General features: G+C 40.9%; 1 protein-coding gene, 1 long non-coding RNA gene, 1 other non-coding gene and 2 pseudogenes across 3 annotated transcripts; 3 read left to right on the forward strand and 2 right to left on the reverse strand.

Annotated features, from left to right (window-relative positions):
• Positions 1-2181: 2181 nt before the first annotated feature.
• Positions 2182-14283, reverse strand: LOC134756702 (uncharacterized). The gene is made up of 4 exons (XR_010129788.1): positions 14209-14283; positions 9667-9801; positions 9220-9297; positions 2182-2525 (listed from the first exon to the last, which is right to left on the reverse strand). It is a non-coding gene; the product is annotated as an uncharacterized lncRNA (long non-coding RNA).
• A 6323-nt stretch (positions 14284-20606) lies between these two features.
• Positions 20607-20974, forward strand: LOC115932939 (cyclin-dependent kinase 2-associated protein 2-like). The gene has a single exon (XM_055377371.2). It carries the CDS (start codon positions 20607-20609, stop codon positions 20934-20936), a length of 330 nt encoding a protein of 109 aa, XP_055233346.2. The 3' UTR covers positions 20937-20974.
• Positions 20975-39947: 18973 nt separating this feature from the next.
• On the reverse strand, positions 39948-40878 carry LOC101131647 (calponin-2-like; annotated as a pseudogene).
• Positions 40879-42410: 1532 nt separating this feature from the next.
• LOC115933237 (glucoside xylosyltransferase 1-like) lies at positions 42411-43628 on the forward strand (annotated as a pseudogene).
• Positions 43629-49451: 5823 nt separating this feature from the next.
• Positions 49452-49556, forward strand: LOC115933238 (U6 spliceosomal RNA). The gene has a single exon (XR_004069161.1). It is a non-coding gene; the product is annotated as a U6 spliceosomal RNA (small nuclear RNA).
• The last annotated feature ends 22533 nt before the right edge of the window (positions 49557-72089 follow it).

Below are 72089 nucleotides of genomic sequence, written 5' to 3' on the forward strand. Positions count from 1 at the left end.
TTCAATACCACAGGAAGCTCAGGAAAAAAAAATACCCCCCAACCCCCCCAAAAAACATACATGTATTTATTTGATATTTGGCTGTGCAGGTTAAAAAGTTATTTATTTATTTATTTGCTTTTGGAAAAACTCGAGTCAGCTTGATGAGGTCACTTTTTCCTGCTACTCCTTCTTATTTGGGGAGTAAAGGGACTTCCATGATCTGGATGGATGATTGTGATGAGGAGGTTACCGGGATTGCCCTGAGAGAATGGACTGTGAGCTTTCAGGGATGGAAGCTGTATCTTCATCTCTATAATCCGTTGTTTGGCACAGTGTCAGCCTGAGAAGATGCTTGGCGGCAAATATGAATTATGGCACACACTGTTAATTTCTTACCCATGAGCAGTTCCTTTGCTTGCTAACAGAAAATCCTGATTTTGCTTGGATAAACAAAGTGTCCAGTGTCAGGTGATGACTCAAGGTTGGTTTAAGCCAGGCTGGGGCCTTTTGTTCCTTTTTGCCTGATACTTGAAAGAGTTTACAGTAGGGACTGTCCTGTGGTCCACTTCTGGATAATGAGACATAAGGAGAAGTCTTCTGTGTCCTTCTAAGAAGATTTTCTTCACTGGTTAGAGGTGAGAGACACATCAAGAAAAGCCCCCCTTGACATAGCTTCCTCCATCTTGTTCCTGGAGTCTGAACTTGGTCATGATGGCTGGAGCTATAACAGCCATCCTGTGATCATGAAGCTCCAAGGGTATAAAGCAGTAATATTCAGGAAGGTGGAGCCTTTGGACAAAAAGATAAAAGGAATCTGGGGCCTCAGCTACATCACTGAGCCTTTTCAAGTCCTTGCCTTCTTCCTCTTAAATCCTGTTATGTTACATAACTAAATGTCTTTATCGCAAAAGCCACAAGTAGTCAGGCTTTCAGTTATTCACAGCTGAAAGCATTTCTCTTATTTTCAAATAATTTCAGACTTATAGAAGAATTAATTGTAAGGCAAAGAACTTTCATGCCCTTCACCCACCTTCACCAATTGTTATTTGCCACATTTACTTTCTCCATCTATATAGTTTATTCTACTTTATTATCTTTCCCTGAACCATTTGAAATTCAGTTGCAGGCATCCTTCTCCTCTCCCTTAAACATTTCAGAACATATTCCATCAGAACAAGAAGACTCTAGTGCTCAAGTTCGGGGAATTTGAGGTTGATGCCATACAATCGTGTAGTCCTTGATAATTGTCTAATATATAGTTCACTTAAAATTTCGCCAACAGTCCCAATAATGCCCTTTAAGGCACGTTTCCCCTGATCCAGCTGTCATACCTTTTTAGTCTCCCTTAATCTGGAACAGTTCCTCTGCCTCTTTTTGTCTATCATGGGGTTGACACCGAAGAACAGTTCAGGTCAGTCCTTGAAGGTCCCTCCATCTGTGTTTGTCTGATGTTTCCTCCAGGGACCGGAATGCTACAGAAGCAATGCTATGTTCTCAGTGTATCACATCAAGAGACACTTGGCACCCATTTGTCCTATTCCTGGTGTTGTTAACTTTGTTCAGCTCATTAAGGGAGGACCTGCTGGGTTTCTCTACTGTTAAGTTACCACTTTTTCTCTTTGCAATTAATAAACCATATGAGTGGAAGTGCTATGAGACAATGAAAACATACTTTACCTTCTTAAATTTTCACTCTGTGATGATTCTTCCTTGAATAAACTATTATGATCATGTTTGCAAATGGAGTTTTCTATTATTCCCTCTGTATTTATTCATTGGCATTCTACTGTAAGAGTCTTCTTCCTTCTTCCCTCCCTCCGTCCCTCCCTCCCTCTCTTCTTTCTTTTCTTCCTTCCCTTTTCTTTCTTTCTATAGCTATAGGTTCTCATTTTATTCAATAGACTATAATCTACCATTATCATTATTAATTTGGATGCTCACATCATCCCAGATTTGGCCAGTGGAAGCCCCTTGAAGTTGATTGATGTGTCCTTTGACATGTCCCTGTCATTTTTTAAATGCTTCCTTGCTTTCTGGCACCACACAGCACTCTGGGCTCACCTTGTACTTCCCTACCCCAGCCTTAGCATCAGCCATTTCTCCAAGGAGCTCTGAGTCCTTTTAGTGAAGGGTGGTATTTATAAACCACAATCTGGATGGTTTGTGGATATTGCACAGCATTCAGTCAGAAGCCATGGGAAATGAAGCAACATTTATTGAAACTTGTATTAGTCAAGCAACTTAATGCTAGGCTAAGTTGCAGTGAGTAATAATCCCTAACCCCAGTGACAGTGCAGAAAAAGAAGGGTTTCATATGTGGAGTGTGATGCATGTCAATGGGAGTTTCCTCCACCTGGTGATTCAGGTATCCAGGCACATTCATCTCTGCAGGTCTGCCATCTTGACACGAGGTCATTGCAGAAGGAGAGAGGGTGTAGAGTCATGCCAGTTCTTAGGTGCTCCTGACAAGGAGATCTGCAGCACTCTGCTCACATTCCTGTTTTCCAGAACTCAGCCAGTACCCAGTGCAACTGCCAGAGAGTCTGGGAAGCATAGAGAGTACACGGATAGCTGGAGATCCCTCATCACTACTGTCATGATATGTTCATTTATGCAATACATATCAATGGGTTCATCCCAGTCAGGCTGACTCCAAGAGGCTAAGATGACTTTACCTTGGGTGGTTTGTAGCTGGGAAAGAAAGGCAAGTCAGCATCGATCGAACAGATCATTCACTTCAGTGGGCTGTCGAGCTGTGCTAGAGGCAGGTGCAGTGTGCTGCAGAAATACAGATGGTGACTACTACCCTGGAGTCTTGGGGAGATCCTGGTGTGCATTGGTGCGGGGTTGGAAAGGTGAGTTGGCACTCACCCCCTTCAAGAAGAAGTGGGAAGGACATTTCAGACAGGGGCAAGTGCAAAGGCACAGGGCCTGAAAGAACTAGGCTGGGAGAAGAGGATGGCATTGGAATGGGTGGGAGAGGGGTCTGCTGGGGAAAGCTGGGGAGGCAAGAGACGAGGCTGGACAAGCAGATTGTGAAGGGCCACACTGATGAGCTGGGGATTAGTACATTAATTTTTATTAATTGGATTTATGATTAATAATGTGGGTTGCAGGGAATCATAGGGGGTGTGAAGAACACTGTGGTTGTGTTTTAGGAGGATTGCCTTGGTGGTAGAGCGTTGGATGGAGGAGATAGGAGTGGGGGTGAAGACATCAACACAGAGAGACCTGCCCAAAGGCTCTGGCAACCATGCAAGCAAAAAGCGTCGAGGACCTGAATTAGGAGGTGGCACTGGGGATGGATAGAAGGGGTTGGCTGGTGGAGCCATTTTGAGATAATGAATCAATAATAGCTTCCATCTATTGTGGATTGTCAAGATGTATTATTGGCTCACAATCCTTCCTGGCCTTTCCACATTCCTGCGACTTCCCTGTGGACAGGACAGAGCAGATTTCTTGCTGTGCACATGACCAGCTTTGGCTAGAGATGCATGAGCAGAGTTAGTGCACGCCTGGTCTGACTGGAGGTTCTAACTGAATGTGGTGTTGGGTGGCAGCACTGACCCCACCCCTGCACAATGAGAAGAGCTAGCTCCAGGGAACCACCGGCCTGTGAATGAGACACACAGAAGCAAACAGAGCCTGGCCCCCAGTCCGAGGCAAGGCTTCCCAGCTCACTGCAAATTATTAGCAAGAAATAAACACTTGTTTTAAGCTGCTGAGCCCCTGGGGCTGTGTGTTATGCAGCAATGCTGTAAAAACACTTGACCAATACAGGGACTTGCCCTTTCATAAGTACAGCGTCTCATTTACCCATGATATCTCTTCATAGTAAGGATTAGGGATGCCATTTTAAAGATGAGGCAACTGAGGCTTAGAGAGTTTATGTCACTTGCTTAAGGTTCCAGAGCTGGTAAGTCAGAGAAGGATTTGAAGCCAGGACTGTCTTGTAAGCCCATCCTTCTGCCTCTGTCTACACAGTGCTGCCTTTCAAAGGTGGCAAGCTCCTGAGTTAGCCATTTTAACCTGCCAGAAACCTCCTTGCTCCTGAACTGGGGAGAGGGACTGAGCTTTGGATTTCAAGAGGAGTATCTAGGGCCACCATCAGGGGTCCTGTGCTTGAGGTGATGTGGATGGCTCATCACCTGGGCCTTTCCACCTGCCCCTTCCCATCCCCTCCCCTCTACCCTGCTCCCTGCCCTGTGCCAAGCTGAGCACATTGGCAGGGCTGGTGGCTGGGAGCTCAGCGTGTATCCTGTAGCCACAGAACAGAGCTTTTGTTGCTATAATACAGAGTTCAGTCTTGATATCAGCAGTGGGTGCAGCAAAATCTCACCGATTTTCTTATCAAGTTTTCCATTTGTGTCAGTGAAGAAAATCCAGTTAAAAATACATCTTCAGAAAAAGGAGGGTCAGTGAGTTCAAATAGAAGAATATTTGCTAACTGGATCTGGAAAACTCGCTCTGTGCTAAACTGTTTGAGGAAAATCCTCTTAGCACAATTTTGCAGGAGCCAGGCATGTGAAAGGATCATTTCCTCACTATCATCCCCTGAGATCAGGGCTCTGGCTGGATGAAACGAGGCAGGAGTTTATTAGCTCCTTAGCTGATTAGAGCCTGTGCTGATGAGGCTGAGCTCTGACAAGTCAACATCAGAGAGAGATCTTGGTTTCCAGTAGTTTTTAATTCTGCCCAACTCTTTGTGGGAAAGAGCCTGGGTAAGACAGGACACCCACTACTTGCTCAAAACCACCATCCCCACCAGACTAGCAGCTCATGGAACCCTCCCTGGGAAAGACTGAAGGCTGTGGAGACCTAGCTGCATATTATATTATATTTTGCATTATAAGGTCTTATCGATACAGAGAAAATTCTCAGTTTCAAAAAATGATGAGAAACTCAGTCTTTTTAAAAGATGTTTGCTCATATAGTTACCACTTTGGTGCTCTTTATTCCTTCGTATTGATCCAGATTTTCATCTGACATCATTTTGTTTCTGAAGAATATCCTTTAACATTTCTTGCAGTGAAGGTCTCCTGGTGATGAATTATTTCATTATTTATGTTTCTGGTGTGTCTTTATTTCATCTTCATTTTTGAAAGATATTTTTGCCAGGCATAGAATTCTCATTGGCCTTTTTTCTTCTAGACCTTTAGAGATGTACCACTGTCTTCTCACTTGCATTGTTTCTCAAAAGAAATCTGATGTTGTTCTTATCTTTGTTCTTCTATAGGTAACATGTCTTTTTATACACCTGCTATTAACAATGTTTCCTTGATTTTGAACAATTTGATTATGTTATCCCTTAGTGTAATTTTCTTCATGTTTCTTGTGCTTGGGGTTTGCTGAGTTTCTTGGATCCATGAGTTAATAGGTCTTGTTATGGCTAGAACATTTTCAGCAGTTGTTTCTTCAAGTATTTTTTTTCTCTTTCTTTTTTTTCTCCTTTGGGGACTCCAGTTACCTGCATATTATTAGGCCATTTGAAGTTGCCTGACTGCTCACTGATGCTTTATAAAAATCACTTTTTAAGATTTTTTTTTCTTTTTGTACTTTAGCTAGTGTCTGTTCTTGTATCTTCAAGTTTGCTAATCTTTTCTTCTGCAGTTTCTAATCTGCTTTAGTTCATCCAATGTAATTTTCATCTCAAATGTTTTTGTCTTTGAAAGTTTGATTTTGGCTTTTCTTGTTTATCTCCCATGTCTCTATTTAACTTTTTGATTATATGGGATACATGTATAAAAACAGTTTTAATGTCCTCCTCTGCTAATTTTAACATCTATTTAAGTTCTGGGTCAGTTTTGATTGATTATTTTCAGTTTGCATCATGATTGTCTGCTGCTTTTTATGCCTGGTAATCCTTATTTAGTTGTAAAATTTACTGACAAAAGCAAAGTGACAAAAGGAGATAGGAAATATCATGAAAACAATTTCTCTAAAAAAAAAACTTACGATGCCTAATCCCCTGAATAAAGACATTTAAGCCTTTCTTGCTTCATATTTAGACAAAAATCTTCCTGCTTATGTTCCTATTTCATCTCTGAAAAGAGTGTAAGCAACCAGTTGTCCGAGGCACCATTCTTGGACAGTAATAGTGTGCTGTCCTTAGTATATGAAGATGTAATTACTGTAGTAGCAACAAAAACCTAAGCTTTTGGATTGGATTCTGTTTTGGTTTTATTTTCTTCTACCACTAAAATAAATGACACACAATCTTTCACTCTTAACCATAAATGGTGCATAATTTTAAGACAATTATGTGGAATTCAGAGATAAATTCACGCTCATGGAACACAATTTATATTCTGTGAAGTATTAACAATGACTAAGTGAATGAACACGTAATCTGATTTAACTAACACCATCTTATTAATTGATATTACATACACAGATCAAAATTTTGTAATATATTGAACAGGACTTAACAGAAAACTACATATATGTAAGTGATTAATAATCTTTCAATACGATGATGAAGCCAACAGAAAACTATAAAAACTATATTTGAAAAAGATGGAAAGTGGTAATAGGAGTATATATGTTCTCCAACTTCTAAATTAGAGAAAATCTTACGAGTCAGCAAGTTAACACTGAATTTGATTATTTTTGATGTTACCAGCCCCAGAAATAGCATTCTGAAACAGATTACAGGCTTTCTTCTTTCTATTTGTTGATACATCAACTATCAAGACTCACCTTTCATTTTGTTGCTAAATTTTCAGAATAAAGTGTGTGTGTGTGTGTTAAAATTCTCCTGCTAAAATAATCTTTCTATGTTCTTACATATTTAGGTTTGGAATATGGTTCATGATGGCAGAATTGTCCAGGTCAATATAGTAAAATACTCTGACCAACACAGTAGGACCCAGACTGAAGCTGGGGAAGAGATAAATAAGCTCAGTTAAAAAGAAAAAGAGGGCCAGCAATGGTGGCTCACACCTGTAATCCCAGCACTTTGGGAGGCCAAGGCAGGCAGATCACCTGAGGTCGGGAGTTCAAGACCAGCCTGACCAACATGGAGAAACCCTGTCTCTACTAAAAAATACAAAATTAGCTGGGTGTGGTGGTGCATGCCTGTAATCCCAGCTACTCGGGAGGCTGAGGCAGGAGAATCGCATGAACCCGGGAAGTGGAGGTTGCGGTGAGCCAAGATCATGCCACTGCACTCCAGCCTGGGCAACAAGAGCAAGACTGTCTCAAAAAAAAAAAAAAAAGAAAGAAAGAAAAAGAAAAAGAAGTTGGGCATAATGTCTCAAGCCTGTAATCTTATCACTTTGGGAGGTCAAGGCAGGAAGATGGCCTGAGCCCAGGAGTTCAAGACTAGCCTGGGCAACACACTGAGAATCCATGTCTACAAAAAACTAAATAACTTAGCGGAGCAGGGTGGTGCACACCTGCAGTCCCAGCTACTTGGTTGGGAGGCTGAAGTGGGCGGATCACTTGAGCCAGAGACGTTGAGGCTACAGTGATTCATGTTTGTACAACTGCACTTCAACCGGGGCTACAGAGCAAAATCTTGCCTTAAAAAAGAAAGAAAAGAAAAAGAAAAAAGAGAAGAAGAAAAGAAGAAAGAAAAGAAACTTGCTGCGTAGACATGACCATATTCATTTGAAAGCAAGTTAGTAAATATGTATCCTGAAAAGACAGTTTAGAAAAGAAACTTACAGGCCATGACCAGAGTGATTATAAAACATTCTCTTAACAGTTAGCAGGATGAATAAAAAGTGTATTCTTTAAAGTGATTTCATTACTAGTAAATAGTTCTATAAGGAAAAGTAGGGGGAAAAAGGCAAAGAAATATGAAACTAAGTCAATGAAAAGCAAATAGGCTATGATCACACATCTAAAGGCCATGAACATGGCAAAGAGTATTCTAAAGAATCTAAAAAGTGTACTTTGAATTTTAAAGTATTTTAAGAGATTAATTTTATAAAAGGAAAAACAGTGTTATCACGCAGAAGGACCATATTTAGTATAATCAAAAGTTTAAGAAATTGGCCAGGCGTGGTGGCTCACACTAGTAATATGAGCATTTTGGGAGGCCGAGGCGGGTGGATCGGATCACCTGAGGTCAGGAGTTCAAGATCAGCCTCGCCGACATGGCAAAACACCGCCTCTGCTAAAAGCACAAAAATTAGCCTGGTGTGGTGACGCACACGGGTAATCACAGCTACTTGGGAGGCTGAGGCACGAGAATTGCTTGAATCTGGGAGGCAGAGGTTGCAGTGAGCCAAGATCACATCACTGCACTCCCACCTGGGCAATAGAGCAAGATTCTGTCTCAATTAAAAAAAAAAGAGTTTAAGAAATTAAGGAAAGCTGAGTGTAATGAAACCTTTTCAAGGGTAGTAGTGGTATAGCTCAAACCTGGTTTGAATTCCAGCTTTGTCACTTACTGGGTAAGTAAGTAGCAGCCTTAAGCCCAACTGGTGTTTGCTATTTGCATGTATTTTCATAAATAAAAGTGGTCTGTAATGTTTTTACAGTGTTGTCAAACTTCAAGATTATTAAAACTATTAATATCCTGTTTAATGTTTAAGAATAAATAACTATTTGATATATTTTAACTACTGTCCTATCACTGACTTTTAAGACTCTTACTGACAATTTTGTGATTTTTTCATGTAATCATCCTTTATATCTTACTTAGCAAGTTCTCTATTAGACATATGTCTGCCGAATGAAACTTAATTACAGACATATTTGAACATTTATTAAATTTAAATTATATTTGTACTTGTAAGAAATATTTAAACAATGCTGTATTTTTCTAAAATAAAAGAAAACCAATAGCACAAACCTTCATTTTCTAAGTGTGTCAAGTTGTTTTTTTTTTTTATTTGCTTGTGTGTTTGTTTTTTGAGACTGAGTCTCCCTTTGTCGCCAGGCTGGAGTGCAGGGTGCGAGCTCGGCTCACTGCAACCTCCAACTTGCTGGTTCAAGTGATTCTCCTGCCTCAGCCTCCCAAGTAGCTGGAATTACAGGCATGTGCCCCTACGCTCGGCTAAATTTTTTTTTTTTTTGTATTTTTAGTATAGACCGAGTTTCACCACGTTGGCCAGGATGGTCTCCTCCTGACCTCGTGATCCACCTGCCTCGGCCTCCCAAAGTGCTGGGATTACAGGTGTAAGCCACTGTGCCTGGCCTATTTTAACTGTTTTATGTCTTCTGGTTTCATGTGACAATGAAATGAGTTAATATTTCCTGCCTGCACCAACCACATTTAGCCTCTACCTTAATTGTTGATGAGGTCTTGGAGCCTCCCTTCTGCTCCCAGAGGCTTTTCTTGCTCATGTCTCCAGCCACAATATCCTGGGGGCAGCAGAAGGGTATGTCACAAGGGCAGACCCCTGGATCTTGGGGAGTAGAAGCCCTGGGCCCTTCTCTCCTGCCTTGCCTTACCTGGCCAGGGGGCCTGGGATCTGCCTACCAAAACTTTTTCTGTGCGATCCCAGTGGAAGAGGCAGGGAAAGGAATAAAGATGCCATCCACCTCCACTCGGACAACACAGCCTTCTACACCAGCAAGGGTGAACCCAACCCTACTGCAATACCTCAGGGTTCTGTCTGCCCACATTCATCCTGGACAGTCCCACGCTTGTCTTAACAAGGAAACCTGGCTGCTACTAAACTCCCCGGTGCTGGCTCTGCAGCCCAGCCTTGTCCCTGGAGGGGACCTTACCTTGCAGGACGGAGTTTTGGCCGCAGACTGAGCCTGTACCTCACCCATCTCCCACCAACTCTTGGTAGTGGCCGTGGCCATGCTGGGCAGCTCTATGGAGGCCTGGCGGGCTAGCTTGGGGGTCCCGCCAGCAGTCTGCAGAGGAGGAAAAGCATCAGGATTACCTTAGTGGACAGCCACCGTGGTCACATCAGAGGGTCACACTGGACAACCCTCTGCTTTGTGTTTGTGTTTTCCCTGGGAGCGATTTCCCAATGCAGCCCTAGAGTGGGGATCACTGGAAAGATGTGCCTTCCTCCATTCGATGCAATTGTGAGACACCTCCCTTTCCTGAAGAGCATCAGGGAGATGATGGCGCACAAGACAGATGTGGGTCTGCCTCCATGCTGCTCATGGGGTAGGGCTGGGGGACCATGGGATGGATGGAGGGGCACTGAATGGATGGAGGGACAGTGGTTAAATTGCAGAGTATTGGTTGGATGGAGGAGCATTGATTAGATGGAGGACTATTGGTTGTATAGAAAGGTGTTGATGAAGGAATATTGATTGGATGGAGGAGTACTGATTATATGAGGGAGTATTTGTTAGATGGAGGGGCATTGATTGAATGCAGTAGTAGCCGCGTGGCTGGGGGCTGCTGGGCCTCGTTCCACCTGGGGAGGCAGAACTTGGGGTGCAGGGGGCCTCATGCTCACTCACACCCCCACTCATGACCCAGCCCCTCCAAATGGAGGGCGGCGCAGAGCTGGGGCAGAGTATTGAGTAGGTGGAGGGGTTCCATGGAGGAGAAGTCTGGCCATGTTGCTCCCCATGTTCCCATGTCCCAGCCCCTCCATGTGAGCAAGGCCTCAGCTGGGGTGTGTGTCCTTGGGACTGGGGCATGAGATGGAGCCCAAGCTCCTCCTTGGACCTGGGCTTCCAATGGGTCCAGGGCCCTCACTCCAGCTCCACAGACCCCCTCCACCAAGCCATAGGGGAGGCGTGGCTTGGAAGCACACACTGGCACAGAGACCCCAGAAGCCCGTGTGCACACGTTTCCTTAGTTAGGTCCACCCCTAAGGGCAACGAGTCCGGGCCCCAACAGCCCCATAAAGGCCCTCACTCTGCTCACAGCTCATGCCCAACACATGGAGTGCGGCCGGGTGCGGGACTCCCTAGGCCTGGGGCACATGCAGGTGCACACCCAACTCACACATATTCTCCACGAGCCCACGCTCCGGCCACACAGGCACACATACCCGCACCCCATGCACATACAAGTATGCACGTGCTCACACACGGGAACCCTTGACATCCACGTGCGTGTGCAGACAGGCTTGGGAACAAGGGGACCACGTCCCCCTCCAGGGATCCCTTCAGGGTGCTGCAGCCTCACTTTAGTGAGGCAAACATTGACTGTTTGCCTTGCCATGGCCCCGACAATGGCGGTGCCGGCCCTGGCACGAGGCCCAGGTGTGTACTCTGGGAACATCATCCCTGCAGAGCTGGGCCCCTGGAGGATCACTCTGACTGAGCTCTCCCTGGCTAGGGGCCTGGGGGACAGAGTGGGGGTGCAGAGTAAGCATCTCCTGGTGTCTCCCCTAAAACTCAGTGCTGGGGAGAAGCCCCACCGGCCCCTGGCCTCTGACCCAGCAGAGCTGAGGACGTGGAGGCCTCTGGGCCCCTTCTCCATCTCCTCCCTTTCCCCTACCTCAGGATATGAGTCATGTGGGCCCCCTCCCCATGACCTCACCGCATCACTATTCCACAGCTGGGCTCCGTTCTGGGAACTAAAAGGGGGGCAGCTCTCCTGGGGTGGGGTGTGGGCCTCTGGCCTGGGAAAGGCACCCCCCGGCCAGCGGCCCAGGCCACTTGGCATGCACCACGGAGCTGTCAGGACTCTGGGATGGCCGACCCTGCCCGTGGCCCCGGCTCAGCCCCGTGCAGCTGCGAGGGATTTGGTGTTCCTGCACAAATGCAATCAGGCCATTTCCTATGTCTGTTCTGGCTCCAAAGTCCAAGGTTCAGCCCAAGGGGCCAGGCGGTGGGGGGGGCTCCATCCACCTCCCACCCCAGGACACCCCCGCACCCTCACAGTCCCAGGCTCCACTTTGGGGCCTGGCCCCCAGCCAGGGACACCAGTATGCGCAGAACCCTGAAGGATGCCTCGTTCTGAGTGGAGCTCCCCAAGCTCAGGTCTGTTCCTGTCGGCCTCGTCCACTGCCAACCACCCCCGACTCGGGACACTGGCGCTTCTTCTCCTTCCTCCACAGACCTCCCCACCTCTACCTCCCAGTCCCCACTGAGGGCCTGACAATGCCCATCTTCGGCCCAGCACTCCCAGCTACCCACTGCCGTCCTTCCCCTGCCTGGAAGTGCAGACACTTCCAGAATGGGTGTCCGGCTCAGTCCCCGTCCCGACTCTGCTCCCTACAGGCAGCTCCTGTGGCTGGCCCACCCAGCTGTCCTGAGCCCAGAGGTCGGCTGGAGAGGGTCAGTCCTCTCTGGGGTCCTGGGGAGTCAGGAGGCTCTGGTGAAGAGCAAGGGCTGCAGGGAGGATGTCGAGGAGAGGAGGAGCTTCTCCTCCAGGCCTGACCACAGGTCTCCTGGAAACCACAGGGAGCTGGCAGGAGGACTGGGGAGTTGGGCTGGGCCTTCCAACAGGGTGGTTCGGGACTCTCTGCACAGCACTGAGGTCTCTGGTCCCCTCATTAGCCCAGCCTCCCATGGGATCATAGACTTGACCCCTCAAGTCACTGCAGAGCCCAAGAGTGGAGAGACACAGCACTGTGTGCCAGGAAAAGGTGCCCACAGGGGCCCTTCATGGCTGAGGCTTCCAGAGGGTAGTGGGACAGCAACCCTGCTCCCCACCAGCTGCCCACCACAGCGTTCATGATACAGCTTCGGAGTGTGGGTCGGGGTCTATCTGGGAAACCAGGGCAAAGGCAGTAGCAGCTGGCAGCACCCACACCCACAGCTGGGGCACTGCTCACATGAGCCCCCATCAGCAGGCCCCTTGGTTGTGCCACAGGCAGGGGTCCTGCCCCAGGGAGGGGGTAGTCCGGGGGGGGCTCGAGGGTGTGGCACAGGCCAGCTGTCACTCCTCCCTGGAGAGGCAGCTGGGGACGCAGCTGGGAGGGGAGCCAGGAGCAGAGACAGCCCGGGGCCAGCAGGTGGGTGACAGGTGGGGCAGCGGGAGGGGCACGCGCCGTCCGCCTGGGGCTGGGGTGTAGAGACGGGAACCTGCCCCCCAATGCCTGGTGCTGGCCCAGCCTCCCCCCGGGGCCTCTAGCACCTTCCCAGTTGTGTCTGCACCCTCCTGGGCATGGCGGGGGAGGGTGGGGGTCAACCCCTTTCCTTGTAGTCCCGCGCCAGTGGGCAAGGGAGACGCCCCAGTGAGCAGGAGCCTAGCCTCTCTGCCTGGGGAGGCCAGGTGATGAGCCACCTGGAGTGGTAGGAGGCCTTGAACTTGGGTCTGAAAGATGAGCAGGGGTTTGCTGGGCCGGGTACAGGCAAGAGCTAATGCAGGAAGGCAGAGAGCAGGAGCGCTTAGAGGGAGTGGCTCTGTGCAGCCGGAGTCAGATGGGTGACCCTCACTCAGGAGGAAGCAGTGGGACCCTCTCTCCTCACGCTGGGTCCCCCGCCTCCCGCTAGGATCCCCACACCCAGGTCCTTCTGGGCCTCTGCCGCACAGATCAGATCTGGAAGGCTCCCTGGAGGACGCGGCACCTGGACTTGGACATAGGCCTGCAGAGCTGGCTTCCCTCACAACCCTGGGAAGACAGAACTCCTCAGCGGGTTGATGTGGAGGAGGGCGGAGCCTCCCTCCAAGGCACCAGTCCAGTGCTGGGGGCGACACAGAAAGCCAGAAGCTGGCGGGGGCGGGAGGCTCTGCCCCCCCAAGGGCTTAACATGCCGAAGCCCCATGGCCGAGCTGGGACCCAGGGTCAGCCCAGGCAGGCCGCGAGAAAGGAGACTGTGGGCCCCACCCCATCACACAGGGAGGAGGTGCTGTGCCCGCTGGGGGGGCAGCTGCCCCTCCCTGGGTCCTTTGGGTGGGAAGAGGCTTGGTGAGGTAGAAAGCCCAGCCCCAGCCAGCAGCGTTGCCTTCTCACAGTGGCAGCCCTTTGTAACCCGGTGGGGTCCCTGCAGGGCCTCTCCCTGTTTTCTCACTATGGGGCAGCATTTGGGGGCCTCTTGAGGGACCCCCTAGATGCTTCTACTCAGAGCCCCCAAAGCCAAGGAGCCTCCACTCCTCCGTCTGCAGCCTCCCCTGCCGGTTCTTGCTACCCAGGGTTCAGTGGCCTGGGGGCTGACGGAGGGGTTCGCCTCTGCCAAGACCCCTCCCGACGCCTCCCTGGCTCATCCAGCCCACCTTCCTCCCACGCTGGCTCACGCAAAGTGCTCTGGTCACCAGGAGCCCTTCCTGACCAGCCCCGGCCCCTTCTTGGCCTTCGCCCCACCTGGCCTCCCCTGGATCCCTGACCTGGGTGCCGGGCCTGCTGGGTCCAGAGCCCACCCCGCCCTGAACAACCCCGAGCCTCAGCCACCCTCAGTTCTTACCCTTTCACAGCTGGGGAGTGGAGCCTGGGCCTGAGGTCTCCTGTGCGCCTCTCAGCGCCTGCGCCCGCGCTGTGCCTTTGCGAGGGCGGAGCTGCGTTGTGCTCAGCACTGACTCAGAGCATCGCGAGGGCGGAGCTGAGTTCTCCTCTGCACAGACTTCGGAGATACAGCGAAGGCAGAGCAGTGTTCTCCTTGGCACAGACCCGGGCGGGCTGGGGGCACCGCAAGGGCGGAGCTGCGTTCTGCTCAGCACAGACCCGGGGGACACCACGAAGGCAGAGCAGCGTTGTCCTCAGCACGGACCTTGGGGGCACTGCCTCGCTTTGGGACAACTCGGGGCCGCATCGACGGTGAATAAAATCCTTCCTGTTTCCAGCCCTGAATAATCAGGGTCAGAGACCAGTTAGAAGGGTTCAGTGTGGAAAACGGGAAACCAAAAGCCCCTCTGAATCCTGCCCACCGAGGATCTCCCCAGCCAAGGTGAGGCGGCCGCAGTGCGAGATCCACACCGCAGCCTCGGAAGACAAATGCAGCATTCCTAATGCAGACATGACACCCAAAATATGACACCCCCCTTGCTCCTGTAACAAGCACCTGTAGTGCTAATGCCCTGCCTCAACACAAAAACATTAATATAAGATCCACAATCCCCTCGCTGCCGTGCAGTCCTAAGACGGCGATCATAATAATCAACATTGACATAGTCAATACAAACGTAGTAACGAAACTAGGGTTAAGGTTGGTGTTAGGGGTTAAGTTTAGGGTTAGGGGTTGGAGATAGGGGTTGGGGTCAGAGTTAGGGGTTAGGAGTCAACGTTTAGAGTTAGGGGTTAAGAGAGGTTAGGGGTTAGGGATTAGGGGTTAGGGTTGGGTTTGGATGAGGGTGAGAGTTGTGGTTAGGGGTTAGGGTTAGGGATTAGGCTTAAGGTTAGGGGTCAGGGTCAGGGGTCCCACTCTGTTGGTTGTCTACTTACTCTGCTGACTGTTCCCTTTGCCATGCAAAAGCTCTTTAGTTTAATTAAGTCCCAGCTATTTATCTTTGTTTTTATTGCATTTGCATTTGGGTTCTTGGTCATGAAATGCTTGCCTATGCCAATGTCTAGAAGGGTTTATCCAGTGTTATCTTCTAGAATTTTTATAGTTCAGGAATTAGGTTTAAGTTTTTAATCCATCTTGATTAGATTTTTGTATAAGGTGAGAGATGAGAATCCAGTTTTATTCCCCTACATGTGGCTCGCCAATTATCCCAACATCATGTGTTGAAAAGGGTGTCCTTTCCCCACTTTATTTTTTGCTTACTTTGTCGAAGATCAGTTGGCTGTAAGTATTTGGGTTAATTTATGGGTTCTCTCTTTTGTTCCATTAGTCTATGTGTGTATTTTTAAACCAGTACCATGCTGTTTTGGTAACTATGGCCTTATTGTACAGTTTGAAATCAAGTACTGTGATGCCTCCAGGTTTGTTCTTTTTGCTTAGCCTTGGTTGGGCTACATGGCTCTCTTTTGGTTCCATATTAATTTTAGAATTGTTTTTGTAATTCTGTGAAGAATGATGGTGGTATTCAGATGGGGATTGCATTGAATTTGTAGACTGCCTTTAACAGAATGGTAATTTTCACAATATTGGTTCTATCCATCCATGAGCATGGGGATGCGTTTCCATCTGTTTGTGTCATCTATGATTTCTTTTCTTTCTTTCTTTCTTTCTTTTTTTTTCTTCAGAGGGAGTTTTGCTCTTGTCGCTGAGGTGGGAGTGCAATGGTGTGATCTCGGCTCACTACAACTTCTGCCTCCCAGGTTCAAGCGATTCTCCTGCCTCAGCTTCCCGAGTAGCTGGGATTATAGGCATGTGCCAACATGCTTGGCTCCATCTATGATTTCTTTCAGCAGTGTTTTGTAATTTTCATTGTAGAGGTCTTTTGATTCCTTTGCTAGGTATATTCCTAAGTTGTTTTTTTTTTTTTTTTTTTTTTTTGCAGCTATTGTAAAAGGGGTTGAGTTCTTGATGTGATTCTCTGCTTGGTAGCTGTTGATGTATAGAAGAGCTACTGATTTGTGTACATTAATCTCGTATCTGGAAACTTTGCTGAATTCTTTTATCAGTTCTAGAAGCTTTCTAGAGGAGGCCATAGGGTTTTCAAGGCGAAAGATCATATCGTCAGCAACCAGTGATAGTTTGACTTCCTTTTTACCGATTTGGATTTCCTCTATTTCTTTCTTTTGTCTGATTGTTCTGGCAAGGACTTCCAGTACTATGTTGAAGAGAACTGGTGAGAGTAGGCTCCTCATCTTGTTCCAGTTCTCAAAGAGAATGCTTTCACCTTTTCCCCATTCAGTATTATGTTGGCTGTGGGTTTGTCATAGATGGCTTTTATTACATTAAAGTATGTCCCTTGTATGCCTATTTTGCTGAGAGCTTTAATCATAAAGCAATGCTAGATTTTGTCGAATGCTTTTTCTGCATCTGTTGATATAATCATTTGAATTTTTTTTAAATTCTGTTTATTTGGTGTATCACATTTATTGACTTGCATATGTTAAACCATTCCTGTATCACTGGTATGAAACCCACTTGATCATGGTGGATTATCTTTTTGATATGTTGTTGGATTCAGTTAGATAGTATTTTGTTAAGGATTTTGGCATCTGTGTTCATCAAGGATATTGGTCTGTAGTTTTCTTTTTGGTTATGTCCTTTCATGGTTTTGGTATTAGGGTGATGCTGGCTTCATAGAATGAATCAAGGAGGCTTTCTTCTTTCTCTGTCTTGTGGAATAGTGTGAAAGGATTGGTATCATTTTTTCTTTGAATGAAAGAAGACGTTCTTTGAATGTCTGGTAGAATTCTGCTGTGAATCTCTCTGGTCCTTGGCTTTTTTTGTTGGTAATTTTAAAATTACCATTTCGATCTTGCTGCTTGCTTATTGGTCTGCTTGGGGTATCTACTTCTTTCTGATTAAGCTAGGAGGGTTGTATTTTTCCAGGAATTTATGCAACTCTTCTGGGTTTTCTAGTTTATGTGCCAAAAGGTGTTCATAGTACCCTTGAATAATCTTTAATATTTCAGTGGTGTCAGTTGTAATATCCCCTGTTTCATTTCTTAGTGAGGTTATTTGGATTTTCTCTCTTCTTTTCTTGGTTAATCTTGCTAATGGTCTATCAGTTTTATTTATCTTTTCAAATAACCAACTTTTTGTTTTATTTATGTTTTGTATTTGTTGTTGTTGTTGTTGTGTCAATTTCATTTAGTTCTGCTCTGATCTTGGTTATTTCCTTTGTTTGTTGGGATTGGGTTTGGCTTGTTCCTGCTTCTCTAGTTCCCTGAGATGTGAACTTAGATTGTCTGTTTGTGCTCTTTCAGACTTTTTGATGTAGGTGTTTAGGGCTACAAACTTTCCTCTTAGCACTGCCTTTGCTGTATCCCAGAGGTCTTGATAGGTTGTGTCATCCAGTTCGAAGAAATTTTTTACATTTCCATCTTGATTTCATTTTTCACCCAATGCTCATTCAGGAGCAGGTTATTTAATTTCCATGTATTTGCATGGTTTTGAAGATTCCTTTTGGAGTTGATTTTCAGTTTTATTCCACTGTGATCTGAGAGAGTGCGTGATACGATTTTAATTTTCTTAAATTTATTGAGACTCGTTTTATGGCCTATCATATGGTCTATCTTGGAGAAAATTCCATGTGCTGTGGAATAGAATGTGTATTCTGTGATTGTTGATGAAATGTTCTGTATATATCTGTTAAGTTCATTAGTTCCAAAGTATAGTTTAAATCCAGTGTTTCTTTGTTGACTTTCTGCCTTGATGACCTGTCTAGTGCTGTCAGTGGAGTATTGAAGTCCCCCACTATTATTGTGTTGCTATCTCATTTCTTATGTCTACCAGTAATTGTTTTATAAATTTGGGAGCTCCAGTGTTAGGTTCATGTATGTTTAGGATTGTCATATTTTTCTGTTGGATGAGACCTTTACCATTATATACTGTCTGTCTTTGTCTCTTTTAGCTACCGTTGCTTTAAAGTTTCTTTTGTCTCATATGAGAATAGCTACTGCTGCTCGCTTTTGGTGTCCATTTGCATGAAATGCCTGTTTCTACCACTTTCCTTAAGTTTATGTAAATCATTATGTGTTAGGTGAGTCTCCTGAAGGCAGCAGATAGTTAGTTGGTGAGTTCTTATCCATTCTGTGGTTCTGTATCTTGTAAGTGGAGCATTTAAGCCATTTACAACCAACATTAGTATTAAAAAGTGAGGTACCATTGCTTTCATCATGCTCTTTGCTGCCTCTATACTTTGTTTTTTTGTTGTTGTTTTTGCTTTTTAACTTGTATTTTTGTTTTATAGCTCTTGTGTGATTTATGCTTTAATGAAGTTCTGTTTTGATGTGTTTCCAGGATTTGTTTCATGATTTAAAGCTCCTTTTAGCAGTTCTTACAGTGCCGGTTTGGTAATGGCAAATTCTGTCAGCATTTGTTTGTCTGAAAATGACTGTATCTTTCCTTTATATATGATGTTTAGTTTTGCTGGATACAAAATTCTTGGCTGATAATTGTTTTGTTTGAGGAGGCTGAAGAAAGGGCCCCAATCCCATCTAGCTTTTAAGGTTTCTGCTGCAAAATCTGCTGTTAGTTTGATAGGTTTTCCTTTATAGGTTACCTAGTGCTTCTGTCTCACAGCTCTTAAGATTCTTTCTTTTGTCTTAACTTTGGATAACCCAGTGATAATGTGCCTAGGCTAAGATCTTTTTGTGTTGAATTTCCCAGGTGTTATTTGTGCTTCTTTTATTTGGATGTCTAGATCTCTCACAAGGCCACGGAAGTTTTCCTTGATTATTCCCCCAAATATGTTTTCCTAGCTTTTAGAATTCACTTCTTCCTCAGGTACACCAATTAGTCTTAGGTTTCATTGTCTTAGGCCTGACCACTGGGGAGGCTACACGTGACATGGGATGTGGGCCATCGGTCAAAGGGCATGGAGATGGGGCGCTGCCAGGGGAGCCAAGGAGGAAAGAGAGCGCTTTCCAAATTGTCTTCCAGGGTTTCAATGTGCATTTTATTAACTCAGAATCTGTCGGTAATAATACTAGGGAGCTACCTTTCCCTGGAGATGGGTCTTGTCAGTGGAGTGAGATAGGCTGGGGGGAGGAAGAGGAATGGGAGGCTCAGTTTATAAATATTAAGATCAGAAAGGGTGTGCTGCTGGCAGGAGCAGAGGGAGCCTGGAGATTTGGGTGGCTGCCGTTGGTAAGTGGTTGCAATCCAGAGAGTGGGATTGAGTTCCTCCCTTGTCATGTTAGCATCCCATTTCCTGGGTGCAGGTCTAATGCCCTGCAGGTGGTCATTTCACTCATGGTGGCTTTGTCTCTCTTCTGCCATCTCCAGACTCAGCTTCGCACTCCAGGGCTGCGTACCACCAGCCACTGTCATGTTAACCCCTTCCCAGGCCAATGTGTCCTCGGCCTGGAGCCCAATCTGCTGGAAAGCCTGGGACCGTCCATTTTCGGGGTGGTGGGCAACCTGGTGGCCATCGTGGTGCTGTGCAAGTCACGCAAGGAGCAGAAGGAGACCACCTTCTACACAGTTATGCGGCTGGCCACCACCGACCTGTTGTTCACTTTGCTGGTGAGCCAGGTGACCATCGCCATGTACATGAAGGGCAGGTAACCTGGGGGCCAGCTGCTGTGTGAGTACAGCATCTTCAGCCTGTTCTTCTTCAGTCAGTCCGGCCTCAGCATCGTCTGTGCTGTGATATCTATACAGGTAATTTGTGTTAGACATTCTTAGAAGAGTTTCAAAAGTTTTATGTTTTTATCTGGGTTATAAACAGAGTCCTCAAATGCATACAAAGGAAATCATGCCATGATTGAATTTCAGCAGGAATAAGTTTATTTTACCTATTCAAAGTTAAAATACTTTTGTTGTGTTTGAAAGTGTGTTTTAAAGATATGTTTTTGAAAAAAGTTTAAGTAAATATTTAATCATGTCCCCTTTTCTATCCCAGGAAATAATTTCATATATAGTTTATTTAAATTTTTTAACAAAAATGTAGCATAATTTTTTTAAATTGTATATTTTATTTAACCCAATATATATCCAAAATATTGGGTCAATATGTAATCAATATAAAAATTATTAGAGATAGTTTGCATTCTTTTTTCATATGAAATCTTTGAAATCCATTGTGTATTTTACATTTTAGGATGTCTCAACTCAAATGTGAAATTTTCATGGAGAATATTTGAACTGTATTTAGATTAATACAAATTGCAGTTAAAAAGTTTAATATAGATTTACCAGGGGGCGTGCAGCCCACTTGCCAATCAGATCGCTGCGGAGCGGTCCCGCAGCCAACCCCCGAAGAGCAGCCTGCTGGCTTCCCCAGCGCCCTGGAGTTGGGGATGTCCTACAAACCTACCACCCCTGCCCCCAGCAGCACCCCCGGCTCCAGCACCCCTGGGCCAGGCACTCCGGTCCCTACAGGAAGCGTCCCGTCGCCGTCGGGCTCAGGGCCGGGAGCCACTGCCCCTTGCAGACCGCTGTTTAAAGACTTTGGACCGCCTACCGTTAGTTGTGTGCAGGCCATGAAACCACCTGGTGCCCAGGGCTCCCAGAGCACCTACACGGAACTGCTGTTGGTCACAGGGGAGATGGGCAAAGGGATCCGGCCCACCTATGCTGGCAGCAAGAGCGCCGCGAAGCGCCTGAAGAGAGGTATCATCCATCCCTAGTCAGAGTGCCTGGTAGAGACAGAGCGGAACGCCCACACTTAACAGGAAGCTCCTAGGCCTCTGTGTCTGGACTTCAGAGCACTTGCTTCTCCCTGGCCTTCATCCCTAGTTGCACTAACCATCCTGGGCTTCCTGTCCTGTGTCCCTTGATGGGTGCCCTCCAGGAACCAAGGGGCGGTTCTCACTCCAGGTGGCAGCACTAAGGACCCCCCTCCCCATCCCACCCCGCCAACGCAACAAGAGTTAGCAGCGAGGTCCCCGTGAGTCCCACCCATGACCTGCCGACAGTGTTGCCCACTGGAACTTTCTGTGGCCGCCACCACTCAGCCCTTCCCAGCACTTGTCCGGAGCCTCCTTCTCCCTCAGCACAGCTCAGGCCTCAGGCCTGACACTTCCCTGCCTTGTGTCTTTTGCTAAATATGACCTTTCTATATTAATAAAAGATGCTTTGGAGTTGTGCTCTCTAAAAAAAAGTTTAATATAAAGGAGAAATAAAAGGAAATTTAGCAAAGAAATATGTAGATGAATATTTAAATACTCAGAGGTGACATTACTACCAGACATAATGAGATTATCAGATGTTTCATTTACTTATGATTAATATGTTTGTATTTATTTTTTATTCATTTTATTTTATTTATGTATTTATTTATTTTTATTATACTTTAAGTTCTAGGGTACATGTGCACAACGTGCAGGTTTGTTACATCTGTATACATGTGCTGTGTTGGTTTGCTGCACCCACTAACTTGTCATTTACATTAGGTATTTTTCCTAATGCTCTCCCTCCCCCAGCCCCCCACCCCATGACAGGCCCCAGTGTGTGATGTTCCCCTGCCTGTGTCCAAGTATTCTCATTGTTTAATTCCCACCTATGAGTGAGAATATGCAGTGTTTGGTTTTCTGACCTTGCGATAGTTTAAACAAACTAGGAAGTTCAGAAGTCACTTTACAAGGGAAATAAAGAAAAATAAAGTATTAATGACATTGGTAACAGAATAAAAATTAGAGTTAGACAAAGTATTAACAAGCAAGCTTATATATTTATAAGAGATGGGAAAATATTAGAAAGGAATAAATCATGTCTTGTCAACATGAAGAAAAAGTGTATTTCTTTGTTAACTTATTATTGTGTTTCCTTGTATAATTTTCACTTGGCTTTGTTGGTTTCACTACTTGCTTCATTCTTTCAAAAACTACATCTTCACAGACCATTTCAGCTTTTCCTATGTGGGCAGAATTATAAAACCCAATTTCAAAATTTCAACTCAACGTTGTCAGCATTTTTCTTTGGGCTTTTTATTAAAAAAAAAACCTAAGTAATTGTGTGTGTGTGTATTTTAGTATTAACATGAATGTAATAACAGTAAAATCAAACAAAAACAAATGGATACGCAATATGTTCGACTAGCATCTCAAATATGAAAAAGGCATTGCCAACAGTGATATGATTTTTTTTCAAAATGATAAGCTTTTTAAAGTATAATCTTATTTTAACCTAAAACCTTACTATCGGAAAATGCAGTGTACATTAAAATGTTCTGAAATGCTTTATTCACATTTATTAAATGGTTGTACTCACTCAGATATCTACAAATTGGTTTTTCACTTATGTAATTATAGAACGTTCAAAAGTCATGCAGAATGTGAGATAATTTTCTATTGAATATGATTGTTTTATCATTGCAAGACATCAAACATCCCTGTTTCCTGCCAAATGAATGTATGATAACAATAAATGTAAAGATGTGTTTTTGTAAAAGACATATTTTTCAGTTATAAAACACAGATTTCAAAACTTGAATTGTTACAGTGAATATCTCTTAATATAGGCTACAGTCACTTTGATAAAAAATTACCTCACATCTATTTTCAGTATTACTTAAAGATGTTCATTTAGTGGCAAAGATTTTTTTTTTTTTGCCTAGAGGCAGATATTTTGCCACATGGCTATTTATGAAACTGTTTTTAAATGCATGTACACATATAAAAGCTGCCACTGTGGCTGTAAACTATTACAAGTTATCAAGATTACAAAATAAACAAATAAAAATGTTTCAGTTTTTCTATGAGGTGTCTTTTTTGAGTCCAAATTTAGAGGTTTAAAACGCTTGAAATTAATAAAACCAAGTATTTCACATATTTCAGTTGGAATGGCGTTTGTCCTAGTTTTATTAGTGAAGCAGTAGACTGCATTTTTTCACTCTCATACACCTTCAAAGGTGGACAGAAAAATTTGATAAAACTTCTAGGGCATTATCTGATGAAACACATTAAACACTAAAGGAGATATACAACTTCATTGCTTGTAAAAGACATATAAGAAGGAAACCTACATACATATATCTATCAGTTTTGTATTTTCAAGAAATATTTGCCGTAAAGTGAGCTTCATAACAGTATGTGTTCTCCAACAAAGCCAAGGAAAGTAAGTTTGATACAAGGATCTGGAAGTCTACGTGTGTGGCCTAATTACATTGAATACATTCACAAATAAGGCAGAAATGTATAGTAGAGTGTCCATTATAGAGGAACACTCAATATGTATTTAATAAAGTGCTTAAAAATTCTCATTATTGACCTCGACAGAGTATACTTGTTATGTTTGCCAGTGACAGATATTAAAAGTGGAGATTGAAGGAAAAATGATGTATAGAAGAGTGATTTTACCTTCAAAGTGACATAAATAATTTGAAGAAATTGAGGGAAGTGACTTGCTTAAATATCCATAAAGTAAATATTTATTGTGTGCTTACTGTGTGCACTGGGAATTAAGCAGTGAAAAAAATACAAAGGAAAACACCAACAACGTCTCTTCTATCACGGAGCTTACATTCTACCAGTAAGAGAAAGACCATCAACAAATACATACGTAGTATAAAATGACTATGAATGGTATGGAGAAAAATAAGAACAGTAAGGGGCATGTGGGGACCTGGGGATTTATTTTATATAAGGATAGACAAGAAAGGCCTCATTACTAAGTAATTTTACTCAATCCTTTATTCAATTTATTTATTTGTTGATTCCATAATATTTATGTATTTATGTATTTTTAATTTATTTTTTATTTTTAGAATCAGGGTCTCACTCTGTCACCCAGGCTGAAGTGCAGGGGTGTGATCATAGTTCACTGTAACCTTACTCCTGGGCTCAATTGATCCTCCCATCTCAGCCTCCCAAGTAGCTTGGTCTACAGGCACCTACCACCATGCTTGGCTAATTAAAAAAAAAAAATTAGAGATGGGGCTGTGCTATGTTGCCCAGGCAGGTCTCAAACTCTTGGCCTCAAGCAATCCTTCTGCTTTGGCCTGTCGAAGCATTGGGATTATAGGCATGGGCCACCGTGCCTGGCCCCATAATATTTATTTAGTGTATACACTGTGATAGGCACAAGGAAGTCTCTGATAGTTCAGTAAAAAACTGCAATGATGTCTGCAACAGATAATTAAGTTTGGCCATGATTCTTTTGTGTGTCATAACACTGTCCTAAGAAAACGTCTATATTTCCACTTACTGGGTCTGTGAAACTCAAACTCAATGTTAAAAAGCTCTGATTTGTGGTTGAAATCATAATCCATCTAAAAGCCAGAAATGTGGAGACATTTTTTAAATTTTAAGTGAATCATAAGCAGTCTTGTATTTAAGACAGATAAAATTATTGTACAGTGTTATGTTTTCTGTACTTAAAATGAGAGAAAACCACGAGGGTTGTTAATGTTCGAAAAAAGAAGGCATCTATGGGGAAGCTTCATATTGGTAGAAAGTATGAAAGGAAAATAAAACCTCAGGACCCCAAACTCACTATGACAAAGGAAAATTAATCTTGGAACCTGAGTCATGCAAAAGCTGCCATCCTTTTGTTCCCAAACAGCTGTAATTTCACATGCTTACTTTAACTTATGTAAAATGTAGATTTACTGAGAGAGAGGATGAATGCACAACTGACTCCTTCCTCCTATTTTTGCCACAGGTAACATATAGATTCACTGAGCACTAATCAGAGTCTCACAAGAATGTAGCCATTTGCTTCCTTGCCTTCCCTCTCTCCTTCTTTTCCTCTCCTGTTTTAATTTCCTGCCTGTTTCCTCTTTCTCCTTTAAATATTGAAGTTCCCAAAACCCTCTTTAGAAAAAGCACAGGACACCGCTTACTTGTGACTTGTGATTCTTTTTCCCAGGTGTATCCTCCACCTTGCAAAGCAAAATCTCTAAATCACTTGAGATCTGCCTCATTCACTTATTGGTTTAATCAATCACATATTTGATATAACTATAGTATCAGATGATAAATGTAGATGTAAAAAATCTATCTGTAAAAGTGACTTTTCTTATTCCCCTCTCTCCTTTTCTCCCCTACTGTGCTTTGAATTCTTTATTTTCATATTCAGTTTGCTGGCTTCGGATCATTTCCAAACCTACTCTAATGGTAGCATGACAGCATCCAGTGAGTTTGTTGTTGTTGCTGTTCTGATAGGACCATAGACTTTCACATCTAGTTGTGATATCACATGCTCACATTGTCTAACTACTTCATTTTACAGTTGAAGAAATTGAGACACAAGGTAAGGTGACCTGCCCAGTTCCAATCTAGTTATATAATAAAAGAATGGCTAATATTTAATAAATAATATGAGTCAGGCACTGGGAAAATAAGGCACTTTTTTTTTTTTTTTTTGAGACGGAGTCTCCCTCTGTCGCACAGGCTGGAGTGCAGTGGTGCGATCTCGACTCACTGCAAGCTCCGCCTCCCGTGTTCATGCCATTCTCCTGCCTCAGCCTCCCCAGTAGCTGGGACTACAGGCGCCTGCCACCACGCCCGGCTATTTTTTTTGCATTTTTAGTAGAGATGGGGTTTCACCTTGTTAGCCAGGATGGTCTCGATTTCCTCACCTCGTGATCCTTCCGCCTCGGCCTCCCAAAGTGCTGGGATTATAGGCGTGAGCCACCGCACCCAGCTAATTTTTTGCATTTTAAATAGAGATGGGGTTTCGCCGTGTTAGCCAGGAAGGTATCGATCTCCTGACCGCATGATCTGCCTGCCTCGGCCTCCCAAACTGCTGGGATTATAGGCGTGAGCCACCGCGCCCGGCGGTAAGGCACTATTTTTATATCTATTTAAAAATGTAGAAACTGAGCCAAAGAGGGGATATGGTATTTGCCTGGGATTATAGGATTAGTAAATGACTGAGTTCGTATTTAAAGGCAGGCTGCCGGATTTCATAGCCCATCCACAATTGCATGCCACTCAAGTCTTCTGGCTCCGACTTCTCTGCAATTTACACAGCCTTACACTGCCTTCGTCCTAAACTCTCCAACCTCCTATTTTTTTCAGCTCTAAACTTTGATTCCCTAAACACAGCAGTCAGGGACAGGTGGAAGATTGTTGTGAAAAGAACAGGCAGCAGCATTATTGTTTAGCCTCTTTTTATATCTATTTTATTCTACAGATTAGTGTACTTTTCTCAATTATGCATACTTTTCCATTCTGCCAAAAATTTATTTTAGGGCTGTTAAAGCTGTAGTCAATTTTCTCACTTTGATCTTCCAAAGGAACCTGCTGTGTCTTTTTCATTCTGTGCAAAAATAGGCATTTTAGGCTCCACTCAATGCTAAAGTCATTGAGTAGCTAGAGACTTTCTATTTGTTTTCTGCATTGTTATATTTTCATAGTTTTAGAATCTGAGCAGCATTTAACTTGTCTATGCTTTATATATTCCTTTAGAGAAAGAACACAGTGATACTTGTTCGTAGTGTTAGAGGAATAATCCCAAAGAGAGAAATTATTCTTCGTATATCCACCATGACTGAATACTAAGTAATACTGAAACCTACTTATAAAACAAAACAGAAAACTTCCAAAAAACCAAATAAACAACAACAAAACTTAAAACCAAAAAAGTACTGGAAGTCTCAGAAGTATATAGCAGTTATTCTTGCTCCTTCAAATGAAAAGATGCTTTATCGTATCCTCTGTGGAGAGAATTCTGACAGTATTTATCAAAGAACTTACATTTATTCACCTTGTACCCTAACAATTTCATAACTTAAAAATACATACAACAATGTATAATATAGCATTTTTTGTAAAGGGAAATAATCAGAAAGAGTTTAAGTGTTCGACAATAGGGCACTTGTTGAATTGTGATACAATCACACAATAAATTCTTTATAGAGCCCATTAAAATGATGTTATTGATATTTATTTATTAATATGAGAAATCATTTAGCATTTTTGGTTAAGACCTTTAACAAAACACAAAGTTTATGAAATAATGGGCACAACATTCCATATTTTCATAAAGAGAATGACTTTTAAAACTACCCTGCAATCATCTCATTTTACACAAATGTCTAATCTGGTTGCTATTCCTGTCACATTTTATGTCTTTGAACTTAAACTACTGACTTCTTTCTCCCAATATTTTCTATGTGCTGAAGGAGTAAAAATGGAATAAAAACAGATATAAGCCATCCCTGCTTTCCTGATGTTGCCAAAGACCAACTGATGCTGGTGTTAAACAAACAAAATGAAAATATGAAGACTGCTAGGAAGGAAAAACACAGGGTGTTCTCTGTGTTTTCATATAATAGCAATCTTTGGAAGCCTAAAACTGTAAGACTAAGATTCACACAGGACTTCCAAAAAGAAGACCCTTGCCTACCTAGAATAAAAGAAGTCTACTTTTGTAACTTGATATTATTAGGCTTTGTCTTATGTTTTTTATTGGATTTGTAGATTCTTGGAAGTTAAGCTTCATCCTTTTTTACTTTTTCTAAGCCTGGAGTGATTCTCCATTTTCTTCATCTGAACTCCTCTAGCACTATTTGTGAGCTAACTCAGTTGGTTCCTAGTAAATACCACATTTGCATGTGCATATTACCTTTCTTCTCAACATCATGGGAAATTCCCTCAAAGCAAAGACAGTCACTTCTGATTCCTCACAGTATTTAATAAAAAATCCGATAAACAATTGAGACTAAATAAAGAACTGTTGTACAAAAAGCCTCAATTCAAACCTAGTTACTACTGATATGTATTCTATATGAAAGCAAACTTAATATACATTATATCTTTAGGAAAACATATACAATCACTCTGTGATCAAAGGCTTCCTAATTAACATATCTTTATTCACTTACTATTAAATAACTCTAAGAGGATAAAAGTCAACCTCCAGGAAGCATTCTATGGAGGATAGAATGTGATCTTTGGAATCACACATACCTACATTGAATTCTACCTTTTGAATATCCAGTTGGGTGATGTAATGCATGGATTATAGTTAACATGGGAGAAAACCGTAGAAAATCTAAAATGTTGTTTGGAGGATTTCATGAAAAAACATTGATGAGCAGCACAATTCCTTTCTTTATATAACTTTTATAATTACTGAATCTCATAACCTGTATTCTAGTCCAGTTAGAAAAAATTTTCCTTTGGATAAATGCAATAGTCTTTTAAATAATTGCTATGTTTTACCCTTGCCGCCTATGTTCACTCAAAATTCATATGCTGAGTTCCTAACTCCCGGTACCTAAAATACAGTGACAGTATTTGGAGACATGGTCTTTAAAGAGATAATTAAGCTAAAATGGAAATTTGAACACAAACAGGTACAGAGGGAAGATGAAGTGAAGTTACATGGAAAAGATAGCCATCTACAAGCCAAGGCGAGAGGCCAGAGAAGATGCCAACCTTGATAGCACCTTGATCTTGGACACTTCTAGCCTCTAGACTTGTGAGAAGGTATATTTCTTTTATTTAAACTATCTAGTCTATGGAAATATGTTATGGCAGCCCAAACAAATTAAAATAATGTCCTACTCAAATAGTAGTGATATCCTTTATTTGCTTTTTAGTTTTTTTTTTAAATTCAAATTGTATTTTAGATACAGGGTGTATGTAGGCAGGTTTGTTACCTGGGTATATTGTGCCATGCTGAGGTTTGGGGTATGATTGATCTCATCAAGCAGATACAAAGCTTAGTACCCTGTAGTTTTTCAACCCTGGCTGCCCTCCCTACTGCCTCTACTAGTCTCCATTGTCTATTATAGTCATGTTTTCTTTTTTTAAAAAAAATCTGTTTTTCTGATTTTTTTATTAGGTAAAAAATGGAAAAACAAAATATAATTTTCATTCAATACATATTTCATCCTTATGGGTTATTTTTTCAGAAAGTGAGGTCCATTTAGAATGATAGCAGTTCATCAACCAAATAATTCATCTTCATACTGTTTCAATAACTTCAGAAATTTTCTTCATCTCTCTCTCTCTCTCTGTAGAAATTCTGAAACTGTGGAATGGTCATCTTTATTGTCATAAATATTGTCATCTTTATGTCCAAGGGTATCCAACATTTAGCTACTAAACTACTACCCAAATCTGATTAATTGATCATGTTGATTCTGTCACATTCTACATGTCATATCAGATTTTTATTAAAGAAATCATTAGCTTATCTATTATTGTTACTGGGGCTGTAAGAAAATTTTATAATTCATTTGGACCAATCCTCTTCTTTATGGTCTTATTTGAGAATAAAACTTGGTTCAGTCTTAGCCTGTCATTTAATAAGCCAGTGACCTGGGGCAAATCTAACTGCTTCATCTGTAAACTATGAATAATAATGGAGGCCCTCTGCCTGTCACACATGGGTATAGTAAAGTTCCATTTTAAAAATGGCTCTTATTTTGTTACCTGAAAGGCATTCTATAATGATGAGTGGCAAGGTGGTCTTAGCAACAGTGCAGTGAAAATTGGGACCATTTTCTGTTGCTATCATTTCTATTTTTGTGATAACCTCTTTAAATTAGCCTTAGGATGTAATTCAAAGGAGTTATGTAATTGGATTTTTTTTTTTTTTTTTTTTTTTGAGACAGAGTTTTCCTTTGTCGCCCAGGTTGGAGTGCAGTGGCGCAATCTGGGCGCACTGCAATCTCCGCCTCCTGGGTTCACGCCATTCTCCTGCTTCAGCATCGCGAGTAGCTGGGACTACAGGCGCCCGCCACCGCGCCTGGCTAATTTTTTGTATGTTTAGTTGGGACGGGATTTCACCCTGTCAGCCAGGATGGCCTCGATCTCCTGACCTCGTGATCCGCCCGTCTCGGCCTCCCAAAGTGCTGGGATTACAGGCGTGAACCACCGCGCCCAGCCCATAATTGGAAATTTTTGTACTGTTAGATCTAAGAGTATTTTATGTGGTATAATATAAGATGAATTCAGTGAGCCTCATTAGATAATTAGCATGGAATATATTATGCACTGCCTTGCAGGGGCCTAAGAGAATGGCCCACAGGTCTTGCGAAGTTGATATAAAGACAGGCAACAAGACAGTCTCGCTAAGTAAAAGTCTGTAGACATCTCTAGGGAGGAGTGGTTAGAGAATGCCCTGACTCTGTGGATAGCTGGCATATTTTACCCCAGAAAGAAGAGCACACAGTGGCAGAGAGTACTTGAGGTTTAAATAAGAAAAGAGGACGAAAAAATTACTTTGACTAATTACAAATTTTCTCAAGAAAGAACTTATTCTCTACTTTCTATTGTCTCTTGAGAAATCATTATTTTGAATTGAGTCAACATAATTATTAAGACTAATTGTGGAGGGTATTCAAAATGGAATAACAGCGGTCCCTAGGATTATATTTTATTTATGAATGATCACTCATTTGTAACTTTTCCTTCAGTTAGATGTTTTTCAATACAAAAATACCTTTTTAGCACCAGTTCAATTTGTGAAACGATATGTGAAATTCAGGCATATATTTAATTTTATGTGTAAAATATTCCATTTTTTTCTGTTAATGAAGTAAGTATGTTTAACATGAGACATATCCTCTTAATAAATTTTTAACTGCACAATACAATCTTGTTAACTATAGGTGCTCTGTTGACAGCAGATCTCTAGAACTTATTCATCTGTTATAACTGAATTTTATACCCATTGAACAGCAACCCTCATTTCCCCTGCTTCCAGACCCTGGCAACCAGTATTCTTCTCTGTTTCTAGGAGTTTAACTATTTTAGATATCTTACGTAAGTGGAATCAGGCAGTATTCAGACATACCTTCAATTAGTAATGACTATAATTCTGATAGTTTAAATGAGAGAAAGCAAACATCACTACTACTAGCTTTTGGGGGAAAATATTACAAATAGGGATATTGTGATAAAAGCATACAATATTTTTTATGTCTGTACACTTAGATCCGTGTTCAAACTTTGCCACCTATACATGTATAGCACATTTGAATATGTGCTACAGTATGCCATTTATAAAGACTGAAAATAACATTTTATAAAACATTATTATTTATTTAGCAAACTCATGAGCTTTGGCTTCAAAAATACCTGATTTACATAGCATAATCCTAGTGCTGGAGAACAGATCAGTGGCTGCCAAAGGTTAGGGTTGGTTGGAAGATGTGATTAGTGAGGGATAAAGTGAAAACATGTACTTTCTTTGTGGTGATAGAGCAGTTCTGCATCCAGATTATGGTGATGGTTACATAAATCCACACTTCATAGATCTATACACACACATCACACGTACAGTCACACACACCTACACAAGAGTACATGTAAAATCCTTAGAAATATGAATAGGGTCTGAACCTGAGTTAATGGTATGGAAACAATGTCAATTTCCTGATTTTGGCAATGTACTAGGTTATGTTAGATATAATTATTGGGGAAAGTTGGCTGAAAATAACACAGTCATTCTTTTTACTATTTTTTAACATCTTGTGAGTCAAATTATTTAAAAATAATAGGTATTAAACAAAGACAAAAAATCTAAAATTTCTAAAATCAAAGCCCTTATGAATTTGAACATATTATTTGATTTATTTTGTAGACCTTGATTTCTTCACCTGTATAAATGGAATAATAATACAATTCCTATCTCATTATTGTCATGCTTAAACCATACCATTTATGTAAGTGCCCAGTAACGTGTCTGGTGAACAATAATGCTTAAACACTGAGTTCCTCACTTATTTTGTGGCTATTGGTTTACAGGTGGTTTTTAAGTTCCTAAGTGGAAGTTTGTTTAAAAAGATGGAGTCAAAATAAACAGCAATGTCTCAGAGCATCATCTGAACAAGAAAGGAAGGTGTTCTCCATCCCTTGAAATGGTCTCAGTCCTCTTTTGTTGTTTAGCTCTCATGTGAGTCTTCACAAATAACCTCAAGAATTGCTACAACACCAACAGAGAATTAACTCTCATTGAGTTTTTAGCTCAGTAGATTCTGGGTCCTAAACTTTATGGACTCACCTGCTTTTTAAAATTTTCCCATTTAGAAATATTCAATTTAAATCTTCCTTCAGTAAGTAATTGTTAACTATTAACAATCCTAACATTATAATAAAGTCATAAGTAACATTTATTACTTTTGTTTTCCACTCATACTGCTTGCAGTCCATAAGCATACAGCATTTTGGTCTTTCCAAATATCTAAAGGAAGATAAACAAAATCAAAACTAAGAAATCCTACTCTGAAGTCATATCTCTCTAACTAGATTGTATATTTATTGAGGGTGATGACTATATTTTCTTTTCCAGAAGAACAAAACAAATACAAAGTTGGGATGAATTGAATTCAGTGGGGGATGGAGAGGGGAAGAAGTCAAGCTTCTTCATCCTTTCCCATGCTTTGATAACTTTATCTGTGGGATTCTAGTTAAAAGAACATGACTATCTAAAGAAGTAAGTGCTTGAAAGGCCCATTGTATTAGGAGATTAGGAATTGTTAGCTTGAAAAGACATAAATGGAAAGAAAACATAAGGCAGAGACAAAATACATGAAATTTGTATTGTGGTACACATGTGCTTTGTGATCATATTTCTGTGTCATAAACAAAAAAAATGTATAAAGCTTAACCAAGAGAAATTTAGGGCACATAGAAGCATTTATGTATTTTCGTACTATGAACTGGGGCTAAGGTGTCCTTTACCATGACAGTTGGCGAAGCATAAGAACAAGTCAATTCACAAATATTCTAGTAAATTCCAATTTCCACATCTTAAATCATAGACCTAAGTCAGTCAAAGTCAGTCATATATATAGACATATGTGTGTGTGTGCATATATATATATATATATATATATAGGCACTTACATAAGTGGTATGATTTAAGCCTGACAATAATGAGATAGGAATCATACTATTATTCCATTTTTACAGGTGAAGAAATCAAGGTCTAAAAAATAAATCAAATAATATGTCCAAATTCATATGGGCTTTGATTTTTGAACTTTCAAATTTTTGTCTTTGTTTAATACCTTTTGTTTTAAAATAATTTGACTCATAAGAAGTTAAAAAAAGAAGTAAAAAGAATGACCGTGCTATTTTCAGGCAACTTTCCCCAATAATTATATCTAACTTAACCTAGTATGTTGCCAAAATCAGGAAATTGACATTGTTGCCATGCCATTAACTCAGGTTCAGACCCTATTCATATTTCTAAGGAGTTTACAAGTACATATGTGTTTGAATGTATGTGTGATGTGTGTGTATAGATCTATGAAGTGTGGATTTATGTAACCATCACCATAATCTGGATGCAGAACTGCTCTATCACCACAAAGAAAGTACATGTCTTCACGTTATCCCTCACTAATCACATCTTCCAACCAACCCTAACCCTTGGCAGCCACCAATCTGTTCTCCAGCACTGGGATTATGCTATGTAATTCAGGTATTTTTGAAGCCAAGCTTATGAGGTTGCCAAATAAATACTAATGTTTATAAACTATTATTTTCAGTCTTTATAAATGGCATACTGTAGCACATATTCAAATGTGCTATACATATATAGGTGAGCCAAAGTTTGAACATGGATCTAAGTGTACAGACATAAAAAATATTGTACGCTTTTATCATAATATCTCTATTTGTAATCTTTTTCCCCAAATACTAGTAGTAGTGATGTTTGCTTTCTCTTATTTAAACTATCAGAAGCTTTAAACTTTCTCTTAGTTAAACTATAGTCATTACTAATTGAAAGTATGTTTGAATACTTCCTGATTCCACTTACACAAGATAGATATATATATCAGTCATACTTATGTGTGTGTATATATTTATATATATACATCAGTCATATATCTGTGTGTATATATTTATATATATCACATACACACATATATAGACGGAGTCAGGTCTATGATCTCTGTATATATTTATATACACACATATATATTTTTAAAGTATTACATGAAGCAAATAGTACAGCTGATTTCATATAACAAGAGTTATTGGATGTATATGGGCAAAAGTTAATGCATATGGGCAAATAAATTGATGAACTTACAGACTCATTTATTTGACATATATTTATTGTGTGGTCTCTATTGAATGCTGGATATCTTCCCGGAGCCTGAAATTCAGCAGTGAATGTAACAGGCTCAAATCCTTGTACTCAAGTAGCTAATATTCTAATCGAGGGAGAAGACAATAAGCAAAGTTAATAAGCAAAATATTCAACATACTAGTTGATAGGAAGTTCTGTGGTGAAAAATAAAGTCAGAGGAAAAGAATGAGAGGAAGCTCTAAAAGCAACTGAAGATTTACATGAAGAAGCTGCCCAGGCGTTGGCCCAGAGTGAGAGGAAGCGCCATGAGTTCAACAGGCAGGTCACAGTTCAGTGGAAAGAAAAGGATTTCCAGGGCATGTTGGAGTTCCACAAAGAGGGCGAGGCCCTCCTCATCCTCAACCTGGTGACAGACTTGGAGCCCCAGATGCCCTTAGACCACAGCTTCCTCAGTCATTCTCTGCATCTCCTGGGGCTTAACCCAGTGTTAGCCTGTGTTAACACTGCTGACAGTTGTGTTCCAATCAGTTGCCATGGGCATTATACCCTCTACATCCACATTAAACATGCCAGCTTCTCTTGGGTGTCTGCAGAGCTGTGCCTTTTTCTTTCACTTACAGTTACATAATCACTGACGTCCATGACACTCACACATGGATCCATGTGCTGACTTCATTTAGAAGGCCAACCTAAAACAACAGGGTTTGTGGCTACCTCTTTAAAGTTGTTTGTGAAGTATAATTTGCTTTTTGATGCACTTTAGTTTGAAACTGAGTCTCTTATGTAAGGACTGTCCTTAATCTTTAAAAACCAAAAATGCCTTGTTAGAGTGTTAAGGAGTTTTGACATGCAGTGGTTCCACAAACACAATGGCTTACTATCCTTATATACTGTCTTACACCATCATTCTCTCCATGTCTCTTGGTCACTACTCTCTGCTGTCACTGGTTAATCACTAGGTGCCAAGAGCTTACTGAATAAAAGCTTGGCAATTAGAATAAATGGGGAGGGGAGGACCTTATGAATAGTCCATTTAGCCTAAGAAATGGCAGGTTTAGTTCTTCTCTTCCAAAAGATACAGGTATATCACTGGAATTGTACTTAAAATTTATAGATGACTAACAAATATATACTTCATATGTACTTAATATTTAGATCTGTCTTGTTTAATATTTGGAGGTTAGAAGAAGCATCTTTAGGGGAACTATATAATATTTTGTTAGCATTTTCTCTGCATTTTTAAAAATCATTTCAACTCAAACACTTATCAGCGTCATGAAATCAGTAATGACTCTTTCACAATTCATCATAAAGGTTTGAACTCTGCACTAGATGTCTCTTTAATTTCTTAATATTTAAAATTTAGATGACACTTTTCCCACCAGGTGCCTTTAGTGGTGACTAAGATAACTGACTTCTCAATTGTTTCTCTGAAATAAGTGTTTCTGTGGGAATAATTTTAATGTTCAAAGTGATATCATGGTGGAGTTTTGTCTTTTAAAACATTAGAAGCATCTTAAATATTAAGAATCAAATATTTATAGATCAAACACTTGTGTTTTAAGTATTATACGGGACATGTTTACTTATAGTAAATGTGTATGTATACATGAGTTGTTGCTGAAGCCGGCAAGCATATTACATACATGCATTTTCCCTGTGCCATCATAGTTGCAGTTAGAGTTCTAGTACCTGTAGGTTCTCCTGGGAGGCAGATTAGACCCAAAGGTAGACATTTTTCCCTTTCCATGAAGCATGATGTTGGGAGTTGATTCCCTTGATTTCCCTAGTACCAAATTTTAAGGCTTTTGTAAAAACAAAAAGAAAACAAAACTCAGAGCTTGGAATATTTAAACATTAATGCTGCTACCATCAATTCATCAGATATTTACTTAGAGCCTTCATACATTAAGGTTCCAGTAACCAATAAATTAGAATTTATTTCTTCTGCATAAAGTAAATTTTCATACACTTGACCTACTAAGACAGTAAGGGTGTCCTAAATTGAGGCAGTTGTATAATGCCTACATAACTAAATGGTAACTAAAATGGGACAGCATGGGGCAAGACCTTGCAGTTCTTCACAGACTATTTGTCATCAGTTTCTCCAATTAATTTGCTGCATGAACCAAATAACCATAATTCACCTTTTGTACCCACTGGTGCCATAATTAGAGAATTAGAGAGTGTAGACAGAGGTTAATGCCAATGACAAACACAGAACAGGGTTTTTTATTATTGTAAAGGTCATTAGATACAAAAGATTGTTTTTCAAAAAAAAAAAGTTCCTAATTCTACCAAACAGGATCAACCAGAAATGAAACTCACCTACTTTCTGAAGTGACACTGTATCAGAATAATCCAGATTTTAATATAACATTTTGCCGCCCACTGACATTTAGAGGAAGGGCTGCCTCTCCGGAAGAGTTCAGAACATATTCGGCGGTGAACCTAACACCATGGAGGACAGACTACTGATGAAAATATTTTTCCACTTTGAACAAATCTGTAAACTACACCTTTGTTTATAGAACAATGCTTGGAATAGTCACTTTAATATTTAGCTGTGGATAAAAATTTGTGGAAATAAATACTTTTGAATAAAAAAAGAAAAAGCAAGGAAGAAGAATGGGTTGATAGGATGTAAATTTAAAATAGAATATCCAGGAACAACTGCACTGAAGTTATAATATATGTGTAATTATGTATCACTATATATAATAACTATATCTTTATATCTGGTGCAGGTGAGTAAATAACCCATGCGAATATCTGGAGGAGGAATAGTCCAGGCACTACAGGAATATCAAAAAGGCCAATATGACATGAGCAGAGTAATGACAGAGTGATATGGAGTGAGAAGCAGATGAAATAATAAGAAAAGTAGGCATGTCGTTTTGAGGGGTATGCTTCTCAGATTCTAATTCGCATATAAATCAGTTAGGTTTCACATTAAAATAAAGATTCTGATTCAGGTGGTCTGGAGTGTTTATATTTCTTACAAGTTTCAGGGGATGCTGGTGCTACTGGTCTGTGTATCACACTTTGAATACCAAAGGACTGGAGATGTGTGCACGGTAAGGGCTTTGGATTTGAGTACTGTAGGTTGAATTTTGTCTTCCCCAAAAAGATGTTCAAGTCCCAACTCTCAGTACTTGTAAATATGACCTTACTTGGAAATAAAATCTTGCCTAGTCAGTCAACTTAAGTGGATTCAGATGGACCCTTATCAATGACTAGTGTGCTTGGAAGAATGAGGATATTTGGAAAAACACACAGTAGATAAGGTATGTGAAGATGAAGAATGCCAAGGATTGATGGCAACTGTGAAAAGCTAGGAAAAGACAAGGAAGGATCCTCCCCTGGAGGTTTCAAAGAGACCATGACCCTGATGACACCTTACTTTCAACTCCTAGCCTCCAGAACTGTGAGAGAATAAATTTCTGTACTTTTAAGCTACTCAGTTGGTGGTAATTTGTTACAGTAGCCTGAGGAAACTAATGCATTGAGTGGGATGGAGAGTGAAGTCATTGGAGGGTTTAAACAGAAGAAAGGCTCAGTCTGACATATTCTTAAAGAACCAACCTAATTGCAGAGACTAGAATAGACTGAAGGCAAGGGGCTACAAGGAAGCAGGAACACCAGTTAGGGGCTATATCAGTAAACCTAACTGGAGAGTGGAGGGATGGTGGTTTGGATCAGGGTGGTAGTGATGGTGGTGAGACAGGAACAGAATCTGAAGATGTTTTGAATTACTATTGATAAAATTTGTTAACATAGTATGAGCTATAAAAAAAAATGCGGGTGCTTGGGAGTGGTGGTTTATTCCTGTAATCCCAGCACTTTGGAAGGCTGAGATGGGTGGATTACCTGAGGTCAGGAGTTTGAGACCAGCCTGGCCAACATGGTGAACCCCTGTCTCTACTAAAAATACAAACATTAGCTGGGCATGGTGGCAGGTGCCTGTAATCCCAGCTACTCAGGAAGCTGAGGCAAGGGAATCACTTTAACCCAGGAGGTGGTGGTTGCAGTGAGCCAAGATCATGCCATCGCACTCCAACCTGAACAACGAGAGTGAAACTCCATGTCAAAAAAAAAATGTGGAATGATTTATAATACTTTGGGTAGAAACCCAGTAATGGGATTGCTGGGTCAAATGGTATTTCTGGTTCTAGATCCTTGGGAAATCACCACACTGCCTTCCACAATAGTTGAACTAACTTACACTCCCATCAACAGTGTAAAAGCCTTCCGATTTCTCCATATCCTCTCCAGCATCTATTGTTTCCTGACTTTTTAGTGGTCGCCATTCTAACTGGCATGGGATGGTATCTCACTGTGGTTTTGATTTGCATTTCTCTAATGACCAGTGATGTAGGAGATTGGTCAGGGTGGTGGGAGAAGCTATAAGGAAAGACGCAAGCCCTCTTGAAAGGTTGGAAGGTCTTGCAAAAGCTTCATGAGAGAATAAAGGTGAAGGAAGATAATTCTCTTACTCTGAGGCTAAGGGCAAGAAGTAGGTGCAAGGAAAAGTAAAGGAGTTTATCTAAATAGGCTTGTTTACTTATGTCATCAGGAAATTGACTTTTGAACCTCTGAGCCTGAGACTGCTCCCTGTAAGGGGGAGCAATGATGTTAATTACCCAGCAATTGTGTTGGCTCCGGGCCTTGGACATTATACAATTACTGAATAAATACAAGCAGCTCTGGCTTATCTAGACTAACTCTCCTCTGCAGATCACATGAGGGCAAGAGTTCCAGACAGCCTGGCCAACATGGTGAAACTCCCGTCTCAACTAAAAATACAAAACATTAGCTGGGCGTGGTGGTGCGTGCCAGTAATCCCAGCTACTCTGAAGGTTGAGGCAGGAGAACTGCTTGAGCCTGGAAGCAGAGGTGCAGTGAGCCGATATCGCACCGCTATGCTTCAGCCTCGGCAACAGAGTGAGATTCCATCTCAAAAACAAACAAACAAACAAACCCCACTGAGGGCCACGGCGCAGGGGAATGGCTAGCATGGAGAGGGGTCAGGCTTAGCACTAACAACTCAGAATTCCAATACCTTGTACGGGCCTCAATTTTCTACCGGGCCCCGGCGTAGGTCTGAGGGTCTGAGTTCTGTTGGTCTGAGGGTCCTAGGGAAATCCAGCCACTCAGGATCCTGAGATATTTTAGCATCGTGGCCGGGCCTGCTCTCCCAGCGGACTCATTTTTCCAGCACCCTCATTTTCCAGCACCCTCTCCACTGTCTCCGCCCAATTCCTCAGGGAAAAAAAGTTTTTTTTTTTTTCTTTTCATAATACGTCCTGAAACTTTTGCGGGTACAGAAACCACAAACTGATCGGCTGACAAAAGGGGGAAGAGAAGAGGCAACCAGAAACCTTTGGGGACCAGTTCCCTCCATGCCCAGGTCTCTTCTCCCCAGCACAGCTCGGCCCGCAGTCTGGATGTGCCAGCGGGGACCCTCACCCTACATGCATCGGGATATGGCCTTGACCTCTTCTCCTACAGCCCAGTGGCTCAGTCTTGAGAAGGAACCAAAGTAAGAGGGGCAAAAAGCCCTGCCTCCTGATCCCACGCTGCCATTCACAGACCCTCGGTTGATTGGCAGCACTGAACAGGTTAAAAGAAAAGAAAACAGACAGACCCAAACACCCAGACGGGAGACCATGTGTGGAGAGAGCGTGCTGGGAGCCTCAGTAGCCGGCCTCCTCCTGGTAGTAACGAGGATATTCAGGGGCCTCCCCTGGGCCCGGGCAGTCGCCGGCGCCCAAGGGAGCCCCGTGGGCCACTGGGCCTTGCGGACAGTACTTGTGGTCATATATCTGCTGGCCCAGGCTGAAGACTTGGCCGCTCTGGTTGGCACCGTGCGTGTAGACTGTCTGCAGGGACATGGAGGAGTTGTCACACTTGTTGATTCCCAGCTTGGTATCATAGATGTGCCGCCGGTCCCGAGAGCCGTCATGACCACCTGGCTGGCGCACTTGTTTATGCCCATCTGGAGGCTGATGGTCGAGTGGTCCATGGGGGGCAGGATGTGGTTCTTGGGGTCGTAGAGATGCCTCCTCGTGCCATACGTGGTCATGCCTGGCTGGCTGAAGCATTTGTTGGTGCCCATCTGCAGCCCGATGACGCACTGGCCCGCCTTCATAATGGCGAATTGGAAATTCCGCTCCTGCTTCTCCGAGTACTTGTCACTGATGTCCCCCCCGCTCCGCAGCCCCTTAGTCTTGGCCTTCCTTCCCTGCCAAGGCGAGAAGAGACACCTGCATCTGCCTCACGTTCCCACTCTCCAACAGGTCGTTGGCCTCAAATAGGTCCACGGGGTTCATGCTGTAGCTGACCATGGCCTTGATGAAGCTGGGGAAGTTTTCTAGCTGGTGCCAGTTCTGCACGGAGCGGTTGATCTTGGGTACTGAGCCCGGCTGCAGCTTGTTCATGAGTGTGTGTAAGATAATCCCATCCTTCCGGCCTTTCTGGAAGTGGGGCCGATGAAGCGGCTGGTGAGTCCCTCGATCCAGCTGCGGAGCTCTGCCGTCTTCTGGGGTCATATTTGGACAGAAGCCGGTTCGTGACCTCTGCAAAAAGCCTGTAGGAGGGGCCCTTGTTGAACTGCGTGGAGCTCATGGCTGGCGGGCGTGGCAGCGGGATGGGACAGGACTGGACGGGGTGGGGCTAAGTCTTTTTTCTAGTTTGCAATATTTGTTTTTACCACACCATTGTTTTTAGTACATATGTTTTGAGTATTTAAAAAATGTGTTTAAAATGTTAGACCATTTCCCTTTTTTTCACCTTCCGTTTTACCCTTTACTGCCATTTACATCTACACATCCACACACACATACACACACACACATGCACACACACATAGGGACCAAAATTAATTTACATGTACAAATGGGTTATTTGAATAAAAAATGTCAATCTGTATTAGTTAAAGTGTCATGCCAGTGTGAATTATTTTTATAATCCTTTTAAGAAGAAAGAACTTCTGGCTGGGCGCGGTGACTCAAGCCTGTAATCCCAGGCGTGATTTTGGGATTTTGGGAGGCTGAGGGGTGTATATCACGAGGTCAGGATTTCAAGACCAGCCTGGCCAAGATGTCGAAACCTCGTCTCTACTAAAAATAGAAAAAAAAAATAGCTGGGCATGGTGGCACGAGCCTGTAATCCCAGCTATTTGGGAGGCTGAGGCAGAGAATTTCTTAAACCTGGGAGGCAGAGGTTGCAGTGAGCCGAGATCGCGCTGCTGCACTCTAGTCTGGGTGACAGAAAGGGAGTCCGTCTCAAAAAAAAAAAAAGAAAAGAAAAAAGAAAAAGAAAAAAAAAAGGAAAAGAAAAGAAAGAACTTCCCTAATTTTTTGAAGAGACCATTCTGTATCCATTTTATAATTTTGTGGCCACCAAAAAAGATGTGTCAAATCATAGAGTGAATATAATAAGTGGTAGTTTAAAATGTTGAATTTTGCCCGAGTGTGATGGCTCACGCCTGTACTCCCAGCACTTTGGGAGGCTGAGGCAGGTGGATCACCTGAGGTTGGCAGTTCGAGACCAGCCTGGCCAACATGCCGAAACCCCTTCTCTACTAAACATACAAAAATTAGCCAGGCATGGTGGCACAAATCTGTAATCTCAGCTATTCAGGAGGCTGAGGAAGGAGAATGACTTGAACCCTGGAGGCAGAGGTTGCAGTGAGCCGAAACTGCACCACTGTGCTCCAGCCTGGACGACAGAGTGAGGCTCCATCTCAAAAATAAAATAAAATGTTAAATTTTTACAAGTCATTGTTCCTATTCTAATTTTTGAATGCAACAACTGCCTCTTACAAAACAGTCTCGTTAAACTATTTTGGTGATAATGAATTCTTAAATAAAAGGAGAATTCCACAGAAATATATATATGGCTCTTTTATTAAACATAAAAGAGCCTGAAAAAAGGCTGTATTCTGTAAAATTGAATTACTTTCTATCCAGTTCCACTGGTTCGCAGTGTTTTATCTTTATATTAAAATAAATATAAATGATTGGTTGATGAAATTTTTTCCTTTAGACACTGCTGCTGAATCCATGGAGAAAAAAAATTTCCAGAAGTAGGCTCCCTCCGCTCCAGTTCACCCAGGGAAGGCGCGGCGAGACAGACTGAGGAGCGCGGCTGGGGCGATGCGGCGCTACCCGCGCATGGTGGAGCTGTGTCTGACCTGCAGCTTCTGCTCCCTCCTTTATGCCTTCAGCCAGCTGGCCAAGTCCCTGGAGGAAGGAGCGGGCGGCTGTGGCTGGAAGCCGCAGGCTGCTGTGGCTTCCTGGCTCGTGGGCGGAGGACGCGGTGCAGTGAGAGGCACGGGCAGCGCGGGCCCTGTGGCGCATTCTGGCGGGTGGGACAGGTGTAGACTGAAAATACAGCCTGTTGAGAAAATGCTTCTAGCTGTAGTTGCCTGTGGTGAAAGACTGGAAGAAACTATGACCATGTTGAAGTCAGCTATCATTTTCAGCATCAAACCTCTTCAATTCCAGATTTTTGCTGAAGTTCAGCTACATCATAGCTTTAAAGGAAGACGTGACAGGGGTCATTTCTCCAAATATTTAATTATACAATATACCCCATAACCTTTCCATGTGAGAATGCAGCAGAGTGGAAAAACTAAACCACGTGCTTCGCAGAGATCATTCTTGCCTTTAATCCCGAAAGAAGTTGACTCCCTATTGTATGCCGACACTGATGGCCTTTTTTATGACCCGTTGATGATACTTGGTCTTTATTAAAGAAATTTAATTCCACACAAGTTGCTGCAATGGCACCAGAACATGGGGAACCTAGAATAGGATGGTATAGTCTCTTTGCTAGTCATCCATAATGTGGAAAAACTGGAGTAAACTCTGGAGTTATGTTGACAAACATGACTCGAATGAGAATGAAGTGTTTCGAAAATGATATGACAACTGTGTGAATACAATGGGAAGATATACTTATGACATGGCTTAAAAAATACAAGCTAGACATTACAGGGGCGATCAAAATCTGTTAAATATCATGTTTTTTCATAATCCAGAAAGCCTTTTTGTTTTTCCTCGTCAATGGAAGTGTCATCCAGATCATACTCTATATGGAAGCAGTTGCCAAGAAGCAGAAGAAGGAATCTTTATTCTTCATGGGAACAGGGGTGTTTACCATGATGATAAGCAACCAGCATTTAGGGCTGTTTATGAGGCACTGAGAAATTGTTCTTTTAAGATGACAACGTTCATTCCCTAATAAAACCTTTAGAACTGGAACTACAAATAACAGTGCATACATACCGTGGAAAAATTTACAAAATATTTATCAAACAACTAGCAAAAAGCGTAAGAGATTGTTATGCTAGATCACCAAAGGAAAGGTGATTCTTGGTGCCTGCAATATCAAATGGATGAAAACAACAAAGCATCAGACTGTAAGTGTGAAGGAATAGTCCTGGGTGAAGTCTTAAGGAAGGAGTTATTCATCTCCAGAATATTTTTTTTTTAAAGAGGCTGGATGAGCAGTATTTTCAGGTAATGAAGAATAAGTTAAAATCTTGGGCTCCAACAAAGAAACATTTTTGGTCTCTGATGTTTTGTAATGTTACTTACTATCATTCCAGTATTGATGAAAATATTATTGAATGGTTTTAGCCTGCAAACTTCTGTTGACTCATACTCTCAAGTAAGAGTGGTGGGGCTGTGAAGACGGAGAAAATGTACCTCAAAACAGTGCAAACACTCGGACTGTGAGAAGGGCAATAATTTTATGTCAGCTCTACTTCAGTTTAAATGTATGAGAGAAAGAGTTTGTTTACAGGAGCAGAAACCGTTATGTTTCTAAAGAAATGTGATGTAACCAATGTAACCATTGACAATTTATGTGTGCTTTTATACATTTCATCTCTGTTTAAGACATTTTTATGACAATCATGTTTAAAATTGTTTTTAGATTATAAGTAAGCTACATGTTAAAAATTGAGCTGTATAAGAGAGAGGAAATATAGTGAAAACTTCGAGGTTTTAATCTGTGCATTTGTGCGTGTGTGTGTGTGTGAGGGAGAGAGAGAGAGGGAGAGAGAGAGAGAGAGAGAGAGAAATGCAGTGTTTTCATTTTGTATGCATTAAACTGTCTTGCCAGAACTCAGATCTAAGAGTGTTAAGTAGATATATGGGGAATTTTTTTTTATCACTTTAAATGAAAAATTTCAGCTTTACTGGGCATTCTGGAAACAAAACATATTAGGCTGATGATAAAGTGAGAACCTTAAGAGTACACTCATATAATGGTGGAAAATGTGATGGACCAAAATGCAGAAGCTATACAATTCCTGTGAGTAGTAATTTTACTTACAATGGAGTAGAAAAATGTGGTGCATTTAAACTTTTCTTCCAACTCATAATGGCTTTGCAAGATACTTTTGAAGAAGCAAATGTCTACAGCTTTACTTTAAGTAAGTCAAACAACTTTGGTGAATGATTTGGATTAAGATTGTTACATCCAGCTATAGAAAATCTGGTTTTAATTGGGATGATGTGAGTATCTTCCTTTTTTGAATATCACTTAAAACAGTTAATTTTTTAAGTCTTGAAGATGAGAAAAATATTACTTATCTAATAAAACTATTTTAACAGCTATCTAATTTATAATTATCTATTATAACTATAGATTCTGAACACTTAGCATGTACTGTGCTGGGGCAGATATCTTATTTTACCAACTGCTAAATGATTATCTTCTTTTTTTCCCTGATATTTTAATGCTCAAGTAGAAAGTGGAAAATCATGAAGAAAAAATATCACCTGTGAAAATCGTGGCAGTTAGCTTTGTGACAACACCGTGGCCTCTGTGGAGACATGGCATATACAGAAAGAGATGGTGAGTACAGTTGTTCTGATTTCTGCAGTTCAGTCAGGGACACCTTGAGAGAGCAAAGTTTAAGCAAGGTACATTAGAAGTTACTAACAGGTCTAGCATTCTCAGAACAGATGGGCTTAGAGAACACGAGTTGTAGTTCCTTGGCAGAATGCCATGGTGGATATGAGGAACTGTGAACAGTGTTGAAATTCAGCTTACTGAGCAGAAAATGAGAATACTAAAAATGTTAAGTTTGAAGGTTATGTATTAGATCATTTCTAATGGCCCCCAAGTATGATCATTGCCTGCCTGACTATATAAGACTCTTGGAGAGGTTAAGAGTAGATTCCGGAGCTTAGCCCTTTGGCAACTCTGGTATGCTGTGTCTAGGATGGAGTCTGCAAAAAATTTTTTAATGAAGAGACACAAAAATTATACAAAACTGGGCCAGGTGTGGTGGCTCATGCCTGTAATCCCAGCACTTTCGGAGGCTGAGGTGGGCAGATCACCTGAGGTTGGGAGTTCAAGACCAGACTGACCAACGTGGAGAAACCCCATCTCTACTAAAAATACAAAATTAGCCGGGTATAGTGGGGTATGCCTGTAATCCCAGCTACTCAGGAGGCTGAGGCCAGAGAACCGCTTAAACCAGGGAGGCAGAGGTTGCGATGAACCAATATCACGCCATTGCACTCCAGCCATGGAAACAAAAGCAAAACTCCATCTCAAAAAATAAAGAAAATTATACAAAACTAGAAAAGTGCATTGGTACTCAATATCCAGATCTGACACTTATCACAATCTTACCATGTTTGCTTCATCAGTCCCTTTTCTCTTTGCTGAAATATCCGAAAGAAAATCCCAGGCATCATATTATTTCATTGCTGTGAACATTTTTGGTGGGTACCGTGATATCACACTTAACAAGAGCAGCAGCGGGTCTTCAGCTTCATCTCACATCCAGTCCTTAAGCAAATTTCCCTGATTTTCTCAAATATACCATCTTCTAGTTGGTTTGTTAGAATCAGGGTACAGAATATAAGTCGCATGAAGATTTTTATTTTAACAAGCACCTCAAATGACTTTGAGGGTAGCTACTTTGGGAATCACTGGAAATTATTTTACCAACTAGAAAGTTGGAGATAGGGTGCCCAATTCTTGGCACAGTTGGTGGATTATAAATGTGATCTTGAAATATTACATTAGAGGAAGCATTTGGGATATTGACAAGATATAAATTTATATTAGTAAGTTCCTTAAGATTTAATTTTCTCAGTGAACATAGAATCTCGGCCCCATGGGTTCTAATTGATTGGGATTGTGTAGAGCATGGTCACAGTTTAATCCAACTGGACTGTATGCCATTGTCTCACTCGCGTTGTGGCTCACTTACACTCTCACACACTCTACACTGTGGATCATTTGGAAGGTTCTTCATTTGGTTTATTCAGCCTAATTGATCATTTTGCCATAAATTGAATTACAGTTAAAGCTCTCTGTTAGGGGCCATTTCTACTTAAAATTAAGTTATCACAAAATATCTATAATAATTTTTAAATGAATTTCTTGAATTTTATCTTTAGACAAGGTAACTCTTCTTTTTAATTCTAAAGAAATGCTGTTCTCAGAGTTAATGAGAGGTTAAGTTATAGATGGACAACTTGGAGAATGTATTAGATTTTCATATAAATGGACTTTCATAAAACATAGTATAACTATGCAGTTTATATAAATCACAATGTTTATTCTTTGAGTGTATGTATTAATTCTGACCCCAGAACTATCTCTGGGCTACAGTATTACCAGTGGGATGCCTTTAATATGCAGTCAAACTTCATTTGTATGAAGTACAAAAGAACTTAGGAAACCTTTAAAACTACGTATTGTAATTTATACTTTAAAAAATGCATACTTTTTTCTTATGAAGAGTAGTTCATAATATACAAGGGTTATAAGGCCCTGAAATAATATTAGTGCTTACTCATTGCCCTCTCATCTTGCCTACAGTCAGATATTATTGGTATGGTGAAAAGAAGACCAGATGGTGAACTAGGTCTGGATTCTTCTCTTCTTGGTTAGTAACTGCATATTACTTAACCTTCTCTGTGCCTTAGGTTTTTAAGTACAATCAATCAGTATACCATTCAAACCTCACAAGATGAGACTCAGAAGAGATAATGGATTTGGAAGCATTCTGCATGGCTTCAATTATGCCACACCAGTGTTACTGTTCAAGTGCTGTTTTGCTCTGTTGTTTCTGTACAGGGCATTCAGTTTACTCAGGCTGAATATTTTCTGACATATATCTCCAGTATGAATTTGTTTATTTTATGTAACGAAGTGTTTCTGAGGAAGAGAAAGCAGAGAAGAAAAGAATGACGTAACTGAATCAAAAAAGAAGGAAAAGAGAGGAAGTGAGAAAAGGAAGAGGAAAGAGAAAGGACTAAGAATGTGAATGGCAAAGGGCTGAGTAAGAGAAAAGGTGGAATCAGAGTGTGGAAAATTGAGAAGTAGAGCTGGAGAGAAATGGTGTGGGAAGATTTACTTTTTGAGTTGTAGCCCTCATGCTCCACCACTGTTTGCTTGCCTAGGCTCTATGGGGTCGGGAAAGGTGCTGACATCCATGGATTGGAGCAACAGGGCCTGTTGTATTTGGTTGGTTGGTACTAGGGTAGTTTCCCCTTCACCCTACTCACTGATTATTTAATTCCAATTCAACAGTTTATGTTTTTTTACGGGATCCAAGTTTGTGAGCTAGGACCTGTGGAAACACAGTATCTTCCTTTCTAACTTTGTCCTTTTAGCTATCCCAAGTGTTAGGCTGCAAGACTAACTCCATATTCCCCAGGGGAGGTTGGAGGTGGAGGGGACGCTTCATTAGGTCTGAAAGGGCCCCAGGAATATGTTGCAGCAGTTTTCCCAGATGATACCTATGGGAAGCCAGGTTTGGGAATCACTGCCCAGCCTTGAATGGCAAATTAAACAATAAATCACACCAATTTATTCCTCAGTCAAGATACTTTCAGTTGAACCATTCTGAGTAGATTGAAGAGAACAAAAGACAGCAGAAATACGTTAAAAATTCATTGTCTTATTTTTCAGATGTTTGCATTTAAGTAATACCTTAGTAGTAACCAGAACCTCTTTGAGGTGTTTTTACAAAGACCACTGATTTTTTTAAAAAATATTTTTGGTTCACTAGAGTAGAGAATAAAGTAGGGGTGAAATATGTCAGGTGTGGGGACAGATATTCATTTATTAAATGCAATTTCAAGGATCTTAAAACAATAATTGCCTTATTCCATTTTAATGTTTAATGAAAGTAGATTTTTTAAAAATCTCCAGAACTAATTAATCTTTAATTGAATGTCAAAGAAAAATTGCAAGAGATATTGTTAAGGAGGTGAACAAAATGTTACTTAAGACTATTTCAAAAGAGGTTAAAACTATTGCAATAGAGGAGAAAGACTGAATTCAACTCGTTGAAACAAAAGGCAGGATAATTTTGCATGAGCTAGTGAAATCTACTGCATGTTAGGAGAGAGGTTGGTCAATGTGATTAGGCCAGATGTGTTTACTAATTGAGGCTTAGGAAAGTTACATTTCTAAGCTCTCCCAAAGACTGGAAGATAGAGGTGCTATCTTTCTAGATGATTATCTTTCAATGGGACAGCTCCCAGTTCCTTGAGAGTGACATTTCTGTGTTGTAAAACTGGACAGAGACTAGGGAATGATTTACATCTCAAAGGGCCAATTTCATCTTTACTGAAGTGAGTGATCTTAGGAAATGCAAATGATGGGCCTAGCATCAGAAGAAAACCTGCTTAAAGTTTTGTCTAGCTGTGGGGAAAGTTGAGGCCATTGTGGTCTCCTAGTTTTAAGCAATAGGTGAAAACAGTATACTTTATTTTAAACATGGTAGTGGGACACATCATTTCAAACTTTTATACATAATACAATATAGAATTAATATCAGTCCACCAGTCTTGGACTTCTAATAATAGGACAAAAATGTGTTTTTGTTTCTTTTTTATGTTTTTATTAATAGCATCAATGAACTAGTGAGATAGTAGGGCATAACCAGGTGGCAATTTAGATAGGATCAGAAGAAGCTAGAAAGAGGAATTGAGCCTTCAGAACTCTTCATGGCAGGGAATGTGCTTTCCTGGAGAAAGCCACCAAAAGTCTGAGCTGCACATTTGGGAGCCTCAAGGACCTAGTGGGAAGAAAGTTGTTTTTAAAGCTTCAGAAACTGAAAAGACTGTTTCCTGAAAGGATAAAACAGAATTAAACTTGCCATAACATGTACTATAGTGTAGAGACACCAATCCTTAAAGCAGTACCAATATGCTCACTTTGGTTGCACACATGCTGAAATGGGAAGAACACATATAAGATTAGCACGGCCCCTGTCCAAAGATGACATGTAAATTTGTGACACATTTCCTATTTAAAAAAATAGTATTGAGGTGTTAATAACTTAAAATTGTATTAAATATTAGTAGTTCTGAGACTACTGACTCCCCCAGGCACCTTACCAAAGAAATTTCTCTCTAGGGTAAGATAAAATCGGCTGAGGAGTCAGCAATATTATAGGTTTAAACCATCCTCAAGTAATAAAAACATAATTCAAGTAATAAAAACATCACTAAACAGAAAAGCACTGGTATGAAGTCATAAGCATTTCAAGACTCCAACTCTTAGAGTCTGGAGGAAACAGATAGCACAAATCAGCACATCTAGGTGACAACCAAATAATCATAAAGGAAGAGACGTAATGTCATGGTAGTATTGTAACCGAGTGAGTTATAGAGAAATGCCACACTCTGAGACAAATTCAGGAGTCCTTTATTAGCCGGCTACTGAGAGATGGCTAGTTCTCAAAATTCTCTAGGTCCCAAAGAAGGGGTTAGATTTCTTTTTATATCGTGGTCTAAATAGGGGAGGGGGAGTTTAGCTGAAGAAATTTTTACAGAAGAAGAACTGGCAAAAAGTTAAAAAATAATTGGTTACAGAAGCAGTTATAGAAAAAAATAAACAGTTCTAGGTGCAGGGGCTTAACCTATCACAAATAGATAAATGCAGGGGTTTTAGATGCCATCCAACGAGCACGTCCCCAGGAGCTGCTGGTTCAGCTTGCCTCAATATCTTATCAGTAAGTGCATTCCTGGACATGCTTGGAGTCAGCTTGCACTAGTTATGCCCTTAAGGGAGGGATGTAAAGGGGTTGTAAGTGAAGGAACTAAAATGGAGTCTGTCCGGCTCTCTCAGCTAAGAGAGAGACAGTCAGGTTAAAACAAGTTAGAGTATCACAGTAGCATAACTCCTATTTCTAGCTGTCTTGCAACTAAAGGTGGCTGTGTACAGAATAACTATTCTTCTATATCATGTTTGGACAAACCATCTTTCAATTGATTAAAGCACACCTTCAGAATGAAACATAATTTCTTATCTCAGGAATCCCAAAGTCTAATGGAAGAGGCAAGCTTACATTGAATAATTTAACAAAGCAGATTGTGCTTAGCAATAATAAAGTAATTCAATATACAAAAAATAAGAAAAGAAGGAAATATCTGTTTCATAGTTGTAATAAATTAGAACTTTACCATGCAGAATAGATAGAGAGGTATTCCACAAAAGATTAAGAGAGGCATAAAGTAAATGTAAGTATAAACTATAGCAGTTTTCTTAGGCAGAGAATCATACTTTAGGGTAATGAAGGTGATGCTGGTACTGAGATTCCTTTGGAGAAGGCAATACTAAAAGTAGAGTTATCATTTATGAGATCCAAGAAGCCCAAGAAAAGGTAATAAGAGCCCAAGCCAACGAAGGCTCAGGCTTTTTTCCTAAATAAAAAGGAACAAATAGCTAAATGTGACAAATGTCAAGGTATCTTTTAGGAAGGTTACACTTCCTCTGAAACACAACAGAAATCAAAGACAGTCACCCTACTGCACTCCTTGCCTCCCTTCCAAGGATACAGCTATGTATTTTTTTTTTTTAAATAAAAAGGTAAAGGGGGTATATCACTTGACCATGTCTCTGTCCAAGGTGAATATCTCCAAAACCACAACTTTGGGGTACTTGTATGGGATATAGTTTAAACCCCACTGAATTTGATTTCTCACCCTCCCAGACACTTACCTTTTTTTTTCTCTATATTTGTTTGTTTTTGCTTCCTTAATATATTCCAGGAAATGTATTTCTGGGCTGTCCTACAGGAGAAGTGATGATGAATGGAAAAGTGTGAAGAATCTTCTATTCTCCCAAGACTGTAGGGCAAAGAGGGTGCAGTTGCACCTAAAATATCAGTTTGGAAGGGTCACATAACTGATACTATAAAGTAACACATTGTCTTACAGAATTCCCATTCTTAGGTTAAAATATTACCTTCTTCATCAAACTTACCTGACCGCATGTTTTTTTGATGCTGTTTGAGTAAAATATAATACTCTTTTATTTCCCAAATGTGCACACACACACACACACTTAATATATTATATTTTGAGAAATATATGTGCTATAGTATCTATATTTATTCACTTCCAAAATTTGTACTTAATTAAAATGACAAAAAATAAATTTGCTGAAAAGAGTTGGTAAAATGATCAACTGTATTCAGTCACATAAGTATTATTTAGTCTTAGTAATGAAAATAGAAAAAAAAAACAGCCGGGTGCAGTGGCTCATGCCTGTAATCCCAGCACTCTGGGAGGCCAAGAAGGGTAGATCGCCTGAGGTCAGGAGTTCGAGACCAGCCTGACCAACATGGTGAAACCTCATCTCTACCAAAAATACAAAAATTAGCTGGGTGTGGTGGCACGCACCTGTAACCTCAGCTACTTGAGAAGCTGAGGTGAGAGAATCACTTGAATCTGGGAGGCAGAGGTTGCAGTAAGCCGAGATTGCACCACTGCATTCCAGCCTGGGTGACAGAGTGAGAATCCACCTGAGAAACAAAAAGTAAGAAAGAAGAAAGAAAGAAAGAAAGAAAGAAAGAAAGAAAGAAAGAAAGAGAGAGAGAGAAAGAAAGAAAGAAAGAAAATAGAAAAAAACAACGACACTAAAAGCTAAGAAAATAGTGTGTTCATTTTGGAATCTAATTCAAAATTCATTATAATGAATTTTAATGGAGCATCAAAGGCATATGTTGAAGTTCACTGAATATTACTCAATATTTAAGAATTACAGACAACACATATTTTGTTTGTAGCAATATTTGATTTGTTTTGTATCTATATATTTGCATTTATTTAAAACAGAAAACGTCAAAATATATTTCATCTATTATTTGGAAAAAAAACACTGAGTAACTAATTGTCCAAATATAGCTCCCTATTTTCTAATTTTTAATTAAAAATGCTTCTTATTAAAAAATAACATTTCAAAATAACTGACATTTAATGTTTTTACATTTTTTTTAAAGTGTTCATACACATCTATTTAATTTCTAGATGCTGTGAGAGAATCATCACTTCGTCACTGTATCTGGAAGACAGATGCCAAAGATGTTCAGTTATTATCCATGTATCTATGCATAAAGGATTGAAAATGATATTTCATGCCATAATTTATCTAAATGTTCATTCCTTTGGAACACTGTTTTCCACAGATAGCAACAAGACTTGGAACAAAATAAATAGTAATATCATATGCATTTTCTATTTCTGCACTTTTCCGATTCTGGAAATAGTCATAGGATCATTTTGTGACAGATTGATAGCATCTGTGATCCTAAGTCGCTAAGAATAAGTGTTAGATTCTTTGGGTTAAATTGCCATAAAGACCAAATTTATTTTTTTAACCAATTCCCTAAAGAATCAACTGATTTTTAGTTTTACAGCATATGTATCACCTCTCCATCCAACTTGACTTAATTCTAGTTCTTTTTATCCTTCAATAGTGAGGATGAGAAAATCTGGATTCATACGGCTATGGTTGATTTGAAAAGTATTTTTTAAACATTTGGAAGCTTTTCAAAACCAAAAGCATATTTGCCAATTGATCTTTTTCCCCTTCATTTTAAATCCATGTGCAACTTAAAAGAAACTTAGACCATATGCTCTTCAGATTTACTTATATTAAAATCATGAAAATTATATTTAATAGCTCTTTGACACACAGGGAGCATTTAAATTAAGCTTCTTTAAATTTTATATTTTTCAAAATACACTCTGTTTTCTATCTACCCTCAACCACTCCTCACTACTCTCCAAGAAAATATCAGATTTAATTCAGGAGATGTAAGTTGGATGTTTTCAGTCCATCAACAATCTTTAAGTAATTTAAAAAACATCCTTTTTTCACTTTTTCTCTAGTTTTTGTTTGTTTGTTTAAATATCTCTGTGCAAGTTCTGAACAGTTTTATTTATATCAGGATCAATAATCTGAGGAATGAAATAAATTGTTGCATTTGTTGCAATAAAAGAGTTTATGCTTCCTTTACAGAACATTAGGGACATGAACTTTTTAAGAACGTTTTAATGTTTCACTATAAATGATACTTGAGACTTGTATTAGAACAAATAAGGTAAAATTATATAAAGAAAACATAAAAGTCTTCTCCTCATCTGCAATCCTACCTGCACTGAAGTAATCAATGTTAATGGTTTTCTGTCCATTCTGCCACACCTCTAATGGATGGAATTTATGTAGTGTAATTCTTTGTCAGGTACAACTACACATGAGTAAAACTAGGTGTGATTTACAACTCAAGATTAGGGTTTTTAACTAGTAGTGAAATGGGAAGGGAAAAGCAAAAGTAAAATACACATCAACTAATGGCAGAATGGGGTGTAGAAGGAAGTCATCTGTATACAGGACATCTGATGGCCCAGCCACTCAGCTACTTCAGCCACACATGAAATAATAAATAGACAAGTGCATTGAAAATTGTAAGTGTGATGGAAGGGTCACCATGTGATTGCAATAAATATTACATTTTTTATTGTTTTGTTCTCCCAACGGTGTATAGCTCAAATTTATACTACAGGCTGTTCATATCCCTTAACAAAATATCCATTAATTTATGGATTTGATAAAATTCTAACTTACTACAATGCCCTACAATTAATAGTTCAGCCCATCCGTGGTGATGACTGTTCCGGAAGATCTTTCTGATGTTGAATAACTAATACTGTTTTTCAATGTTACTATTAGGTTGGTACAAAAATAATTGTGATTTTTGCCATTAATCACAACTACTTTTGCACCAACCTAATAGAAATTTAACATTCTGTATCTAACGTTTGTGGACATTGATTGAATATGCAGTAATCTGGGGAGAAGTTGGTGGAAGAGATGTGTGTTGTTTTGTGAAAGATAGTATTCTGAGGGAGGGCAGAAAAGGGATATACATATAAGAAAATGGTGGATCTTGATCAAATGCATCCTTGTTCCTATTTACAAGAAGTCTGCTCTGTGTTACCGAACTAATCCATTTACGTGAAGTCAACTAATTCAAAAGAATTTACCGTCTAGAGAAATTCACATTTGCAATAAAAGTTTTCTTAATGACAGAAATTTCCTGTTTTTTATTGTATAGCTATAAATGTAGAGTTATAAAATCAAAATACAGACAAGCCTACCCAGTGTTTGATTATATTCAATGATGTTTAAAAGTAATGGCCTCTCTTTTGTTCTTACTGGGAACATTATCTTTAGCACAGTGCTTCATGCAGGTTCTTATTACTTCTATCACCCATTGTTATGATTGGCAAAGCACAAAGAAATACTCAAATAGGAATTCTTGGGCACATCGCAGCACTTATCCAATGGTGGGCTGGATACTGAGTTTCTTAATTTATAAATCTTTCTTTCCAATGCAAAATTCGTGAAGGCTTAATGTTGGGAAAATGTCTGAATGGCTATAAATTCCCTGTCTAATTCCCACCCCTCAACACATACCCATTTTTTGGCTTATTCTTAGAACTGTAGCAGTTCTTGAATCTTTGATGGGTTGAAGCTAATCCACATTTGGATTTTTCAATCTGATAGATTTGCCAAAATTCTACCCTTCAAAACACTTCTTTCTTTCTTTTTTTCTCTTCAAAGAAAAACATTGAAAAAACAAATTTTTATTTGGTCTGAAACTTTATGGTGCAAGTCTGAGGACAGGAGGAAATTTAGAGACCTGTTCACCCATTTTCAATTTGGAGAATGCCCGGAATATATATTTTTCTCTCTCTACACAATGCAAAGTAGTTGCACGCACAAAGTATCAACTAGAAAAATTAATTCTTTCAACATTTCATCAGAATTTTAAGTGGTTACACTACAATAATCCCAAGCTACTTGGGAAATAGTAAAACAAAACTTTGAAGACCAAACCATCATTATTATTTTCACTAAAACCTAAAAATTCAGCCACAACATGTCAAACCAGTTGTGACAGGACTTCCCTCCTCTAATTTAGTTTTTACTGCTGGATACCTGATGGGCTACTTACTATATCAGGTGTCTCATAGGGCAAATTGTACCTGGAGAAAATGTGAATATTGACTCTGTGATACGCCTCAGTTTGAACCAATACAAACATTCTATGAGTAATTCTGAATACTGTCAGTCTGCTTGTTCAGCCTTTAAATTTGGTAATAATAGCAAAAATAGGCAACATTTATTGAGAACTAACTATGTTCCAGACTTTACTAAGAACTTTATCTGCAACATTTTATTTAATGCTCATCACCAAGCTGTGAGAAATATATTATTGTTTTGCTCACTTTTACATAAAGGAAGTAGGGCTTAAAGAGGCAAAGTAAAGTGACTGTGATTACATAGCTTGTAAATTCTGGAAAATGCCATGATTTAAAACTGTGGTTGTCAAAATTACAGCAAAACATCAGATTCTCTTATTATTCACCTCCCTTCTTTCTTTGGAGGTGGTCAATCTGTACATATAAACAGTTATTTTTTTCTCCTATCAAAATGGCATCATAACATTTGATAACAACTAAGGAAATCTAAACAATGTATGGACTTTAATTAATATCATGTAGAAATATTGGTTTGTTAGTTTCAAAAAAGGTACCATACCAGTATAAGTTACCAAGCTAGGAAACAGAGTGTGGGGTATGGGAGAACACTCTGTGTTATAGTCAATTTTCTAGAAATCTAAAGCTATTCTAAAATTAAAATTCTATCTTAAAAAATGACTATATAGGCTGGGCACGGTGGCTCACGCCTGTAATCCCAGCAATTTGGGAGGCAGAGTTGGGCGGATCACCAGGTCAGGAGATAGAGACTAACCTGGCTAACATGGTGAAACCCCATCTCTATGAAAAATACAAAAAAATTAGCGGGGCATGGTGGCGGGTGCCTGTTGTCCCAGCTACTTGGGAGGCTGAGGCAGGAGAATGGCATGAACCTGGGAGGCGGAACTTGCGGTGAGCCGAGATTGCGCCACTGCACTCCAGCCTCGGCAACAGAATGAGACTCCGTCTAAAAAAAAAAAAAAAAAAAAAAAAAAAAAAAAAAAAAGACTATATGTACATACCCAGCCAGTGTTTAAAATGATCAATCCATAAAACTAACAAACATCTTCTATCACAATTTTATGATGTTTTTGCTAAGGAGGGGCAAAATATACTCAGAAGTCAAATAAGCTGATTTCATTAAACCCATTCTTCTTAATGACAGAAGCCCTTATTCCATGTTTTCAAAATTCATGATATTGTAAGGATTATGAAAAAATACAAAAGCAAATTAAAGTAGTGAAAGTGTTTACAAAAATGTTATTAGCAAAACAATCCATCTACAAAAATGTGAACATATTTTAATTACCTTGAACATGGCAGGAAGAGTTGTAATATAAAACGAGATTTATATGTACAAAAGCTGACTGAAAAAGTTTCAGCTTCAAGAATTAACGTTTTAGTTCATAAATCTGAAGGAAAATAAAGAGAAAATAAAGGCATTAAGAGATATGAAAACATGTAAAAGAATAAATATTTCTTTTATAAATCTTTGTGAATATATGACAACATACAAGCTACAGAAAACCAGTTTACTGTTTGCAAGATGAATGTTAGTTCAGAAGTACCAATACGGCATTTTCAAGTCAGTGGAAAATAAGTGTACAGTGTTTATGCAATAATTTATAGTATCCTGACTGCATTAAAAGGGATTTTAGAACATAACTTTTCTTACTGAAGCACATTTTGCAGCTCTGAAAATGTAAGGTGTTTTGAAAACGGATTAGGAAGATTATCAAATACGTAATAATAAATTACACTTAATCAAATTAAAACCTCTTTTTACATAGTTTATTGGAAAGTATTTGTTTTTGTGCTCTAAATGATACAGGGTTGATTAAAATTTAAGTGATATTCATCTTAAAATGTGCTTGAGATGTAAATTAGATTTAATACATACAAAATTCTTATTTTCCCATTCAATTTAATAAAAATTACAAAAGGTCATTTACTTTTCAAAAAGAAACTTGTTGAAATAATTACCTATTGAGGACCAGAAATCCCAAAGGATTAGTTATGGATATAGAGCTTTCAAGTTTCTAGGTCACTGAGTGGAATCTGAAACCAACCGCATGGTGACTGAAGGGTATTATCAGGAAAAACTGTTAAATGACCTTTATCAAATGGTCTCAGTGGGAGACAGGTGCCCATTGTTGCTGACCATCTGGGTTTAAAGCAAGAACATAAAAAGGGATGATTGCCCCTAAAATATTACCTCCAGGGATTTGGTTTACGCCAAACATTGAGATTGAATAAGTCTACAGTACAGTGAGTTAACATAATCTCCTCCACCCCACTCTCCATACACACAAACTCAACCAACAATCCTCACCAATGCACACACATACACACACATTCTGCATAAGCTTCCTGAAAAGGCATTTACTATAAAAATGTTTCAAGTAAAGGCAGAAGTATTATTTTTGCCCTGGAAAGAAAAGCTAAATTTTCTCAAGAGATTAAAATTTGGATCAATAGATAGAAAAGAGGGATCTAGTAAAGACATATGTAAAAAAAAGAAAATGTGTACATTAATTACACAGATTTTGAAATTTTGAAGACCAATGCTGATTTTATTTTGAAATAGTTTCAAATTGCACAGTTTCATTAGTTGATTTTCCATTGGTTTGAGAAATGTGGGCCATTGTCAAGATATGTCTAAAAGGCTTTGGTGGGTAGGGAAGTTATATAATGTGGGATTGGAGAGAGTAGGAAGAACAGAGGGCCAAGTTCAAAATGAATTATGAAATGAAATCAAATATATTTCATTTGTTACTGTAATAAATTGTTTTCATAATCAGAAGATGAAAATGAATTTGTATATTTACTATCAAATGCAAATATCAATAAAATTTCTGCACCAATTTTGGGAGTGAGGTAGTGGTTACAGCTCTCCCCATCTCTCCATCACCTGACCAAGAGAAAGAACAAATTCAAGGCACAGTCTGTGTTACTCCTTTTGGCCATGATCAGTATGGATACTTGTGTCTGGTATTGAAATCAACTTTCTGTGGAGCCTAGTAATTTTAGCTAAGCTCCTTCTTTGAAAAATGTGCTTTAAAAAATTAAACCTGCAATACAAAGACATGAGAGTGAGATGGGGAAAGAGTGCCTGTGGTTGATGAAATGCCAATGAGGCTTGGGTCAGACAGCTGGCTGCTTTGGCATGACACAGGTGATAAATGGTTCTTGAAACATGAGCAGGCATTAGACTCCTGATTTAGTGTCAAACTGGCAAAATCAGCAGTATTACCAGATGCTTCCTTTAATTATTGCAACACTACTGCATTAGTCTGGACACTGCCAATAAATGGGAAAGAACTGATATCGGAGGTAATATTAGAAATCTTTCAACCTTGAAGATGGATGTGTTGGGCAAAAGCTGCAATGCTGTAAGAAGTTTAATTATATTTGTAATGTACCAGTGCACCATGACAAAAATGGGAAGATAGCATAGTCAGGACCGGGAAAGGCTGTGATAAATGAGAAAGAATGATTGATTACACAGCCAGGAGGAGTGTGAAAACAAAGAGAGAGGGGGAAAGCAGCCACCACCATAATTTGAACGGTAAAACTCAGAGGAAATTTGAAGCGGAGAGGAGTGTAGTATTTATTTGGTCCTTGGGGATTTGTCAGGGCTGGAGGATGCACACAACAAATAAACAATTTAGAGTGCTCTGAAATATGGTCAGACAGCAAATGCCTTGTAGTTATGTCTACACTTTGTGCTTGATCCAAACATACACATTATTGGAGAAAAATCTGATTGATACCTTTTAAACACACACATGATGTTTTATACAAAATATATCTGGGCCTGGCTACATTTCCAGAATGACCCATCTCTCTTGGTTCAAATTTCTACCTAGAAATTAAGTTAAGTCTTTGGGATGACACTAATGTTGTTAAGATGCTGCATCAAAATAAGGTTTTTTAAAGTAGATAAGCCATTCAATAATTTTCTAGAGCAGGTGAATGGCAGAAGCATTGACCTCAAATTTCACAATGGACCCCAGTGAGAATTCCCTGAAATCATGTCTCTTTTCCCATTTGTTAAGTACAACCACAGTACTACAACCACAGCCACAACTACACCTACACAATTTCCTCACATGATCAGCTGTACTTTCCTGCTCTAGTCTAACAACTTCCAGCCTTGCCTTCCTACAGCACTCTACAGCAAGGGTCAGCAAACATTTTCTAAAATGAACCAGATAGTAAGTATGTTAAGTTTTATTGCCTTAATATCTCTCTCAACAGCTCATCTCTGCTAATGTGGAGCAAAAGCAGCAATAGGCAATATGTAATGAAAGATGTGGCTGTCTTCTTCAGTGAAACTTAATAAAAAGTGGTAGCAGGCTAGATTTGGCTTATGGGCTATCGTTTGTCAGTCCATGATGGAACGTTTAAAATTTCCACGGTTACTTACAAAAGTGAGCCTTGCCTGTTATATTTTACTTCTTCCATCAGGGCATGAAGAGAGGAGTGAGTCAAAACACTTCTTTACATTTATATAGTCAGAAGTATCCTGGCATGTCACTACAGTACATCATGTATGCTATCCTTTCTGTTTGGTTCTCATCTTTTGTCCTAGATTAATAGAGAACATCGAGTACTGTTTACAGATAGAAAAACTAACAAGCCACCTAAACCCAGTCTTTTCTGCCTCTTAACATTAGTGTTGAACTTTTCTTATGCACAGACAGCAAAGATACTTCAACACTTCTGTAAGCTTCTCCTAGCAGACATTGTGTTTCATTTTATCATCTGCAAAAAGCAGGGGAAAGAGTTTACAATTTTGTGTTGGTTATCAACTGCAGCACAACGAACCACCCCACAGCTCAAAAAAATAATCATTTATCCTTTCAGCTCAAGTATCTGGAAACATCTAAGACCAAGCTGATCTAGGTTGAACCTAGTTGGGCTTGACTGAACTTGTGCTTCTGCAGTTTACTGACTGGAGGGAGTTCTATTATTTTCTGGCTTGCATTGGGTGAATTACCTAGTGAGGATCTGCACCACCTTTCCTTCATCTTCCGGGAACCAGTATAAGTATAAGGTGTATAAGGTGTAAGGAAGGGATCCAGTTTCAGCTTTCTACATATGGCTAGCCAGTTTTCCCAGCTCCATTTATTAAATAGGGAATCCTTTCCCCATTTCTTTTTTTTTTTTTGTCAGGTTTGTCAAAGATCAGATGGTTGTAGATATGCGACATTATTTCTGAGTGCTCTGTTCTGTTCCATTGGTCTATATCTCTGTTTTGGTACCAGTACCATGGTGTTTTGGTTACTGTAGCCTTGTAGTATAGTTTGAAGTCAGGTAGCATGATGCCTCCAGCTTTGTTCTTTTGGCTTAGGATTGACCTGGCAATGCGGGCTCTTTTTTGGTTCCACTTGAACTTTAAAGTAGTTTTTTCCAATACTGCGAAGAAAGTCGAATAATATATTGTTACTGCACTTTGGGATTAAAACAAGTAACTACAGTTTATAGAACTCTTCCTCTGATATACAGACACTAAAAAGGGAAAGGGTTTGGATGAGAAGCTCTGCTATGCAGTCAACAATCTCAGCCACTCATTTCTGTAGGAGCTGCAGGAGCTCCCTATCAAGAGAGGTTATGGAGAGTGAAGCTTCAGAAAAGATACTTAAAACACTTCAGAGTTTCTCCATTTTTCCCAGAGTTTCCCCCAAAAGGTTATGACGCTCTATAAGAATGCTTCACTTGTGAAAAACAAATATAAAATCTTCTTGTAAATCATATTTAAGGACAAATCTTTATTCCATGTTTTATTTATTTAGCTTACCCTGTAGCTAATATTTCATGCTGAACACATTTTAAATGCTGTAAATGTAGATAATGTAATTTATGGTCATTAATGTCTCTTTAGTAGTTTAGAGAAAACTTCAAAAGAAATGGCCCCAGAATAAGCTTCTTGGTTTGTAAAATTCCATGTCATTGACTCAAGTTTGTATAGCATCTCAAAATATAAATATAGACATCTCAGATAATATATTTGAAATAACAAATTCCTATTAGAAAAGAATAGTACTTAACTAGACAAGAATAACAGGTCACCATTATTTGAATTGTCTCCTATTAATTTTTGTTTTGTTTTGTTACTCATGTTTTGCTTATGGGGGATATATATAACTTCTGCTGTTTTCAGAATTATTGTATGCAGTCAGTATGAGAATGCAATTTAGGTTTCCCTGATGGTTTTTCACACTTCTATTACTAGAAATAAGAATACAGTAATATTGGCAAAGAAAATTGACCGGTTTAATAAAATTTTTCTAGTAAATCTGATTGAAAATAAACATTGCTTATGGCTTTCTTACATCAATATTGTTATGTCCTAGACTACCTTATCTGAAATTAAGTCTTTGAAATTCTAATTATGTGCAAATGTGTAATATATCATCAGCTAAAGCTAAATAATATATTCTATTTCTATACTGTGATTGCAGGTTTATAATTCTGGAAAGATACACAGAACATAAAATTTACCTTTTTAATCACTTTAAGTGCACGGTTTTGTGGCATTAAGTATATTTGCACTGTTGTGCAACAGTCACCACCATGCACCTCCAGAACTTGTCTTCTCCAACTAAAACTCTGTATTCATTGAATACCAACTTCACATTCCTCTGCCTCTCCCTCCCCCTAGCAATCACCATTCTACTTTCTGTCTTTACAGATTTCACTAAGTAACACATAGAAATGGCATGATACAGAATGTTTGAATTTTTCTGACTGGCTTATTTCACTTAGCATGTCTTCAAATGTCATCTATTTCATAGCATGAGTGAGAATATATTTTAAGGCTGAATATTATTATGTTGCTGTATATACCACATTTTGTTTAACCACTCATCCATCAATATTCACATGGGCTGCTCCCTCCCTTTGATTATTGTGAATAATATTGCTAATGGACAGGCTGCACAAACATCTGTTTGGTCACTGTGCTCATGTATTTTGGATATGGATTTGCATTATAATACAAAGGAGAAATTACACAGCTTTTAAAAAGTGTCCAAATTAAAAGAAGCACAACGTCAGTAAAATATTAGAAAGTAGATTAGGGGAAAAAACAGGGAAGGAATTGAACCAAAAGTCAACAAGCTGCATAAGAGAGTTTCAAGAGGAGGAAAAAGTTGACAATATAAACATAGAATTAAAGAGGGATAGGTCAATATTTAGAAAATTGTCACATGTACTCATATTTCGCCTGTGAGCTGATATCTACATTATTTTATTTTTCCAGGTTTCCAAAAGTAAGTGCAATATGAGAGTTTCATGATGCTAAATAAACTGAAACATGCTATATATTTTGATATATTGTCCTTGAGAGCAGGCTGAGTGGTAATTAGTGCCATTTTAAATTATGACATGATAGTGGAGTCAATCTGCCAAACTGAAAAAAAAAATGTATATACACAATATGTATATGTTTCTCAAAGCCCAGTTGTATCATACAAGTAAATTATGATTTAAAGCTACCTGACAATTAACGGAGGAAAAAATAAAACATTTACATTAATATTACCAGAATTTTGATATTATTGTAATTATCAAAGTGTGTAGTACTTAGGGATAAACCTGCAAAAAAGAGAAACATTTGAAAACTATAAAACTACAAAATATTGCTAAAATAAATAAGAGAACTAAATAAATGGAATTTATCAGTTATAAATCTCAATATTGTTAAGATGTCTGCTCTTGCCACATTGATCTATTACAATTCCAACCAAATCGCAGCTGGATTTCTTACTTTAGAAATTGAGAAACTAAAATTCTGAAATGTACATCGATGGGTAGAGGACCTATAATGGCAAATTACTTTGAAAGGAAACAGTTCCTTTGAAACCAGGTGCTGTTGGAGAATTAACAGCACCTGGTTTCAAGACTTATAAAGTTACAGTACTTAAGAGAATGTAGTACAAATATAGATATACACATGTATATCAGCTATCAGCTAAATTTTAATAAAGTTCTTAGACCATTCATGGACATAATATTTTCAACAAGTGCTTCTGAAACAATTGGATATCCCAGTATGTATTTGTGTGTTTGTGTGTAGCTCAATACTTCACACCTGAGAGGTATGAGTGTGCATTACAAAGGGGAACTGGGAAGTTTTGAGAGTATTGGATATGCTCATTGACCCCTTCATGGTGATTGTTTAATGGGCACATGTGTATAGCAAATTCATCTCATTTATACTTTAAACACTGGTAGTGTGTTTTATGTTCATTAGACATGAATAAAGCTGCAAAATATTATCAAAATATTCACTTACTCTGCTTTTCTTCATTTTCCTCTCTCCATAAACCTTCAGATAGAAAGTGCAGTTGAAAGATATTTCATAAAGGAAGAAAAGAAGTATGAATACAGGTGAGAGATATTACTGAGATTTTTTTTTCAGTGCAATCCTGGTCTTTTCTGACTAGCAATATTTTTATGTGCAGAAGTAGTAGAAAAGATAAATATTTTGTACAGTAGAAAAACACGTAATTTCTGTGCCATGGAAGAGAGAACTCACAAAGATGACAGCTTCTGGCTATGTTGGATACTAACCAGTATTGTAACTACCCAACGATCTGACCTTATCACTGGCTGTAAAGCTCCTTTAATGTTTCTCGCAATGATTTGAACCTGTTACTGGAACCCTCATCGCTTATTGAGTTGAATAACATTGTTGATCTGTGTTTATCTTATATTTTCAGTAGAGTCATAATTTTACTTCTTAGAAAATTATACATTAAACAAAATCATTAAACGACACTTGAAATTGTATATTGTTCAGTGTTTCAACTGTGATATCTATCACTCCATATGCGTATTTAAATTCTTATTTGATAAAGGATAGCAAATACAGAAAGAATTCTTGTGATAATAGAGAACACAGAACTGTTGAAAGGTGTTGAAGCTGAGCTGGAGAGAGTCACCAAAGCTGGCACCAAAGCTGGCAAGGTCGGAGGGTTTCCTGCCTGGGCGGCACAGCTTGAGCTCACCCCACGCCGCGAGTGGTGGAAACTGCAGATCCGGCCCCGAGGCCTTTGCCCCAGCCCCCCGCCCGCCAGGAGCCGTGCTGAGGTCCCAGATAGGCGACCTTGGCGGGGCGCCCCTGAGCTAAGGCGGACCATGTGCGGGACGGCAGCAGGAGATCAGGGTCCAGGAACCCACCTCCCACCGCGGGAACCCCGAGCCTCCCCTGGCGCCCTTAGCTTGGTCCTCCTGGCATCCGGAGCCCGGTGTGCGTCCTGGTCATGAGGACGCCCACCAGGTGCCCGGGAGTCCCCCTGGGCTACGGCCTGCGGCTCTGCTGGCCTTTATGCCTGGTGCGGGGACTCCACCCCGCCGCCTTTTCTCCCACCAGGCTGGGACCTGTCTTCTTCCTGGGCGCCCGTCAGTAGGGGCGATGCACAAGGCCCGCTGCCCTGCACAGCTTTTCACCGCACATCCCCTCTCGCCCCTCCGCCCCAGGCCAGGCCCTTCCTGGCCGCAAAGAACCCACCTTCCTTCCCGCTGCAGAGCTGCTGCGCTTCCGCCACCCACAGGGAAAAACGGCTGATCTCCAACCAAACAGAAATCGGTGTGTGACTCCTCTGGTTGGATACTGCCAGTCCCATTTACTTCCGGGAGTTTTCTTGGCAGAAGGTTGAAGAACCTTGGCAGAAGGTTCAGATGAGGCTGAAAAGTGACAGCATTAGAGAAACACATCAGGCTTTCTGCGACAAAGATGACCTTCCCTTCTTCAAAACTCAGCAATATCCAGGGCACATAAAGGACTCAGGACAAGATGACCGAGCTGGAGTACTCGCCCCAGGAAATGCAGGTCCAGAGCGGGTCACCTCCTTTGGGCAGGCCCAGGCTTGTCCTGGCTGCCCGGGCGCCTTTCTCCTCACTCCGACCCAATGCAGGGGACTGCACAAACTCTGCTGTCGGGGTTGCCTGCACCTCCCTCCACAGAAGCTGCCTCCTGCCCGCCAAGCTGGTGCCTCCTGGGGTGTCCTGGGCTGAGAGGGGAAGGTGTCAGCTCTGCACACCAGGGAGGGAGCACCACCATACTGTCACATGGACACACCGCCACACGGAGACACCACCACACGGACACACCGCCCCACAGTCACACGGACAAACAGACACACAGACACATGGAAATATCACCATAGGGACACATGGACACACCACCAAACTGTCACATGTACAGACACACGGAGACATTACCACACAGACACTCTGCCACACTGTCATATGGATGGACACACAGACACACGGAGAAATCACCACACGGACACAGCACTACACTGTCACATGGACACAGACACACAGATATATCACCATAAGGACACCACTATCACAGGGACACACAGACACACAGAGACATCACCACACTGTCACATAGACAAACAGACACACAGACACATGGACACACAGACACATGGAGACATCACCACACAGTCACATGGAAACAACATCACACGAACACACAGACACACTGCCACATGGACACTGCCACACACACAGACACACCGCCACACTGTCACATGGACACACCTCCACACTGTCAGACACCACCACGCTGACACTGCCACGTGGACACAAGGACACACAGACACATTGTCACACAGATACACAAACACACCGTCACATGGAGACATCACCACACAGATATATGAACACTTCACCACATGGACATAGCACCACACAGACACTCTGCCCCACGGACACACCACCACACAGAAATGCGGACACACTGCCACACAAACACACCACCATGCTGCCACATGGAGATACCACCACATCGTTGCCACCCTTTCATGTGTCAGCTGGCGGTGCGGGCCTCACGACTCTGGGCTCTAACAGGGAAATTACTTAGGCAGATAGTGAAGGCAAAAGAATTTCTTTCCATCTCCTGTGTCATTGCTTTGACAGTGGAAATGCGCGTGGCCTCTAAAGAGTGGGTCCCAAGGTCATCAGCATCCGTGGGGTGGAGGGCAAGGTCTCTCTTTCCAGGCTGGAATGGAGGAAGACGCGGCGGCCGAGGGGCTGCATGTCCTCCTCGCAGCAGGCCCCTGAGGACCGTTATCCTCCTGACCCGGGGGTGTCCTTCAGGTGTCTAAAGTGCAGGGTGGGGCAGGGATACCCATATAGGTCTTAGGAGCTCTGGCCAGTTGGTGGTCAGTAAAACGCAGAGGTGAACACCATGGACCCACAGGTCCAGAAGAATTTTGCAAAAGCTCTGAGGATGCCCTTTTTTGTTCTCCCATTGCAAAATTGTTTTAAAAAGGAAAAAAAATCCAGCAATGTCCGGCGAAAGTCAATACTGAGTGTCAGCACGGGATGCTGCCGCTGATGTGATCCCGTCGTCCTCGGGGTGGGACAGGCAGACAGGACTGGGGACCTCTGGGTGTTCCTGGTGTCCGCCAGCTTGACTCCATTGTTCCTCCTTGAAGTCCCAGATTTGGAGAAGCACCTGGTTCCTGATGGAGGCCGTGGGCCTCTTTGTCCTCGCTTACCAGGCAGCAGCTCCAGCCATTCTCAGCCCCACCGGTGGGTGCCGCCTTCCATCAGGCCAAAGACTTTCCGAAACTGCCCTTCTTGGGGCCGGGAGGCAGCATCCTGGGCCTCCCTGGGGCCTGCGGTGCTGGCAGCAGCTCCATGTTGAGGTCACCTACAGCCGGCACCACGGCACGCTGGAGGTCCTTGAGCCGGGGGTTGGGAGGCCAATCCATCGGTGCAGTGCCGGGTGCAGGCCGCAGTCTCAAAAGTGCTTGGAGATGATATCCAGGAGCACCACCATGCTGCCGGCAGGGAGACCCACGGCGAGGCGAGCCCCCTAAGGCGGCCGGGGAAGAAGCAGGCCAGAAGGCGCCCAAGAGCTTGGGGTGATCTCAGGCCGCGCGCCCGGACCAAGTTCCTTGTCTCTGGTAGGTCTTGCCAAAGACTATCTGGGCTTTCTGGGCGACGTCCAGCATGAGCTGGAGCTTCTGGGACGCGGTCAAGTGGCCCTTTGGAGATTCCATGGCTTCAGACCCCTACTGCAGGATGCTCCACTGTGTCTGCCAGCCTCAGCGTTTTGCTGAGGGGTAACCTCGGAATGGCTAGAAATAAGAACACTGGGGTGGCCCAGTCATGACCCAGGCATTCCCGCACACGGTGGTGGCAAAGGCAGGCGTGCAGACAGAGTGCCCAGTCAGCTTGGTCAGAGTTCTTTATAGGTTAGTGACAGACTTGGTCCCATGCTTGTGTCCTCTCATGTCAGTTAACCTGTGGACGCCCAGGGGCTCCTCCATCTCTACCGTGTTCTCCTCAGGCTGAAACCCAAAGTCCCCCATTTTCTCCTCAAAGGGCTCACAGAGGCACTTCTGCAGGCAGGAGGACAGCGCGTGGGCTCAGTGGCTGACCTGGGAAGCCACATCTGAAGGAACTACTGGGTGACTATGGCAGTAAGTCAATCAAAACAGGCTTTCCCTGGCTTGCTGCTCTACATCAATTTTGTTTTCATATTTCAAAAGAAGCAAAAGGGAGGTCTTAGGAAATTTGCCCAATGCAGATGCTGACAAGAGTGGTGACATGAAAAAGATTACCCAGAAGGAAAACAAGAGCTATTTTCTAAATATCTGAAATCTGTGTAGGCTTTTGGAAAATTGAAACTGGATCCAAAGCACAATGATATAATTCTGGCAATTTCCACTGACACAGAACTCAGGCAATCTGAATTAATCTACGGGTTATAAGGAAAATGGCACTCCAAGAAGCATCTATTAGCATCACTCAGCTGCTGTGAGATAGGCTTACAGGCAACATGGAGTGTCAATCATCCAATATTTAAAGTCAGTGATACAGATTGGACTTACAATCTCTAAGGCTCATAAAGTCTTTTTTAAAGGATTGACAGATGATTTATCTCATATGTAGACAATGATTCTCAGCAGTTAACTAGCGCAACTTGATAGTATCAATTGCTTGAGAAAATCAGATAATTGCTTGAGAAAATTAGAACATTGCTTGAGAAAATTAGAACATTGCTTGAGGAAATTAGGTAATTAAATAAATTACTTCTTTTTATGAATAGTTTAATATTTTGGCAAGTAGACTTTAAAATAGGTTGGTAATATTTTACAGGCTACTTTTAAAGAAGTAGCAATATAACATGTTCAATTATGAAAAATAATAATGTTGGAAACAATTCAATTTTCTATCACAGATAATTTCACAAATATAGAAATACCATCTCAATAATCAGAAGAAGTAGCAGCAATTTCTGTCATTTTTATGCAAGTTTCTCCTAGTCCATTTATTTGGTTTTAAATGGTGTTTTTAAAATTTGTTTTCAAACAGGGCTAATCATAAATAATAGAATATATTTTACAATAGTTGAAGGTAACAAAAAGTAAGTGCCATTTAAATAGTTGTATTAGATTGTTTAAAAAAGTTGTGGGTACATAGTATGTGTATGTATCTGTGGGGTCCATGATCCATGAGATGTTTGGATACAAGCATGCAGTGTGAAATAAGCACATCTTGGGGAATGGGGTATCCCTCCTCTCAAGCATTTATCCTTCAAGTTATAAAAAATTCAATTACAGTCTTAGTACAATTAAATTATTATTGAATATAGTCACCCTATTATGCTAGCAAATAGTAGGTCTTATTAACTCTCTATTTTTATAACCATTAACCATCCCCACCTTCCCACCAACTGCCCCCACTACCTTTCCCAGCCTCAGATAACCATCCTTATATTCTCTATGTCCATGAATCTCTTTTGATTTTAGATTCCACAAATAAGTGAGACCATGAGACAATTGTCTTTCTGTGCCTGGCTTATTTCACTTAACATAATGATCCATAATATTCCATCAAAGTTACTGACAATGACTGGATCTTATTCACTGTTATGGCTGAATAGTCCTCCATTGTGTATATGTACCACATTTTCTTTATCCATTTATCTGTTTGATGGACACTAAGGTTTCTTCCAAATCTTAGCTTTGTAATCAGTGCTGCAACAAATATGGGAGTGCAGATATATATTTGACATACTGATTTCCTTTATTTTTGGTATACACCCAGCAATAGGATTGCTAGATCATATGGTAGCTCCACTTTTAGTTTATTGAGAAACCTCCAAACTGTTCTCCTTAGTGGTTTTACTAATTTACATTCCCAGCAGCAGTGTACAAGTGTTCCCTTTTCTCTGCATCCCTGCTAGCATTTGTTATTGTCTGTCTTTTGCATACAAGTCATTTAAACTGTGGTGAGATGATATCTCATTATAGTTTTGATTTGTATTTCTCTGATGATCAGTGATATTGAGCACCTTTTCTTAAACCTGTTTACCATTTGTAGGTCTTCTTTTGAGAAATATCTATTCAAATCTTTTGCCCCTTTTATTTTAACCAGGTTATTAGATTGTTTCTTAAAGAGTTGTTTGAGCTTTTTATATATTCTGGTTATTAATCCCTTCTTGAATAAGTAGTTTGCAAATATTTTCTCCCATTCTGGGGATTGTCTCCTAACTTTGTTGATTGTATCATTTTCTGTGCAGAAGCTTTTTAACTTAATGTGATCCATTTGTCCATTTTGGCTTTGACTGCGTGTGCTTGTGGGGTATTGCTCAAGATATTTTTGCCCAGACCAATGTCCTGGAGATTTTCCCCAAAGTTTTTTTGTGTTAGTTTTATGGTTTGAGGTCTTATCTTTACATCTTTAATCAACTTTGATTTTACTTTTGTATATGGTGATAGATACTAGTCTGTTTTCATTCTTTGTTTTTTTCAACACCATTTCCCACGAGTGTATGTTCTTGGCACCTTTGTCAAAAATGAGTTCACTGTAGGTATGTAGATTTGTTACTGGGTTCTCTATTCTGTTCCATTGATATATGGGTCTGTTTTTATGCCAGTACCATGCTCTTTTAGTTACTATAATTCTGTAGTATAATATGAAGTCAGATAATATAATTCCTCCAGTTTGTTTTTATTTATTTATTTTTGTTTAGAACAGTATTATTTCCTAATCTGAAAGCATTCTATGTTATTTATTATTAGTCTAATTTTATAGTTTTACAATGCTATCCTCTTTTACAAAGCTACAATCAACTCAAGGTGTCCAGATCAGGGTTAACTGTAGCTGTTTGCAAAAGTAGCAATATTCTGGCTGGGTAATTTGGGAGGCCAAGGTGGGCAGATCACCTGAGGTCAGGGATTCAAGACCAGCCTGGTCAACATTGTGAAACCCCCTCTCTAATAAAAATATAAAAATTAACCGAGGATGATGGCAGATGGCAATGATCCTGTCAGACCTGGCCCTGGCCCTGTCTTGGTCCTGACCCTGAAAGATTACATCAGAATATTATTTAAAACACTGTGCCAGGCCAAAGATCATTGTACTCTCAGGCTCACTGTAGCATCTCCGGGACCTGCGGCTCACAATAGGGGCTCCTGGAGGGGGCCAGGACTATGGCCATGCAAAGCAAGGGCCGTGGCAGGACCAGGGCCAGGAGCAGGGTCAATGCCGGGCCAAGGCCAGGGCTAGGACCAGGTCTGCACTAGGGCCAGTGTGAGGGTCAAGGCGGGGTCAGGGCAGGGCCAAACTCAGGGCAGGGCAGGGTAGAGCAGGCCCAGGGTAGCAGAGAGCGAAGGCAGGGCAGGGCCAACCAGGGCAGGTCTATGGCCAGGGCAGGGCCAGGAGCAGGGTAGGTGTAGGGCCAGGGCAGGGCCAAGAGAGTGGTGGCTCCAGGGCAGGGTGAAGGTTAGGACCACAGTCATGTCCAAGGCCAGTGCCAGGGGCAGGGCAGGGCCAGGGTCATCTAAGGACCAGGGACAAAGCTAGGCCCAGAGCAGGGCCAGGACAGGTACCTGGTAGGGCCAGGGTCTGAGACAGGGCCATGGAAGGGCCAGAGCCACAGCCAGGTCTGTGCTGCACCCAAGTCCAAGACAGGGCTCAGCCAAGGCTAGGGTGAGGGCCAAGGTAGGGCCAGGGCAGGGTCACAGATAGGGTAGGGCCAGGGCAGGGCCAGGGAACCATAGGTCCAAGGCAGAGTAGGGCCAGGGCAGTGCCAGTGAAACATAGGTCCAAGGCTGATAGGGCCAGGGCAGTGCCAAGTCCAGGGCAGGGCCAGGGAACGGCCAGGGCAGGGACAGGGCCAAGACCATGGCAAGGGGAGGGCCAGGTTTGGGGTAGAAGCAGAACAAGGGCAGGGACAGTGCAGGTTCGTGGCACAGCCAGGGTCCAGAACAGGTTCAGGGTAGGGTCTGGGCCATGGAGAAACCAAAGACAAGGCTGGGGCCAGGACAGTGGCAGGGCCAGAGTGAGGGCAAGGGCCAGAGCAGTGCAAGACCAAGGTAGGGCCAGACATTTCAGGGTCAGGACCAGGGTAGAACCAGGGTAAGGCTCAAGCAGGGAAGGGCCAGAGCCAGGACAGGTTGAGGGCATTGCCAGAACAGGAGCAAAGCCAGGGCCAGGGCAGGGCCTGAGCAGGGTAAGGGTCAAAGTCAGGGC

The sequence above is a fragment of the Gorilla gorilla genome, chromosome 12 (genome assembly GCF_029281585.2).
Source record: "Gorilla gorilla gorilla isolate KB3781 chromosome 12, NHGRI_mGorGor1-v2.1_pri, whole genome shotgun sequence".
NCBI lineage: Eukaryota > Metazoa > Chordata > Mammalia > Primates > Hominidae > Gorilla > Gorilla gorilla.

Excerpts from the sequence above, each read along its gene's own strand:
- LOC115932939 (XM_055377371.2), top strand. The coding sequence starts at position 20,607 with ATGTCCTACAAACCTACCACCCCTGCCCCCAGCAGCACCCCCGGCTCC.